The sequence below is a fragment of the Cupressus sempervirens genome, chromosome 7 (assembly GCF_028749045.1).
Source record: "Cupressus sempervirens isolate cs-2001-9-10 chromosome 7, ASM2874904v1, whole genome shotgun sequence".
In the NCBI taxonomy this organism is placed as follows: domain Eukaryota; kingdom Viridiplantae; phylum Streptophyta; class Pinopsida; order Cupressales; family Cupressaceae; genus Cupressus; species Cupressus sempervirens.
Window position 1 is genome coordinate 48381672 of NC_143124.1, and position 72089 is coordinate 48453760.

Genomic DNA, 72089 nt, shown 5'->3' on the forward strand with positions numbered 1-72089 from the left:
ATTGAAAAAAGAATTATCTTTTTTTAAATATTAAATATATTTTGTCCACTTAAAATTTTTATATATGAACCAAATAAGTTAAAGTAAAATAATTTTAATGATTTTAGAAATTAAAAATTTCACATATAAATTTAGAACATTCAATTAATGAACTTGAGGCTCCCCTTTTTAGTACTTGTCACTAGACTAAGTACCATTGTGATAGTTTTTAGATTTTATACTTTAACTCGTGATTAATTTTTTTGGTTTCTACAACTTTAAACATTTTTTTGGTTTCTACAACTTTAAACTTAATTGATTTAAAATTTTTTTATCCAATTAACATTAACATTTCAATTTTATGAAATTATTTTCTTAAGATTTGATTGGTTCAATTCATTTAGCTCTTATACTGGCTGGGTGGATTGTAAAATTAATAATTTTTAGGAGTTAGCTTTTAATAAGGTGAATATGATTCATTAATGTTTAATATTTTTTAATTTAAATTATTTGATTTTAAATTTATTATATTTTAGTATTGTATTGGATGTGTGCATGGTCTTCTACTTTTGAGTTTTTGGGTCATTTTACCATCCAATGTGATTACATCTCACAAGCATATCTGTCCTACATATCCTTTGAGCATGTTGATCTCTAATGGAATTTAATTCACACATGCATTGTGGTTAACATTCCTTATTTATTTCCATCAAACCATTAGTTTCTACACTCTTTTCATTATCAGTGGTTTGGTTTGTTCTTCAACGTGGAGGCCTGCATCAAGTGTGATTCTTTTTCTTGGTTTCATCAATCAATTTTGCCAAAAAATAATCAGAGTTGGATTCAACAAAAAATGGATGAATGTTCTCTTCCTTTGATGGTGGTAGTTTTAGACATGGATGCAATGTTCATTGTTAATTCACCTTCTATATGATAGATAATTCAATAAGTGATTGGGGAAGATATCCTCTCACTTTCGTCCTGGCACTTCCTATTTCTATACAACGTGGTGTCAAATTTTCTATCAAACACAATGGATTTTTTGTAGTTTATTCCTCTTCTGGAGATCCTCACAGCCAAGATAGTTCATCATAATTTTTGGGGTGAGCACAAATTGCAGGCTGTAATGCAACATTATGACTTGTGGGTGGTTAATGCTTTGCTCAGAGGTCTCTTCACCTAGACCCATCTTATGTGGAAGCATGATTTCTTGGCTACTTATGAGGTTCTCTAGAAATAATTTCAAAAATAGAGCTCTTGTATTATGAAGAACACACTGCAAGTTACAGCGCAGGCACTTGGCTTTTAACTGGTTGAGCAGGTCAAGTGTGTAGGGCATGCCATCCTAGACTGGTTAGAGTTTCCAAATTATATTGCCTTGTCATCTCCTTCTCCATGGACTTTATCTCATTTGTATCCCACCTCTCAAGAGATTCACTCTTCTGATTTGCAAGATTCTTTGGGTGCACTGAGGGAACATTTTCCTTCCTGCTCAAACCAACCTTCCTCCTGTCATTATGTTCCCATCACTTTGGCCCATTGGGCTGCATCTCATGGGTCTGGTTGGGATATAGCTCCTTGGCCCTTATTCAATGTTGATTGGGGCTAGGACACTCAAAAGATCACCGATTTGGATCCATCTAACATGCATACATATACTACTATGGAGGAGTGACTAATGGTTTTGTCTCAACTGTCAATTTTTTGAAACTTTGACAATATCTTGATTAAATGATTATTTTCAATTTGGGAGGATGTATAGGACTTTCATTGTAATAAAAAATCTTATCTCATTGATATGGTATTTTGTAAATATCGATGTTTCTTTTCATTTGTATTTCACAAGGATTTTGGGTTTTCTTTTTTATTCTTTCCCGGATGAGCTTTGAATCGATTTCTTTTCAAATATAAAATTTACTATATATAATGGCTCGTCCACTTTTCCTTTTTTTTTTTTAAATATAATATAATATTTGTCATTCAATTAAAAATACTAAAAATATCTTTCATATATCATATATTAGTTTAGGAAATACTATTATATATTGTTATTTTTATATTTTTATATATTTCTAATACAAGATTATCAGATGACATATATACAATAGATTATATATATTAATAATTATATTTATAAAAAAAATTTAAATTATAATTAATACTATTATAGAAAATTATAGTTATCTAATATTTTTATTAATTAAAATATTTTATAAACTATAATAAATTTATTAAATTAAAACTATATTTATATAAAAGCTAAAGGCAAGTACGAAGCCACTATGTGGTGCTTGTTAGTTATTATTCACTCAAAACTTCTAACTTCCTCTTATGAGGAGCAATCATTTTTTAATTTATAATAACTAGTATAGATATCTTAAATAAATCTATCTAAGGAAATGTTGATAATATCCAGTACAAAATAATTATAATTTAATTTACTACATCTAAGATAATTTATATTTCCTTTATCTTCATTTATTTATTTTTTACTAACTTAAGCTTTTTATTTTAATTTCTTAAAAAAATGGATGATTTAGATCTCCAAATATTATAATCTAAACAAATATTTTATGGGATATTTTATGGGGTATTTATTCAATTATTTTCAAAAGTATATTCTATTTATAATAAGATTTAAACTTTTCACATGTAGATGGTTGTCAAATTTAACCTAAAAGAATAAAAGTTAACATTAACATGCTCAGAGCATCACACTCCACCCATTCTACCATTGTAGAATGCCTATCAGCATTAATTAAATAAGAAATCATCAACATGTCTCATACAACACTAAATCTTAAATAGTCATAGAATTATCCCACCAATCTTTCAATAATTCATGAACTATTATGATATGTGCTTATATATATATATATAAAGAACCCAACTATGTTTTAATGCATCAACATTATTTTATAATTTATAGTAAATATCTAAAGAAATAAACCAACATGTCCAATACAACACTAAATAGAAGTAACCATAAGATGGTAGCATTAATCATCGAGAATACAAACATTTTTCCTCCTTGAAGTTTACACAAAGGAACTCTTGTAGAAGATAGGTAACTATCAATCTTTTAGTGTTCTAATTCATTTGACTTCTCTTCAACAAAACACTATAAGTTTAATTTTTGATGCAGGAGCATCCAGAGGTATAAGGGCAATCCTATGTCACCCAAAAAAATGTACGTAGACTTAGTTTTTGTTTCATGTCTTTACATTTTTGGATACCCATTTGGCTCAAATAAAGGTTCCAACTCTCATAGTTCAACTATCAGTGCGTTTGAAAATCTTGAAAAAATAGGAGCATGTATTTGGGCCATCATTTCGGTAAACTAGAAGGTGTGAATTGGCCAGATAAATGTAACCATGATTTAGAGCATTCCAGAAAAAGAATCAGGTCAATAGGCCCCATGGTTTGAAAGTTATTGCAGTTTTTAGGGTTTTGGAGACCTCCTAAGAATGCTTCAAAGTTAGGTTTGGGGCATTAAATGATCTTGAAAAGGGTCAAAAAATGGGGGATGATCAAATATTGTACATAGGGCTATAGAGCACTTTGAGAGCTTTGCAAAAATGTAAATGGTTCGTCAATCGGAGCTACGGTTCAAAAGTTATGCCTCCCGGAAGTTCGACTACCGTTTCTGGATTCTTCTAGATTTGCACCGACTTCTAACGCAGCTTCTGGAACCTTCTATTTTGTCAGTGGATGCCTACTAGCACTTTCTAGAATGTACTCCTAGTCCTTAACCCTCCGAGGTCTATTTAAGGAGATTTTTGGCATTGTAAAAGGCAGTTCAGATTGGAGCTTTAGAGGGGGTGCTAAAAGGAGAAATATTCTCCAGATTTATGCTATTGTAAGCCCGTAGGGCATGCTTTGAAGTTTATTTCCTCTGCACTATTTGTACTAGCCTATTTTCTTAGTTAATATAATTTCCCTTTTCTATTGTGTCCATTCTGTAGTTGGGTTGTGTCCCCATCAAGTGGTATCAGAGCCAGTTTTCCTGAGTGTGTAGACAGAGGGCCGACTGTGAGGCAGTTTGCACTAGGACTGTGTGGTTGTGGGTTTGAGTTAGAAGATGCCTCCATGAAGAGAGCGTGGCGGAAGGGCCATAGCTATTGATCCTGAGGAGGTTAGAGCCCTCCAGAGACAGGTACAAGCATTGCAAGAGGAGCAAATGTTGCCGCAAATGACAATAGTGAGGATGAAAATGAAGAGGAAGTAATGGAAGTTGACGGGGAAGTTCTAAATCCTCTAGAGGAAAGGCTTTTTAGGGCCATTACTAAGTTTGGGAAAAGACCTACAATTGAAGTGGGTATATTTTCGGGAAATTTGAAACCAGATGAGTTGATCGATTGGATCAATGAACTGGAAGAATACTTTGAGTATGAGGATATAAGGGACCCAGATAGGGTTAAGTTTGCAAAGGCCAAATTGAAAGGCCATGCCAAAATCTGGTGGCAAGAGATTCAACTGGAAAGACTTAGAAGAGGAACGGAGAAGATCACAAGATGGGATCGCATGGTGGACAAATTGAAGAAGCAGTTCATTCCTATGGACTATGAGCTTGATCTGTTTAAGAAGATGCATGGGTTAAAGAAAGCAAGAAGATCAGTCCAAGAATATACAGAGGAGTTTTATCGACTCCTGATTAGAGCGGGGCATGTAGAAGCAAATAAGGAGAAGGTTGCTCGTTATATCAGTGGGTTGCAACCTAGCATCCAGGAGGAATTAAGTCTGGTAAGAATGACCAGCGTTGAAGAAGCATACCAGTTTGCCCTACGAGTTGAAGAGAAGCTGAGTAAAAGGTTTGAAGGAAGACAAAGAAGGCGCGGTCAAGGAGGAAGGGGAAGTAGTAGATCATCTAGAGGCCACAATGAAACTCAAAAGAGAAATGAAGATGAGGGTACTAGTAGGAACTAGAGGAATAAGGGTTTCAACCGCTCCCATGATCAAGACTTTGGAAATCAAAGAGGAAGAGGTAGAGGACGTGGACAAGGAAGAGGAGGCTTCCATGGTACCTGTTTCCATTGCAATGAAGAAGGTCATCGTGCCTTTGAATTCCCTCAACGACAAGGAAGGACAGATAGGAGAGCTGAGGGCCAAGCTAGGGTTGCTCATGTGGATGAGGATGCACAATCATCACATTTAGAGGATGCAGAAAGAGGAGAGACCTTGGTAAATGAAAGAGTCCTACTAAGTGGTGAGAATGAACTAGGACAACGGAGGAGTTTGTTCCATACCAGATGCAAGTGTGAGGATAAATGTTGTGATGTGATCATTGATGGTGGTAGCACTGATAACTTGGTATCAGAAGAGATGGTCTCTAAGATGAAGCTCAAGAGGGAGAAACATCCCCAGCCCTATCAGATTTCTTGGGTAAAAGATGATCATAAGGTCCTGGTAAGTGAACAATGTTTAGTAAAATTCAAAATTGGGAGTTACCATGATGAAGTTCTCTGTGATGTTATTTCGATGGATGTTTGCCATCTATTGTTGGGTAGACCATGGCAGTTTGATAGACATGCAATACATGATGGACATGCAAACACATACTCTCTGACAAAGGATGGAGTTCGCCACAAATTGAAGCCCATGAAAAAGGAAGGTGAAAAGGTATGTAGCAGTGCTAGGATATGTCATGTTGATGGAAGGAAGTTTTTAGATGGCATGAAACATCAGCGTATGTGCTATGCTTTGATTCCTAGGAAAGATAAAGAAGGTAGTTGTGAAATACCATTTGAAGTTTCAGATTTACTAGGGGAATTTGGAGATATTATCTCTGATAATGTTCTAGATGGATTGCCACCAGTAAGGAAAATCATTCATCAGATAGATCTGATTCCAGGAGCTAGTTTGCCTAACAAGGCTGCTCACAGGATGACTCCTACTGAAATAGAGGAGCTAAATAGACAGGTTCAGGAGCTGTTGAGGAAGGACTTGATTCGAGAGAGCCTGAGTCCATGTGCAGTACCTGCAGTACTTGCACCAAAGAAGGATGGAGAGTGGAGGATGTGTACAGATTCTCGAGCTATAAATAGGATAACCATCAAGTATCGGTTTCCTTTACCAAGGATGGATGATCTTAAGGACTGCTTGAGTGGAGCTCAGTACTTCACAAAGATAGATCTGAAGAGTGGCTATCATCATATACGGATTCAAGAAGGAGATGAGTGGAAAACAGCCTTCAAGACCAAGGAGGGTCTTTATGAGTGGTTAGTCATGCCCTTTGGATTGACGAACGCCCCAAGCACCTTCATGCGGCTCATGAATGAGGTACTTTAGAAGTTCTTGGGAAAATTTATTATTGTCTATTTGGATGATATTTTAATTTTCAGCAAGAATTTAGAAGAACATTTATTGCATATTTGTAGTGTCCTTGAAAGGCTAAGGGAAGAGAAATAGTTAATTAATCTAAAGAAGTGTGTCTTTGCAAAAAGGGAGTTAGTCTATTTGGGATTTGTTATATCACTTGAAGGTCTCAAAATGGATCCAGAGAAGGTAAAAGCCATCTTGGAATGGCCTACTCCAAGGTCTGCTACTGAGGTAAGATCATTTCATGGTCTGGTTAGTTTTTACAGGAAGTTTATTAAGAATTTCAGTGGCATATGTGCACCTCTAACTGATATAATAAGAGGGGATAGAAAAGAGTTCAAATGGACTCCAGTAGCTGTGAGAAGTTTTGAATTGCTGAAGAAGAAAGTGACTGAATAGCCTGTGTTGGCACTTCCAAATTTTAGAAAAGTATTCCAGGTGGATTGTGATGCTAGTTGTAGCACTATTGGGGTTGTATTAAGCCAAGAAGGTAAGCCTATTGCATATTTTAGTGAAAAATTGAATAATGCAAAGAAGAAGTATTCTGTTTATGATCAAGAGTTCTATGCAATAGTTCAGGCCTTAAAGAAATGGAGGCATTATTTATTGCCAAAGGAATTTGTTTTTTATACTAATCATCAGGCATTACAGTACCTAAATAGCCAAGGTAAATTGAATCAGAGGCATATGAAGTGGGTAGAATTCTTGTAGAGTTATACATTTGTGTTGAAGCATAGAAGTGGAAAATCTAATAGGGTTGTAGATGCATTAAGTAGGAGACAGTTGTTGCTTACAACAATGCAGGTTGAAGTAGTTGGGTTTGATGAACTCAAGAATTTGTACCCCGAGGATCCTGATTTTGCTGAAGCATGGAAAGCTTGTAAAGAACCTGTTGCTGTAGATAGAACCAAGTGGTTAGACTATTTGATTCAGGATGGCATGTTGTTCAAAGGTAGTCAATTGTGCATTCCAAGGAGTTCCATGAGGGAAAATTTGATTAAGGAGAAACACAGTGGAGGGATGGCAGGACATTTTGGTCGGGATAAGACCATTGCCATTCTTAGAGAACATTATTTTTGGCCTCAAATTACACAGGATGTGAAGAAGTTTGTACAGAGTTGCCAGGTTTGTCAAGTTGCCAAGGGGTTTAGTCAAAATACTGGCCTATATCAGCCATTGCCTATTCCATCAAGGCCATGGGAGGACATAAGTATGGATTTTGTTCTTGGATTGCCAAGGACACAAAGGGGTAATGACTCAGTATTCATAGTGGTTGATAGGTTCTCCAAAATGGAACATTTCATTCCATGCCACAAAACTCATGATGTTGTCCATATTGTAGACTTGTTTTTCAAAGAGGTGGTAAGACTACATGGTCTTCCAAGGAGTATAGTTTCTGACCGAGATACTAAATTTGTGGGGTATTTCTGGAGGACATTGTGGAAGAAGTTGATAACAGACTTGAAATTCAGTTCCACGCATCACCCGCAGACTGATGGCCAAACAGAAGTGGTAAATAGAAGTCTGGGCAATTTGCTGAGATGTTTAGTTGGAGATAAGCCCAAGGGATGGGATTTGATTCTACCACAGGTAGAGTTTTCTTATAATAACTCTGTAAATAGGAGTACTGAAAAATCACCATTTCAAATTGTATATGGGAATAGCCCAAGGACTGCACCAGAATTGAGGAAGATAGAACAAGGGGAGAGGACAAGTGTTGAAGCTGAGGAATTTGCTGAACACATCAAGCGTCTACATGAGGAGGTTCAAGCACACATTATCAAGATGAATCAAGAGTATAAAGCTAGGGTTGATCAAAGGAGAAGACATAAGGAATTCCAAGTAGGGGATCTAGTCATGGTGCACTTATGAAAAGAAAGATTTCCAGTTGGTACTTACAACAAGCTGAAAATGAAGAAATTTGGCCCCTGCAAAGTTTTGAAGAAACATAACTCAGGAAATGCATATGAGGTGGAGCTGCCAGATGGTATTCACATTTCTCCCATTTTTAACATTGCAGATTTAATAGAGTATCATGATGATGGTGGAGAGGAGGAGCTGGTTTTAGAGCCATGTCCAATTCCTACTTCTAAAAAGGAGGAGATAGAACACATTCTAGATCATCGTGTGGGTAGGAGTATCAGAAACAGGCAGTATGAAGAGTATTTGGTCAAATGGAAAGGACGGTCGATCGAGGACTCAACTTGGATTTTAGCAGCTGAGGTTTCCAATTTGGGATTTCCTCTACCATCCATAAAGTGACAGGGTCACTTTTCAATCTACCCTGGGTGTCTGATGCAAGAGCATCCAGAGGTATAAGGGAAATCCTGTGTCACCCAAAAAAATGTACTTATACTTAGTTTTTGTTTCATGTCTTTACATTTTTGGATACCCATTTGGCCCAAATAAAGGTTCCAACTCTCATAGTTCAACTATCAGTGTGTTTGAAAATCTTGAAAAAATAGGAGCATGTATTTGGGCCATCATTTCGGTAAACTAGAATGTGTGAATTGGCCAGATAAATGTAATCATGATTTAGAGCATTCCAAAAAAAGAATCAGGTCAATAGGCCCCACGGTTTGAAAGTTATTATAGTTTTTAGGGTTTTGGAGACCTCCTAAGAATGCCTCAAAGTCAAGTTTGGGGCATTAAATGACCTCGAAAAGGGTCAAATAATGGGGGACAAGCTAAGCTTGTCCATAAGGCTATAGAGCACTTCGAGAGCTTTCCAAAAATGTAAACGGTTCATCAATCGGAGCTATGGTTCAAAAGTTATGCCTCCCGAAAGTTCGGCTACCATTTCTGGATTCTTCTAGATTTGCACCGACTTCTAACGCAGCTTCTGGAACCTTCTATTTTGTCGGTGGATGCCTACTAGCACTTTCTAGAATGTACTCCTAGTCCTTAACCCTTCGGGGTCTATTTAAGGAGATTTCTGGCATTGTAAAAGGTAGTTCGGATTGGAGCTTGAGAGGAGGTGCTAAAAGGAGAAATATTCTCCAGATTTATGCTATTGTAAGCCCGTAGGGCATGTTTTGAAGTTTATTTCCTCTGCACTATTTGTACTAGCCTATTTTCTCAGTTAATATAATTTCCCTTTTCTATTGTGTCCATTCTGTAGTTGGGTTGTGTCCCCATGAATTTTGTATTTAGATTCACTTGTCTTCATTCATATATAGTTCAATACCAAAATATATTTATCAAAGATTAAATTTTAAAGTTCAAGTTTAGAAGAAGTAAATCAATTTTAACTATTTAATAAGATAACCTCATTTGATTGTACATCACTATCCAAAAATATACTTATTTAAAATAAAATAATTAATCTTTAGATTATTAACAATTTCTTCATACCATTTCTCTTCCTTTGTGGAAAATTTCCACTAGTTTATGAAATGTAGATTAATATTTTTTAATTCAAAATGGAGATCACATGTTGGTGGAACATTAATTATAATTTATAACTTCAGTCAAAAGAATAAAGCTAATAAGCTAATTTTAATGTACTCCCATGTGCTTGTAAATCTATGTTGTTTGTGTAAGATCTTGAAATTGCATTATTTTTATTATCACATATGTTGAAAATGATTGATGCTTTTTATAAATGTTAAAAGTAACAATAATCAATTTATATGTAAATTTTGATTTTAGATTCATGATTAAACTACTTATTGCTATGTTTCAAAAAAAATTTAAAAAATTATCATCCTAAATTTTATTTTTAAGTGCGAATACAGATTTTATAAAAACAAATAATGCATCAAAAATATAAAATAGAATATAATTACTTATAACATTTTTAAAAAAATATAGTAATTTTACATTAAGTCTAGATTTTTATTATTTTAGATTTAAAATTTAGTTGATTCATTTTAGAAAATTGAAAATAGAATTTTGTGTGATTTGAAAATTTGAAATGACTTATAATCATGAAGAAAGATTAAATATATTTTTCGCTCATATTTATTTCAATTTTTAATATTTAGTCACTATTTTTTTTTTCCTATAAGTAAACCACCGAAGCCTTATATTATATTAGATTAATTTTTTTTTACAAGATTCTTCATTCTAATGGGCATTGATAAGAAAGAACAGATAAAGAAAACCTTCAGTCTAGCCCGGGATATGTGTCCTTCATCATACATAAGTGAAAGGTGCATATCCTAGTGAGATAAATATCAAGAGAACCTTTTAATGATTAATTACATAGCTATACATCGTTACAAAAAAGATGGGACCAAAATATCTCAATGCGCATTTCCTTCAGGATATTGAAGGGTACCTAAAAAAGTGAGGGACAACACAAACTAACCACCAACCAAAGTTAGGCATTAGGAAAATAAATAAAAATACTACTAATTTTGAGGATTAGACCAAAGATCAGCAAGAGAAACCAAAAGAAATTTTTGTGTCTATCATCCTTCTATTGATATGATATTCTTAATGATAGTTAAAGAGGGAGTTTATAGAAGACAAATTTTTATATTAGTTTGTAGCATATTCTTGTTTTTCATCCTTAGTTACTTGTTGTTGAAAAAAAAAAGCTATTAAAATTCATACATCCTTTGAGTTCATTGACATTTGCAAATAACTTGTATACTGTAATCTGTACTTAAAGTACATTTTTTTGGGTTATATTATAATGTAAGATGGAATTACTGATGAAGTGTTGAATGAAACAAGAAAACTTATGAGTTAAAGGTTCAAATCCATCATCGATACTAGAGCCATCAACACCATACTAGATTAGTTTGAATTTGAAACATTATAAACTAAAAAAGTATAATATATTGATCTAAGTTGAATTTACATAGGAAGCTAATTGACCTCTATCGAATACCAAGTGGGTTTTGTATAATGTATACTAAATTGGCTACTTTAAAAATGTAGCAAGACACCATATATCTTAAGTTTACTTTATATATCCTACTTAAGGAACACAATAGAGCTATACTCGTAACTTAGAAAAGACTAGAGCAAATCATCATAAATAACCTGAGATCTAGGCTATGTTCCTTGATTTTTCTTTTTGAAAACCATGATGATCTTTGAAGCTTCTTGGAGGTTTCTGGAATTTGAGCCTAGTGGAAATTTGTAGGCATTCCTTGCTTTGGTAGACTTGTCATATTTTGGGAGGCAAAACTCCACCACTTCTAGGTTCGAGAGATCTACCTCCGAGTGGATATATGCATGAAACACCCAAAGATAATTCATTAGCCATTCTCTGCCTAGGTCCTCTATGATTCTTCTCCATCTCAGGAAGAATTGAATGCTTGCTTCCATCCTCGGCCATTCTCTATAGAAGAGAATGTTGTCTCTAATAACGAAGCATGGGCATCTAGGACTTCTAGCAAGTTCAGGGCTACCTATTGTGTGTTCCACGTAAGCTTTAGGAAATAGTATTTTAAGCATTGCATCGATGTTGGCAATGACTACCTCTAGACCTATTAGCCAGCATGGATTGAAAAGGTTGTTGCTTAGTCTAATAATATCCCACTTTTCTACTCTAGCCCTAGCTAGACATCCTACCCATAGCCCCAAGATATTGCTATTAGTTCACCATGAGTAATCATAATTAAAAATCCTTTCCCCCAAAACACTTCTGAATACAACTCTACTCATATCATCTATCAGCCTACATATCCTATTCCATATTTCTAGTTTAACTGGACCACAAAATGCCATAGTGCAATTTTTGTTGGCATGATACAAGATAATATTAGTATCCATAGGGAGAAACTAAACTGAAACAAAAACAAATTACATGGTAGAATAGGAGAGCCAAAGCCCAAAATGAGTTAATATAGATCTTAGGGGGAAGAGTCTAGAATAGTGTTAGATGATGCCTCTCCCTATATTCGCTTGATTACCCCACTCAATTTCATAAAAAAAGTGATACTTGTGAACTAAGGAATAGATTATCATCATGCACAGATACATGAGCTTGATTTTGCATTAGTTAGGAAAATCATGTCACCATAAGTCTAGTAGGATGTGGATAATATTATGTAATCTAGGAATAATAATCTTTGAACTAGCTTTGATTAAATGATAACATATTTTCTCCATCTATACCATTGTTTTGTAGACTATCTACTTCCGAATTGCCTTCTTTGAATAGATGCAAAAATCTTACTTCTTCAAATTCTTCTAATAGTTTTAAAGTTTCTTCTAATGTAGAGTTTAATATCTAATTTGGCATTTTTCCTCTCCTGAGTTTGTTTAATACTATTTGTGAGTCTCCTTCGATTATAATTTTCTTGATACTTAGATTAATACAAATTTTTAGTCCTTCTTCTATTGCTTCTAGTTCAGCCATGTTATTTGTTTTTATTTTCAGAGGATTTTATCTTTTTACTAACAAGTTCCCTATTTCTTCCTTGACTATGCACCCTATTCTTTCCTTTCCTAGCTTACCTCTAGAATCCCCGTCAAAATTCAATTGCTTCCATCCCATCAGTGGTGGTTCCTATTTGCATTCCTTTTTGGCTACACTATTTTTCCTTGTATATGAGGTGGGTTGCATAAGGTGTGTCCATTGCTTTTTATTCTTTGCATCCCATTTTGTGAATGAAACTTCTTCTTTTGCTCTTTTCATATCTCCCAAGTTGAGATTGTTGGAGTGATATGCCAAAAGTTTTTGTAAACTTTCTTGTTTGTATTTTTGGCCATCCTATCAAGTGTTCATGCCACCTTTTTGGTAGAAGATGCTATGTTGTTTTGAGTCTTCATTATAGAGCATGCATCTTGGTGGGTCTTCAAATCCCATTTTTTGAATTCCATCTACTATTAGGATTCTCTTTTGGATGGCCGCTCATAGATAGATGCTTGCTTTAGGATACCCTGCTAGGTCCTGGCAGAGGTTTATTGGGATGTTTATTGCTTCCCACCTTTGAGAGTTGACAATTTGTTTATAGCCTTCTTAAACTTTATAAGCTTCATCCTTAGAAGCTGCCCAAATAAGTCTATCCTCCTTATTTTTAACTATGATTGGATGATCTTTAAGATTATTTTCTAAAATATCCTGATCTACCTAGTTGAGAACACAATTGAAAAAGGATTTCCATACCCAAGAGGTTTCTTCATTGGATAGAATTACTTGTATATAGTCTTCCACTTTAGAGCCCTAGATTGTCTTTAAATGTGTTTTGATAGTAAGGGTTACCTTAGTGAGATCAAGGGGGGGAACCCATTCCATGAGTCTTCACAAAACAATGCTTTGTCACCCTATATCCTATGTTGAGAATTTGGTTATAAGGGGTAGACACTTCATTAGGAAATTCCAAGATGTTGATCCCTTAGGAGGCATCCTAGTTCTAAATAGTGAGGTATAGTCAGATGCATTAAGATATTTGTTATATAGGATTCTAGCCCATTTTTTGTCTCATTCTTGATAAATTCTCCATACTTTTTTAGCTCCTAAAGCTTCACTTTTCCAATCTAGGTTTTTGATTCCTAGACCTCCTGCTTCTTTAGGCCTACATATTTTTCCCCAACTAATTAAAGCTACCTTCTTTTTAACTTCAATGCCATTCCAAAAGAAATCTCATAATTTCTTTTCAATTTTTTGGTTTATATTCTTTGGTAGTTGTAAACACAAGATTTGAAAGGTATGTATAGCTGATAATATGACTTTAATTTTTGTTTCTCTCCCAGCCTTGGTCAACCATTTTCCTTTCCAAGCCTTAGTCTGATTGTCAATTTTCCTAAAGTTTAATCCCATCCTAGAATATTCTTATTACCTTTATCCAGGAATATTCCTAGATATTTAAATGGAAAGGTGCCCTTTTTAAATCCTAGTTTGTTGCACATATAGTCTTCTCTTTCAGCTGATGTGTTTAAGAAGAAGATTTCTGATTTTTCTACATTTATTCTTTGGCCTAAAGCTATTGTATAAGTTTCCAAGATTTTTTGTATGTCTTTACCTAGGGTTTTGAAACCCTAAGTGTTACCTCTTCCACAAATTAAAATACTTTCAAGGTAAAAGAATTAGTAATTATTTTCTATTATATTTAATTATTTAAATAATTAAATATTATTACATGCAAAATAATTAATATCAAACTATTTTAAGGTAATATGAATTCTCACATAATTAATTCTAGAAACAATTAGTTATTTATTACTATTTTAATGTGACCGTGAAAGTAAAATTGATAAGTGGGGTAAGGTAAAGTAAAAAAGAGAGAGAAGATAAAATAATTAATTCTTTAAAAGGATTAACTATTCAGCATTTTGTGGAAATTTTTTATGGGAAGGGATTCTTGGGAAATATCACAAATGTGAGAAATAATGTAAAATAATTAATTCTTTGATAGAATTAATTATTGACATTTGTGAAAGGGAGTTATGGTAGTTGGGGAAACTACTCAGGTAGAGTTTCTTTAAAAGTATGAAATTCTATTGTAACTGGGTGCTTCTCCTATTTTCATAGGTCTACACTTTTGAAGGAAATGGAAAATAATTTTAGGTATTCAAATTTTTAATGACAAAGGGTTTATCCCTCCATAGATACAAAAATGAAAAATATTTTTCTCTAAGTATTTATGCTTTAAACTTTGAACATGTTTTTCAGAAGCCGTGAAAAAGTAATATAAAATTATGCAATTTTATATTTGAACATTCTGGAGTAGATACTATTGTTTACTATGTAGTGGTTCATGTTCATGAGGATATCAATCACTTGTGAAAGTTTTGTCTTTTCTTTTTGTTGCATATTGGAAACTTTTTTTTTTGGAGTTTAAAGTTTCAAGGGAGGAAATTAAACTATTCATTTGTTCCTCATCTTAATATTCAGTCATGTTGATAAATAGATGTTAGTGTTCCTTCATTTCCTTCTAGGTTAAAAGCATATTAGAAAATTATTTATCTTGAATCAAAAGGAGGGAGCTATACCTCTATTTCAAAATTCAGAAAGCACTTGACAAGATAATTGCAATTGACTCTATTGTTGGTTTGAGAGCTTTTGTTTCTTGTTTGGGTATTCAAGAGTCATTTATGAAGGTGTTATTGAGAGGATAAACCTATTCACTAATAGTTTTTGGCAACTCTTATGGGGAAATCAGAGTGCCTTCTGCAGTTGATTTCTCAAATTTTGAGGTACCTCCCAAAGGATGGAGGTTGGTGGATCTATTGAAGATGAATACCAGAAGGTATTTCAAAGATATCTAGAGATCTTGAAGGCTCGGATACCTGTAGGAAATGAAGATGATGTTGATATGTTTATTTGTATTCCTCCATTTAGAGAAAATCCAATCCAAGAAATCACAAAGGATTTGGCAAAGACAGTAGCATTTTTAAAAATCTTTTTATGGTCCTATCCTCATCCATAGAAGATCTCTTATGTAAGAGCTAGAAAAAGTATAAGAGATGTGTGAAGAAAAAGAAATTGGTGAAGTGATGCATGAACTGTAAAACACTCTTGAAGAGGACTCAAGGGAAAATCAAGAGGAAGAAAAAGATTCACATATTTTTGAGCCTCATACAAATCTTTTCCACTATCTTCCTTTGGAGGAATCAACGCAGCAATTTGCAGTGGAAAAATTACACGAGCAATCAAAAGTTCAAGAAATTCAATGTATGGAAACATTTATTGACATTTCATCTGCCTTTGTGAATGATGCTGATTTGAAAAATGTAGAAGGAGATTGTAATTCTCTTTTTTCCCCCCCATGCATGTATCTCTCAATGATGAGATGAGCTTTACTTTGGCCATGTTACTTTCCCTTCAACCAAATACGCATTCATCTTTCCAAAAATTAATTTGGAAAGGCTCATACTTTCTCTAGCATGTTAATGGTCACAATTATTTTTTTATGGTTTTTCCCACTCCATTGTAAATAACTGCCCCTTTTTGCAATTTTGGCTTGGTTGTTTTTGTCTTGTTTTCTTTGTTGTTTCAATAAAGACTTTGTTAGATTTAAGTGTTCCCCATTTCCTTGAGGTGATCCATACTCTGGAGTTTCATATCCTGTGCCCATCCAATTTCACTATCCAAAAAGATTCAATTTCTTTGATTAAAGTTCTTTTATGTTTTTGAGAGCCATATGTAAAAATATAATGACTAGTTAGTGAAAAGCATCTAGTGACATGTTAAGCCTCAATTGAGAGTGAAATTTGATTTTTTTTTAAAGGCTTTGACATGTGAGTTAAAGAAATTGTGGAAATATTTCAGTGAGATAAGATGGTCCCTTTTGCTAAAGACACAGACATATTTTTCAAAGCATCTTTTCAAATATTGATGCACATAAGCTCTAGAATTTTCTGCATTTTCATTAACAAGAAGTTAGAGTGTAACAAAAAATGATTCATGATGGGTGGAATATTGTGTTGACATTGCTCATGAATTTTCTACGAGTGGAGGAAAGATATAGGATTCAACTTGAAAGCTTATATGAGTAATTGCAAGAAATTTGCTGCTAAAATGGTTCAAATTTGACTCTTGGAGTTTAAGTTAAAAAATATTCAAATATAGAGGGTGAAGCATGGGATCATATTTGATACTTAGTGTGACTTCATGTGTTGAATAATTCCAAAGATATGGTTGATTCTTTGCATTGGTGAAACTAGCAAAATCACAGACGAATATATTGGCAAACATGCCCGTAAAATGTGAATGATGAATTGAGAAGCTGCCTACAATTTACTAGCTTCTACCTTTGATGGTGATATAAACTCTCCAATCCACAAGGAATATTAAACATGTTATCACAGTGTTGGTATAAAGGGGAAATTTTCAATCTTTATGACCTTTGTTAGCATCAGTCCAGCCTTTCATGCAACAATGTCTATGGGAACCCTAGAAGTCTGAGAAAAGAGCACCATATGGTGTCTAGAAGGTAATAAAACATTGTGGCAAAGTTATTTTCCTAATATTTCATAATTTTTTTTTCAGGTAGAGTTGAAAAAGACATTAAAAAAAATTGATGATGGTGCCCATTTGGTAGCTAATGGTTAAAAAGATTTACCATGTTGGTAAATTGGTTTGTTGCAAAATAAGCTTTTTAAAAGCTAATTTGTGGATAGTTAAAGGTAATGAACTACTCAATTTTGAGTAAAATTGAATTCAAATGTATGTGTATATGCTATTTTAGTATGTTAGAAACACTAAATTAAAACAAACAAAAACATTTACATACTAATTTAACATAACTTCATGAGAGACAAAGTGAAGTCCTCAAATGAGAATATGAGCCATGGATAGGCTCTCTCAATGAGGATGATCACTTGATGTAGAGGTGTGTCTAATAGCTAAGATGGCTTAATTATGTATGTATGCTCAAATGCTCAAATGGGCTTCAATGGAGGATTTTTGATAGATTTTGGTGAATGGATTTGATGTAAAAATGGCTTCTCAAAATGGCATTATGGATTTACTTTCTAGACTGTGTTGTTTTTGCAAAGGGGAAGGATCCAATTTATAGGCAAGAGGCTTGAGGGATGGAGGGCTAAGATGGAAGGAAAGGAAAAAGCTTATGGAGGGCTCAAATTGAATGAGAGGAGAGCACATGGATTGTGCTTCCTTACAGCCAATCAAGGAGTGACACATGTCATAGGGTGAGAGGATGGAGGAAAGGGCAAGGATGAGTCAACAAAGAAGGCTCAAGGGATAATATCTTCATAAGTACTTTGTAAGAGAATTGAAGGAGAGTGTAAGAGATATTTGAGGGTCATTTATGTTGGAGGGTGAGGAATTTTGACTTGGGTTGGATTAGGAAGGTTTTAAGCTTGCTTAGGATTGTGAAAATGATTAGAGGATGGATTAGGATGGTTTAGGATTAGCTTAGGGATCGGAAAGTGGATGGCAATAAATGAGGGTGGGTGAAGGAGGAGATATTTATTAACTTTGGCTTAGGTTAGCAAGTCTTAACCCATGTTTAGGGAATGTAACAAGGTTAGGAGGGGATTAGGATTAGGATTAAAGATAAGGATTAACATCTTCTAGAAGAGTCTAGGCCTTAGATGAGGATGAAGACTTTCTAGAAGAGTCTAGAACTTCCTAGGATGAGGATAAAAAAGGTTTTTTAGAAAATAAATAAAGTTTTATTTATTTCAAGGGTTTGGGTTGAGGAGATATTTATTAAAATATTTTTAATAAACATAAGGATTAATATTTAATCTTAATTAAATATTTTGAGTTGGGATTAGGGATAGGAAATGATGGGATTAGCTTTTAATTGAAATTAAAGAAGGATTAGAAGATTTTGGAAGAGGTTAGTGGTCTTATGTAAATTGGCCAAGTTTTGGGCAAAAAATAAATTATTTATTTATTTTGGGATTTTTGGTCAATTTATTAATTAAATAATTAATAAATAACGAAATAATGTTTAAATAAGATTTAAACATTTTTGGGAGGGATTCCTTAATTAAATATTTTTAATTAAGATAAAGGAATTTAATGGCATAAAAATATATAAATTAATTAATAAATGATGGTGTCATCAGGGACTTTTTCAAAAAATAAAAATACTTTATTTTGTAAAGGATTTTTAGGTGTCTACAATATGGAATGCTCACCTACTAATATTCTTACATTACTATGCCATTATGCATGAGGAGGTGTATCATTAAAAATAGGGCAGATGGGATCAATTGTTTATGCACCACAATTTTCTAAATCAAATGGGCCTGAAGAATCAAAGCCTTATCAGTTGATACCTTTGATTATTGATGGAGCTACATTAGTTAAATGAAATCAAGTTTCTACTATCAATTTTTCTTGTACCCTTTCTAGAAAAATGAAATAGAAAAACAATCTATCTTATTCTTCTTCAGAGGGAGTTGTGGGCCTTGCAAAGGAGTGTAATAAGCTTGTTCGTACTTTGCGCAATCTACCAGTTGCATTTCTTGGTAGTTCATCATCTTTGGTCAATGTAAGAGAATCTAACATTCAAGTTATTTAGTCTATCACCTTTAATCTATCACAATGTATGGTGAAGACATATCTATATGAAGGAAATATATATATCAACATCAAAATCAAAGAATGGGGGTTGGGTCTTTACGATGTTCTATCAAAATTTGCATAAGATCATCATAGTCATAGTCCAAGCTTGTCTCATAATAAGAGAAGACCAGTGCATGAGGGAATTAAATTTTGATTGTTGTGATTAAATGGAAAATTTGGAGGATGTTGAAGGATGTATAAAATATTTGAATCAGTCTATTCTTGAAGGCCTAAAAATCCGAAATGTAATTAGTGGAAGTTGAAGCATGCTATTAAGGTTGGGTTTCATAAATTTATGTGCAGAAGCTATACTCATATCACATATGGCACATACTAGTAATGATGTTTATTTAAAATTTTGGTTATGATCGCTCAGCAATAATGCACAATGTGAAAGATGCTCAAGTTGTAATGCCTCTCTCTATTGATTTGCATGACACTGAACTAGAGAATATGTGACCATGCACAAGTTGCATGTAACTTAGCAAGCACTCTTACTATGTGCATAGAATGGAAATTTCTAGACCAATGCAATAGTGATATTCTCATCTTAAATCTCTACATGGCTCTTCGTCATGCAACTCTGTTAGTGATATTGACTTTTTCTTTTTCATCATGCCATTGAACTGTAGACCTACAATGCTAAGAAGATGAGTTCTTTAGAATATTGAGGATGCCACAAAATTGGAAAATGTGTGAATGTGTGTAGATTATAAAGGACTCAGTTTATGTTGAGGAGGGTGATCACCTTATCCTTTTGGTGATGATGATGAATTGGAAAAGGAGAAGCCAGAAAAGCAGGAAAATACTAATATCAACTTTGACACTTATGAGGATATCTCCATGGACACCAGTGGGGAAAATGTTCTCCCCCAATAAATACATTTGTAAAAATTGATTTGGGGGATGCTCTCGAGTGAAAGTATGTTAGGCCGACTCTTGTACAGTGGTATGCAATACCTATTTCTTGTCTTGGACGTGATCTTATGCCCTATGCTTAAATAGGTTCTGGGAATACTACTGCATTTTAGATCTTCTTGAAAGGGCAAGAGTGTCACTGTATATGGTCAGTTACTTGGCTTTAGATGAGGCTGATCATATGCTTGATATGGGTTTTGAGCGTTGGATCTGTCAAATAATTCAATAGATGGATATACCTCCAGCAAGCAAAAGATCAAAGAGAGAATGCAACCAATGGGTGTAAACAAAGTTTCTATACTCTATGAAACATCACCCCTGGTTGTGTGAATATGAAGCAGACCTTCCACATTGAACAAATGGAACAATGACAATTACAAGACTTCTAGTTGATGCAATAGGAGGTTTTGTGAAGGGGTTCACTTTTACATTAGTAGGGTTCATTTTGGCAATACTTGGTGATGTGGATATGAGTGACTTTATTTATATTACAGTTTTTAGATTCACAATGATTAATGACTCTATGGCCCAAGGTAGACACTAGATAGCAATAGCCAAAGATTTTGGAGTTCTCTGCATCTTAGCATAGAATGTAGCCCCCAATTCGAGCCATTGTTACCTAGGGTTTTAAAACCCTAAGTATTACCCCTTCCAAAATTTAAAATAAAAATACTTTCAATGTAAAAGCATTATTAATTATTTTTCATTAAATTTAATTATTTAAATAATTAAATATTACTACATGCAAAATAATTAATATCAAACTATTTCAAGGTAATATTGTAGGAATTTTCCTTAGAGAAAGATTCACCCAAGATCGTAGAACTCAAAAAAAAGCACAATTGTAAACCAAAGAAAATGATCAATATATTATAGCATGTCCTGATACATCACTATGTATCAAACACACTAGGAGTGCATGTATATAAAGGCCTCTTAGGAAGTGCCTAGAATGGGTCTAGAAAGAACCAGGAGATAAGATAAGCATGACAACTAAGTACACATCTTATCCATCATTCTAGATGAGAGGATAAGAATGACAAGGTGAATCTCAAGTGGAGATGCTATAGACACCATGTGCTTAATTAATGTGCTAACTCCTATATTGTAGATAACATGTGTATAAAAGAGGTGTAAACTCTTATCTTGTCAATATGACAACTCACAAGAGTACGCATACTCCTAGGTGACTAATAAAAAGATGCATTAAACTAAGTAAACTTAAGTAAGTGTAAATAGTAAATACTTATTTACACCAACACCCCCCCCTTAAGTGAAACTTAGGGGAATGAACTTAAGTTCACAAAAATTAGGATGAAATGCAGGATGGGTCTCGGCTACTAGGCAATGTTAGCTACCCATGTACATAATGATATGCAATCTCTCATTAAGTGGAGAAAGAGGGAAAATCCCATGGGAAAAATGCTCCCCCAAAAAGAGACATGAAAAAGAAAGATGTATGGATGGATGGAGTAATCAAGACCCCCCATTATGACATACATCTAGTATATACAAGTGAGAAGAACGATAAGGAAAAAACCTCATAAGAGGAAAAAGTCCCCTCCACAAGAAAGAAGAGTAAGAGAGACAAGGTAGTCCCTCCCCCAAGGAAGAATGCTGATTAGTGAAGGCTTCTCAAAGGTAGAAGATGGTCCAAGAGTGTTGAATGACATTCCTCCCCTTTGGAAGAAACAAAGGCAAAGGTACGAAACTAAAGATGTATGGTGGTCCTAAAACATACTCAAATGTTTGTAGGACCTATTCCAAAACTATCTCCTCAACTGATAAAGAAACCTCCTCCAACTGATGTACATAAGTATCCATAATCACACCAACTTGTAAAGATTGATCATGTAGAGAATGGACATGAGGGTTAGAGTGAGCCCTCACAACAACTTTAGAAGGATCATCTTCATCAAAGACAAGATGGAAATCATCAAGAATGTCTCCCAAATCTGCGGTGTGTGACCCCACAAAAAAACCTGCAAATGCCTACCAAGAAGTCATCAACTAAAGCTAGAGCTAGAAGACAACATGTATCCTTATGTGTTGGACCTATCATTGTGGAAATATATGAATGTGGACTAGAGTGATGCCATGACCTCTCACTGCAACTATCGATAGAACCCCACGTGTCTGAATTTGTTGAAGCATTATCACTGGTGTCACTATTAGTTTCCACAGTGTATGAAGTGTAGAGAAGATTAGAGGATAAGCTGGTTGAACTTTCCTCAAAGTGTACATCCTTCTCCACAATGATCTCATGTATCTCTAGATCCATAAATTTGTATGCCTTAACATTGTCTTCATATTCAATGGGCTTGTAAAAATGTAAAAAGTACACTTCTAATTTTTCCTATTACAACTACCTTTTGAGGCCTAAATCTAGAACTAAGCATTGTAGCTGAGATGTACAACAATTTTGAAAAGAAATGAAAGCAATACAATGTAGAAAAGGCCCTAGTTCTAAAAGTGATTTTTTTTCCATACAACCTGAGAATCTCACTATAGATCTAGAAAGTAGACAAGGAATTAGACACTTTCAAAAAAAAATAGAACCTATTTTCGAGTCTAGATGAGCTTGTACAGAGCATTTCAAGTTGTAAAATGTAGGATTGGACAGGTATAATCACCAAAAGATGCAATTTCTGAAAAATCCTTGCACCAAAACTAGAATAGATCACTACCACTAAATTTTTTAGAAAATTCTACCCAAAATATTAAAAAATCACACTTGATTTGGAGTCTAGATGATTGAGTTATGGCCTCACAAATTTAGGCTGCCAATTCAAAACTACATCTAGAGAGGGGTCTAGATAGGAAACTGTGTGTTTAAATTTGACAGTCAAATAGTTCTTGTAATAGTTATAAAATGCCTAGGAATGATGGTTAGATGGCTATCAAATTTAACTCCATGTCTGGCTAACGTCAGCGAAAAGAGTCCACCTAGGTGAGGTGGCAAGCTGACAGAACATGCAAATAGTATAGAGCCATATGGACATTACACATGGCACATGTATAGTTTAACTTGGTGATATGGTCAGCTAAGTCATGGTCTATGTTGTAGTATGGAAATGTGATGATTGTGTGCCTATTGTCAGTTGATTAGGCAAGTATGCTAATGAGATAAGAGCTAATGTCATAGCTATGTCAAAAGCCACCATGGAGGGGCATGTCCATCATGGAGGTAGCTGCATGGCACAAGTACTTGCCACATGGTTATAGACATGTTAGTGGGGAGAATGTGGGTGTCAGAAAATTCTATTTTCCAATGATAGAATCCTTAATTGCAATCACTATATGGGTTTGAGCGGCCCTAGAATTTAATGCCACTACCAAAAAGGGCCAAAGATGATAGAATAGAGAAGCCCAGTGTCAAAAAAAGGAAGTGCAAGCCAATGATGGGATTATTCATAGTGATTAAAATAGTGATCGCCAAAAGTGTGGAAATTAGGTGCCACTGGGATGTTTGTAATATCCTACATGCACTACGTATGCATAGGCAGTGGTGTGTAAAAGAAAAGCCTACCAAGGGTAGTGTAAAGAAAGCTCGCTACTGTGTGAGACTTGGCCAGAATTGTAGAAGTCACCAGAGAAGTGGGGCCGAATTTCAATTGATATGCACCTGATTCAAATAAACTAAACTACCTGAAAATTTAAAAAAAATATTCTATAGAATATTTTGTGCAGGGCTAGGGTGTGACTTCCAAGTACCTATAAAAAAAATTTCTCTACTGGCCCAACTAGGCTGAAAAAAATTCAAAAAATCCAAAAATGCGTAACAAAAATTTAGAGAAATTAAATTATAGATCTGAATAAAATAAAATTGTAGATCTAAAGGATCGTACCCAAACTTGGAAATCAAGCCTCGGTGTCGATTTACTAAAAAAATTGCCTCACAATCAGCTTTGGCCTAGGGTAGTTGAATTTATAGCCAATTTTCACATAATCGAAATTCCAGACACAATGAAAAGGTCAAATCTGGCTCTAGATGCTCCCAATGACAACCATACTCTAGATTCAGGCTAAGGTGTTGAAGCCAAAAAATGGTCTCGAACAGTTATGTGAAGAGAAATTCTCCAACAGCTTTGATACCATGTAAGAATTTTTCTTAGAGCAAGATTCACCCAAGATTGTAGAACTCGAACACAAGCACAACTATAGACCAAGGAGTATGATCAATATACATCACTATGTGTCAAACACACTAGAAGTGCTTGTATATAAAGGCCTCTCAAGAAGCTCCTAGAATAGGTATAGAAAGAACCAAGAGATAAATAAGCATGAAAACTAAGCACACCTCTTATCCATCATTCTAGATTAGAGGATAAGAATGACAAGGTGAATCTCAAGTGGAGATGTTGTAGACACCATGTGCTTAATTAGTGTGCTAACTCTTGTGTTGTAGACAGCATGTGCATAAAAGAGGTGGCAACTCCTATGTTGTCAACATGAAAACTCACAAGAGTACACATACTCCTAGGTGACTAATAAAAAGATGCATTAACCAAAGTAAACTTAAGTAAGTGTAAATAGTAAATACTTGTTTACACCAGCAAATATGAATTCTCACATAATTAATTCTAGAAAGAAATAATTATTTATTACTATTTTACTGTGATCGTGAAAGTAAAATTGATAAGTGGTGTAAGGTAAAGTTTAGAGAGAGAGAGAGAGAGAGAGAGAGAGAGAGAGAGAGAGAGAGAGAGAGAGGTTAAAATAATTAATTCTTTAAAAGGATTAATTATTAGGCATTTTATGAAAAGTTTGTATAGGAAAGGATTCTTGGGAAATATGACATGTGAAAAATAATGTAAAATAATTAATTCTTTGAAGAATTAATTATTGAGATTTGTGAAAGGCAGTTATGGTAGCTGGGGAAACTAGTTGGGTAGGGTTTCTTTAAAAGTATGAAATTTTATTGTAACCAGGTGCTTCTCCCATTTTCATAGGTCTACACTTTTGAAGGAAAGGGAAGATAGTTTTAGGTTTTCAAATTTGTAATGAGAAAGGGTTCATCCCTCCATAGATAAAAAAATCAAAAAAACTTTTCTTTAAGTATTTATGCTTTAAACTTTGAACATGATTTTTAGAAGCTATGGAAAACTAATATAAAATTATGCAATTTTATATGTTGAACTTTTTGGTATAGATGCTATTATTTACTTTGTAGTGGTTCATGTTCTTGAGGATATCGATCACTTGTGAAAGTTTTGACTTTTCTTTTGTTGCATGTTGGAAACTTATTTTTTTTGGAGTCTAAAGGTTCCAAGGGAGGAAGTTAAACTATTCATTTACTCCTTATCTTAATAATCAGTCATGTTGATAAAAGGATGTTAGTGTTCCTTCATTGCCTTTTGGGTTAAAGGCATATCAAAGAATTATTTATTTTGAATCAAAAGGAGGGAGCTGTACCTCTATTTCGAAAGTCAAAGAGCACTCGATAAGATAATTGCAAGTGACTTTATTGTTGGTTTGAGAGTTTTCCTTTCTTATTTGGGTATTCGAGAGTCATTTATGAAGGTGTTATTGAGAGGAAAAATATGTTTACTAACATATGTAATCTGCTTCTTTTTTTGTACTTGCTTCGACTAATATTGTATCATCATCAAATTTCTAATGCATAGTGTTTTCCACATTCTTGGTGACCGTTACTCCTTTGATTTTGTTTTGAAGTTACACTATTTTGATTTCTCTACCAAAGGATTCTACCATGATGATAAATAAATAAAAAGGAGATAGGGTCACTTGTCAGATCGCCCTAGATATGCTAAAGAAAACTTTTGGAGTTTCATTGATGAGGAGAGAAAACTTTGGGTTAGATATGCATTGAGAAATGATGTTTATCCATTGTTTCAAAAACCCAAAAGCTTCAAGTGTTCTACATAGGAATCTCCAATCTACTTTAAACTAGTTTTTTTGTATGCCTAATTTTAATAACATGCATGCTTAATTTCTTTTATTTTCTGAATGGATTGTTTCTTGGATAATAGATATATCCTCTAGAATAGATCTCTCTCATACAAACCGAATTTGTTCTTTTGATATTAATTTAGGGAGATGTTTTTTGAGGCAGTTAGCTAGAGGTTTTGAAATCAATTTATAGATTGTATTGCATAATGCAATAGGTTTAAAGTGACCTAGTTCTTCACTTTTGTTTTTCTTGGGTATAAGTGTTGGGAAGGTGTGGTTTATTTCTAATAAAAGGGATCCTCCATTCCTTTCCATAAATATTCTCCTAAAATATCCCAACATTTTTGGAAGAAGAATACTTGGAATCCATCAGGTCCGAGTGATTTGTCTAGGTTAATGTTGAAGAGAGTCATTTTGATTTTTTATAGTGTAAATGGCTCATTAAGGGCTTTATTTTCCTCTATAGTAATCATCTTAGGTATAGCTTTCAACTTTTATTTGTGTTCTATTTTGTTACAAGTATCATAATTATTGAGTATATCTTTGAAATATTCAACAAAAATTCTACTATTTTGTGTAGATCTTTTGTTAGATCACCTTGCAAATTTTTAATTTTAGATATATTATTGCGTGCTCTATTATATAGTGTACTATTTTGAAAAAAAATCATATTACTGTCTCCTTCTATTTGCCATTTCTCTCTGGATTTTTGCTTCTAGTATATCTCTTCTTTCGCTAGAATTTCTTCTTGTTTTAGAAGGTATTCTTTTTCTAGATGATATGTTTCATTATTCATTCCTTTTTTGATAATTTCTTTGTTTTATTTTTTCCAATTTATCTTCTATATCTAACTTTACTTTAAATATGTTTTTAAATTGTGTTTTGTTCCATTTTAATATCTTTTCTTTTATGATTTTTAAATTGGATAGAAAACAAAACATTTTAGATCCCTGAAGATATTCTTCTTGCCACCATTTTTTTATCTATTCCATAAAATTTTATCCAAAAACCACATCATTTCACATTTGAATGGGTTCCTACTAGGTTTATCCTATTCTTTAATTTCCATTTTTATGGGGAAGTGATTTGAACCTGCCATAGGTAGAATTTTTGCATTGATCTCTCTGCTTAGGTTACTTAACTCTCTTTTAAAGAAAAATCTATCCAGTCTTTTTACAATGTAGTAAAAGCCTTTCCTTTTGTTTTTCCAAGTGTATGTTCCATTTTTGGTGGGGATATCTATCAGAGAATTCTTTCCTATCCATTCTCTAAAATCTTTGATAGATCTAGATATTTTCTTTATCCCACCATATTTTCCTCTTTCTTTAGTATTACGTTGAAGTCTCCCCCTATGATGATATTCATCTGGTACTATATTAAAAATTGAATCAATCTCATTCCAAACTGCTGATTTATCTGTTGTTTGAATAGGCCCATAGACAATTATTACTATCATCTGGAAATTTGGCATTGTGCTAGTAACTCTAGTTCCCATCCAATTAGTATGGGTAGATATGCCTTCTATGTTGACTTTTTGGGTATTCCATATAATTCATAGTCCTCCTGAGGCTCCTTGTGATGGTTTAAATTCAAATTTCCATGGTCCTAGTTTTTGGCCTAATTTTATTCCTTCTTCTCTGCTTAACTTAGTTTCTCGAATTAATAGAATTTTTGAATTAAATAGTGTAATTTTACACTTTAATAAGCATTTAGGAGAATTTAGGCCCCTAGCATTCCATGTAGTGATTTTCATTGCTCCTTGGGAAGGCTCTTCCCCTTCCCACCTTGTAGGATTTCAAAGATCTTAGTTTGTTCCTTTACGTATCCTACAGCCTCCCTCAATTCTTTTAGTGATTTTCTTCCTCACTTTTTTTTGGGTTTTCCATAGTTATGTGTCTTTAACCCTTCTTGATTTATTGATATACCCATATTTTCTAGATTTAGTTGCTTGTTTACTTATTCTGCTATATCTGATTCTTCTATTATTTGATTATCTTTTGCTAATATTTCTTTGAGTGGTAATTTATTCATTTGGTAATCGTCTTCCTCTAGGGTTTTCTCCTCTTCTTCAAAATTATTTTCCTTAATTCCATTCTCCCAATTGAAACTTTCCACTACACCTTCGAACTCATCCCATATTGATTGTTCTTCACTCTGATTTTCCTGTATTTTTTCTTACATACTTCTTTCCTCTCTAACTTACATTGTTTCTGAGAATGTTTTCCTTTTATCTATTTCTTTCCCTCTTTCTTCTTTTTTTGGTCAAACATGTCCTTACCATTGCTTGGAGTCTTGCAAAATCTGTAACTCTTCTTTTTTTCTTTTTTCCTGATATTAATATTGCTCCATTGTGTTGATTTCGCTAGTGGGATACTAAGCTCTTGTTCTTACTTCTCCAATACTTGGGCTTCTTCTTGATTCATTTCTTTCTTAGATTCTATTTCTCTATAGTTCTCCTATTCTTCCTAATTATTACCAAGCTTCCCCTCCTATGTTGCTAATGTCTCTTCTTCTATTGATTTGCTCTGAGTGTTTCCTCTATTTTTTTATTCCTTCTCTATGTCTACTATCAACATCTTCTTACCTTTATGTTTAGTATGAAAAAATTATGCTAAAATACATTGATCTCCTAGATCATTCTATAGTAACAAAATCTCATGTGAGAGATTCTTTATTTTTTGAACATTGAGTTCCATTTATTCTATTGTGTCCTTCTCTATTCTAAAATCTTTACATTTTCTAAATTTTTCTAAAGAATGTTGATAGCTCATATTTTTCATCCATCCACTTTCCTTCTTTTCCTCTCTTTCCAATCTTTCCTACTGAAGCTCCTTGAATGTCTCTATTTTTTCCATGGTTTGGTTGTTTTCCTTCTCTAATGTTCTTTCTTTTTCTTTCCATTTGACTTTCTTTTAGATTGTTCTTGATATGAATATTTTTAAAGTTTGTACCCTTGGTTTTGTCTATTTCTCTTGCATACTTAGTAAATATTAAGTTGTATATCGATTTGTTTGTTATGATTTTCCATTTTATTATATTGCTTAGTTTTGTTTTAGCTAAGACTCTTATTTTGGTAGTTTTAATTTTACTATGTTCAATTCCTATGAGGGTTTCTAATGATTTTCCTATTTTATTAATAATGTTGATCTCATTTAGTTCTGATGGTATGTCTACACTTTCCATCTATTTGATTGCCTATTTGTATTTATTATGATTTTCATTGAAGTTAGGTTGCCATGTTGTGAATTTAATATGGTTCCCCTTATAGAAATAGTTTGATAAATCTCATTTCTAGATTCTACATCTTGGAATTGTTATAACCAATATTTACTAGCATAGAGGGTTATGTTACTTACCTTTTTACCACACCTCTTGGCTAAATTCCATTCCAACTTACTTCTGAATTTCATTGGCCCATTCGAATATGCATAAACACCTTTCTCAACACATTTCCTCCATTTCGCTTCACTATGAATGTTACTGATGATTATAGTGTCAATATTCTTGATTTTGGCCGAATGCCTTAAATTGGGGTTCCTTCCTTCACTTGGATTACTTTCTTCATGATGCTTCTTTTGGTGGGGGCATATATGCCCCAGTTCCTAATGATTTGGCTTGCTTCTCTACATGATTTTTAAGAATGGAGACCTGAGATTCATATTTTTATTCTTGTACCCATGTTTTAACTGTTGATGGACCTAAAGGTATATTGTTAGGCTCATAAATTGATTTGGGATAATATAATTGTTTATTTTGGTCAAAGTTCCCCGATCTAGGGTTTTCATCTTTGATGTTAGAATATTTCATTTTATTGAAGAAACCCTTTTGATTCTTCATTTGCTGGTCCATTTCGTCTCCCCTATTATATGATAGTGTGTGTTGTCTATACTTCATCCTATTTTGAACAATTTGCCATCCATTTTTTTTTTTGCTATTCTAGATTTGGTGGATGACTATGATTTGTTGAGCATGAAGTCGTATTAGAGTTTCAAAGCCTTTTGATTTTTTTGTTGATTTGAATATTCGTTGTTCATGCTAATCTGAGGAGAGTACTACAAATTTAGTTTTAGTTTTTAGAATGCCTTACTTTCTTCTCCTAGCGCTGATTCACATAATGAAATAGGGAATATTTGTTTCTAGGTCTGCATTTTATTACTATTTTCTTTGGGTTATTCGTAAACTTTGTCATTTTGTAGAGTAGAGGGCTTATTAACTTTTTTTTTTCCATAATATTTAGTCACTATTAAGATAAAATTAAAATGCATGAAAAAAGGTAGTTTACATATCTTCAATAGATAGAGAAAGATTTTCTTTTTATCTACATTTTATTTTTAAATTTATAGTTTAATTTTATTGTTTAAATTTTTTACATAAAAATGATTTAAATTTAGGGTAGTTTTTTATTTCCACCATCTACCATGTTGTTTATAGTAAAAATAAAAAATTATTATAGATAATTTACATTTAATTATAGATTTTAGTTTTTAATTTATTTGATTCATTTTGACAAATTAGAAATAGAATTTTTCATAATTTAAAAATTTAAAATAATTTACAAGAAAGATGAAAATTTAAAATCTATGTTATACATATTTGTTTCTATATTTTTACTTTATTTCTACTTTTTAATTATTAATTATAAAGATAAAAATGAACTGATACAAGAAAAATTGTTTACATACACACACACACATATGTATATGTATGTATGTATATGCATGTATGTACACACACACACACACACACACACACACACACACACACACACACACACACACTAGTTTTAATTTATAGTTTAATTTTATAATTTAATTTTTTTTACATAAAAAGATTTAGAATTTAGAAATCCTAAATTAATTTCTACTTCTTTTTATTTTCATAATGATAACAATTGTTTATGTATTTAAAATAAATTAAATTATTATAATGTCAACATAATACATAATATAGGCATCTATTCACCTATATTATAATAATGTATTGTAGGGCCAATATATTCTCACAACTCTTAGAGCTACCCTTCCTAACTCTAACCATAATCTCAATCCTTACTATATCTAGAATCCTCTTTTTAACCTTAATCATTTTCCTAGACCCTTAACTCTAGGCTAAACCTTAATCCAATCTTTAATCATAATGTAACTACAATGTGACCTTAACTATGGCCTAAACCTTAAAGATAATGTGAATCCTAACTTAATTTGATATATTGTATAGCTTAAAAATTGTATCTTTCTATTAAAATATAAATCTATCTATCTTAATAAATACACCATTAACCTAACATTACGCTTTGTTAAATCATAAGTAGAAATTGAACCCTTGTCCTTAAAAAAATGTTTTCAATACCTTCTAAAATCTTTTCCAATAAATTAGACTTTGAGCCTAACTCTAATAATGACATAAAACCAAATTCATATCTAATCTATTTAAAATCTAAATAAGTTAACCCCAATCCTACACCATATAGTTAATTTTAGTATTTGTTTTTGTATACTTTTATAATATGCAATTAAGATTGAATACTCTCAAAGTGCGTTATTCTAGCAATTCCAATAAAACAATTATTTATTTATCTGTTATTAAATTGTATATATAATCAGGATTTAATGGCTCTCAAAATATTTCTGCATCTTCCTAATTTATTGATGGCTGGAGTTATGTGACTGCCATCAGGGCCTGATATTTTACATGCTAAAATTACGTTCAATTGGGGCACGATTTAAAGCAAAGTGATTTTTATAAGGAGATAACTCATTCTTAGGCGTGAAAGTATTCTTCAGCAATTTCGACCATAAAAACACAAGTCAACTTGGAATAGCTCGACATTTACCGGTACATCATTTATTTCTTGGATAGCTCTGTTTTGCTAACCCTTGATATCATATATTTGAATTTAATTTGTTGAAATTAATATGGGTGTGACAGGAGCACATGGGACCTTATCAGGAGTTAGTTTTTTAGGCTACAGATTTGAGCAGAAAATGTCTATTTCGTGCAATGTCTATTATCAATGGGTCTTACATCATTAAATTATACAAAATATGCATCTAAACGCTAGAACTTCAACGTTCAAACATATTTTACTGTAACATTACTCAGCTACAACATAATAACTTATTTAACGTTGTTGGAGACTAATAAAAGTTAGGGATACTGTAGAAGTAATCTAATTGATTGTCGTGGGTAACGGAGGGTAACGGAGATTACAGTAGTGAAACATCAATTGTTAAAGTAGGACAGCAAATGGGAAGGATAAAACATTTATATTTCAGCATGAAAATGATGCCCAGCATGTACTAAGCCACAAAATGCAAGATGTCTGATGGGTAGAAAATGTATTTTGTAATGACTTTAAATGGTGTCATGAATAATCAATAAGTATGTATATCGTTTTTAACTTTTGGTCGGATAACTGTGTATGCTTATAGGAAATACATTAGTTTTCACATCTACAATGTGAACTTACATTTTTTTTAAAAAATTGATTGTTATAATGATCAAAACAATCACTATGTCAATGGGTCTTTGGTCTATTGGTGAAGTTAATTGGTTCACAAAGAGTCCACTAAAGATCAAGTGTTATAGAGTGCAAGGCTCTGAAGCTAGAAGACCAACTTTTTTGACAGCATGCATGATGCCCCACAGTCCTTGGCTCTAAGCCAAGAGATTTGGTGCCTCACTTCCCAGGTCTAAACCCTCCATCAAAAAATAAAATAAAATGAATATGTATAATTATGTGAGAGAGAGATGTTCCTTTGTCTTTCATGAAGAGAATATACAATAAGTTATATTTATTTTCATCGACACAAAATTAATAGTTTATAACATATTATTATTTTCTTTTATTTTAAATTAATATGCAAAGAATTTAATCTACCAATACTAGTTAACCAAAATTTTATGTAAAAATAATCTAATTATATTCAATGTACTTTATTAGTCAAATTCTATGTTGCCTTATCTTTATTCAATTTAATTTTTAAATATTTAATATTTCTATCAAGATTCAACTATGTGTTGTCTATGTCAAACTCATGGACGCATGTTTCATGGGTAGCAATTTAGAACAATGATTCTTTCTTGGGAATCAATGGAACAATTAACAATCATTGCATCTTGGTGATGCTAGTTGAATTGTCATAACTTCCCATAAGGGATGGATTCCTGCGAATCTATACAAATGAAATATGGGTTAGAGAATTTGACACATAAACTACACAAACAAATCTTGATCTAACAATATCACAATTTAACTTGTTGTAGAAACTAAATTTAAATAATTATATCATAAAGAAAGATTATTTGAATAGGAAACATAATTCTTTAAGATATTCATAATAGAAATGTTAAGATTAACTTTAACTATACTCAAAAGATTTTTATTGAAAATATTTTTCAAATGTAAAAAAGAATGTCAAGCTTTAAATATATGTCTGTGCGAAATTTGAGTATTTTTATTATGATAAAATTGCAATTATATTTTAAAAAGAAAATGTTTAAACACAAGTATAACATCGGTTTGCAGATGACAATGAAAATATCCAACCATAGCTATAACATCAAAGTTAGAAATCTGAGAAGTAAGGTCAGGGTACTCGTGAGACATGTGATTATAAGTTATTTGAAGTTGAGCAGCTATCTTCTTCTTTTGAATGGACATGATCTCTCATCTACATTTGTGGGCATTAAAGAGATAGGGGACACGGAAAAAGTTGATTTTTGAAAATATCTATAGAAGCTTTGATTAGGATGTTGGCGGTGTGACTTTCTTCTATAGACAGCAACCAAGATTAACCACAATTTAATTCGGTATGCTCCTTTCCAACTAAAATTGTAGTCTTCTCATAAATGGTTCAACCTACTCAGACCACCATTTCAAAATTTATAATAGACATCCTCCTAGAGCTTTCGTTCATGCGATACTGATCTCATTCATTTTCAACACGAGTGAATAACTTCTAGTTTACAATACTTGTTCTAACTGTCTTTGTATGGTTCAGCTGTGTAGCATCTCCGGTAAAACTTAGAACTCTCATATAATCCTATCAGAGGAAGAACAATGCCTACAACTGGAGTAGAGGGAAGGTTGTTAGCTAATTTCCTTCTCCTTTCAATTTTGGTTTCCTTGTATTACAGATTTCATTCATTGGTGGTTATAATTTTGTTTTTCGTTTACTTTTAAGGTTTTACATCATTGTATCCACTATGGGATTAGAGTTTTTAATTTATTGTTCCAGAAGGATATCTATGATAACATTTTTAATTGTGACTAGTGATCTTTTATAATAGGTTTTTAATGTAAAAGTGATTTTAAATAAAATTAGATTTCTAGGCAGTGAAATGGTCTTTCACAAATGATTTCCAGTGTTCAGCCATAAAGAAGTCCTCAAAAGAAAGTTGCACTGAATTCATGTTGATGTTCCAATGAAAAGGATCGTTTTAGTCAGAGTATTCATTCTATTAATATTAACTGGATCGTGTTCCCACTTGGTGATTTCTACCATATATTTAGAATTTAAACTTCACTAGTTAAATAAAATAATAAATGCGCATACCACAACCTTTATCAATTACATGACATTATAGATTTTAAATATGCCAGTTGCCACTCAATTAATGGACGTTTCCAGATGATTACTGGGTCTGGTTTTGAAATGCAGATTGGAAGGGAAGGTTGCAATAATCACAGGCGGAGCACATGGAATTGGAGAAGCCACTGTTCGCCTCTTCACTAAGCATGGAGCCAAAGTCATAATTGCAGATATTGCAGATGATGCTGGTAATAAGCTTGCAGAATCTCTGTCACCATGGGCAACTTATATTCACTGTGATGTGAGCAAAGAAGAAGACGTTAGGGCAGCATTAGATTCGGCCATGAAAAAGCACGGCCATCTTGACATTATGTTTAACAATGCAGGAAGGGCGGATGACAATAAAAGTAGCGTTGCAGAGTATGATATGGAGCAATTTGAACGCACCATGAATGTTAACGCAAGAGGAGTAATGCACGGCATTAAGCACGCTGCCCGTGTAATGATACCCAACAAAAAAGGGTGCATAATTTCAACAGCCAGTGTTTCAGGGATTATGGGAGGCGTTACACCTTATGCATACACGGCCTCAAAACATGCCGTAATAGGACTCACCAGAAATGGTGCAGCTGAGCTTGGGAAATATGGTATCAAGGTCAATTGTGTTTCTCCTTCTCTTGTTGCAACAGACATTTTAATGGACTTTCTGGGAACCAGCGATAAGGGTGTAGTTGAGGCTTGGGGAAGCAGCGTAGGGAACTTGAATGGAGTGATACTTAAGCCAGAGGACATTGCAGAGGCTGTTCTTTATTTGGCTAGTGATGAATCTAAATATGTTAGCGGCCATAATCTTGTGGTGGATGGAGGCTCTACGGTTGTAAGCCACGACTGGGGACTGTACAAGAAATAAGTATGTGTATGCTCCTATAATGGCATTCTATGTATATAGCCTACACCCTTATTTAATTTTTACCAATTATTTACGTTTTAAATAAATGTAAGACAATCTTATGCTTGTATGTACCACTTTGTTGGATTTTCATAGAAGAAGACCTTCTAATTAATTAATGGTTTAATTTATCATTTTTTGAATTTGATGGAGTCTATTTAATTTTCTAATTTAACAATTGATAGTGTGGGTTTTATTTGTTTGAGTTTTATTTATATAAAACTTATATATTTTAGTTCATTAATCTTTATCAAAGATTATAGTATGTTATTCTTGTTATAATATGTAAGTATTTCAAAGACAAAATTATATATAAATAGTAAATACATTTAATTTTTTTTATAATTTAAGTTTTCATTAGAATCAATTGTTACTATTAAGGATTCTTTTAATTCTTGGAATTGATAGTTGAAATTCTTTTTGTTTTGCTTGAAGACAATCTTATGCTTGAATGTACACTTTGTTGAATTTCCAACTAATGGTTTAATTTATCATTTCTTGAATTTGATGGGGTGCTACGACCCTATTTAGTTTTCTAATTTAGGAATTGATAGTGTGGATTTTATTTGTTTGAGTTTATTTATATAAAACTTATATGTTTTAGTTCATTAATCTTTATCAAAGATTATAATATGTTATTCTATATTAGATGTTCTAATATGTAAGTATTTTAAAGATAAAATTATATATAAATAGTAAATACATATAATTGTTTTTATAGATTAATTTTTTATTAGAACCAATTGTTAGGGTTAGGGATTCTTTTAATTCTTGGAATTGATATTTGAATTTCTATTTGTTTTGTTTTTTAAATAGGTAATCAGACCAAGCCTAGATCTCTTTGATGAGAGGCTAGCAATTTATGAATGCATTGTAGGCTCTTGTTGTAGTTCTATAATAAAATTTGTTTGTTTTACCTTTTTAGTTTCTATAATAAATATGATGATATATACATTCAATATATACAATTTAAATATTGATTGATTTATGAATACAAATAAAAATTTAAAAACTACAAAATTTACTTATTATTGATTTAATTTTTTATTTAATATTCAAATTATAGAGTGGTATTGCTAAATATTTGATTTTATTAACACATTATTTATATTAGTTTAAATTATTTTATCAAGATTTTAATTGTTCTAGCATATATATTATTAAAATATAGTCTCAAAAAGTCTCTTCTACCCTCTATATATATATATATATATATAAAAGAAAGATAGTAGCAATCGTATATCAACATGAAAGAGGTAAATAATTATTTATAATAAATTTTTTATTTTTTATAAATAAAAAAGAAACAAAAAAAAGAGAATTGACCCAAACATTCATGTTGTAAAATATCTAACAGGAACAGTAAATAGTTAACCTACCCCTTTCTTAATTTCAAAAAGTCCTAAATCAGAATATCCCATAATATAACAGCACTAATTGAAATAATAATCATAATATATATAAAAATAGTAATTACAAATAGTCCTAAATAAAGCCTAGATGGGTCGAATGCTGAAACATAAAACATAGCAAAACTCTAATATGAACAGAAAGGTAGCTCTTTTTGCTTCTCTACTTCCTCTCTAGCTTTTCTAGCAGTAGTTGTAACCAATCATCAACCAAAAACCTATAAAGAGAACATTGAGCAAAGAAAAGACGTTAGGACAATAGTAGGAAGTGCAGATGACAATAAAAGTAGAGTTGCAGAGTATGATATAGAGCAATTTGAACATGAATGTTAACGCAAGAGGAGTAATGCACGACAGTAAACACGTTGCCTGTGTAATGATACCCAACAAAAAGGGTGCATAATTTCATCAGCCAGTGTTTCAAATCTCACCAAAACTGGTGCAGCTGAGCTTGGGAAATTTGGTATCAGGGTCAATTGTGTTTTTCCTTCTCTTGTTGCAACAGACATTTTAGTGGACTTTTTGGGAAACAAAGATAAGGGTGTAGTTGAGGCTTGGGGAAGCAGCGTAGGGAACTTGACTGGATTGATACTTAAGCCAGAGGACATTGTAGAGGTTGTTCTTTATTTGGCCAATGATGAATCTAAATATGTTAGCAGCCATAATCTTGTGGTGGATGGAGGCTCTACGGTTGTAAGCCTCGACTGGGGACAGTAAGAGAAATAAGTATTTGTATGTTCCTATAATGGCATTCTATATATAGCCTGTCAAATCAGTGCCCTTATATGATATTTAATTTTTCTCAACTGTATATGTACGGTTTAAATGAATGCTAGATGACAATCCTATGTTTGACTGTACATATCACTTTGTTGGATCTTTAGTAGCTCATCGTTTAATTTATTATTTGTAGGAATTGGGTAAGAATAGGAAAATCTAATTATCTCTGTTCATCAATTTGACTCTTGTTTGCAAAATAAAAAATTGGAGTTAGAATTGCCTATCCTGATTTGGCCCAAAATGAACATAGTAGAGTTCTTAAATATAGATGGAATAAGAATAGTTTTTAATAAATCCAATTTGATGGGTTGTTGGGTCCATGACTTTGACATCTGATTGTATTTTGCCACTCAAACGCATTTTTGGACTATTTTCTCCATTGATGAATTCCCCATCAAATTCCGATTGAACCAAATGAGAATAGGAATACATATTCCTATTTTCTATTCTAGAATAATAATTCCAAAACATGTATTCCTCTTCTCATATTCTTATTCCGGCAACCAAATGCACCCTAAAAGTGTTAAATAGTCAAAGTTGACTTATTTTTTCCAAGCTTAATTTTCTCATTAGTGTATGATGTTTACCATAGTGCTATGTAGTTTTCTAATTTTAGAAATTGATAATGTGGATTTTATTCTTTTCACCTTATTTATTACAAATGTATGTTTTAGTTCATTAATGTTTATTGAAGATTACAAAGATTATATTATGCCAGTCTATTTAGGATGTTATATTATGTAACATTTTTAAGCTAAAATTATAAATAAATAGTAAATAAATTGTGTTTTATTTATATTTGAATGCATTCTTTTATTGAATATCTCATTAGAACCTATTCTTAGTGTTAGGGATTCTTTTAGTTCTTAAAATTGGTCATTTTAATTCCATTTATTGTTGTAGTCCTATAATAATTTATTTTTGTTTAAACATTTTAATTTCTACAATAAATATGATGATATATACATTCAACATATGCAATTTATATTGATTGATTCATGAATGCAACATATCAAAATAATATAATAGTAAGAAATAATGGGCTCTATTTTTTATTTAATACTAAATAATATATTAGTACAATATTTAAATTATAGATTGCTATTATTATATTGTTTATTTATTGGCACAATATTGTGGGAAATACATTAGGGAAAGTAAATTCTTAGGGATGTGAGGAGGGGGTGTGGTTTGATAAGTATTTAAAACTTCAACCTTAACATCATTCACCACACATTGATCTCACAATCTATGCATGTAAACTGAAATACCAAAGTAAGCATATACATATGTAACTTAAAAGTAAATAAGATTCAACACATGTATAACATAAGATATATGGTTACCTAGAAACCCTCCAAGGAGAAAGTAAAATTAGGGTGGGGATGACACCCACAAATCTTCACTACTATAGTAATAAAGTGTACCCAATGAAAGTTATAATATTTGATCATGAAACATGATCTACCCTATGAAAGGTATACCCTATTAAAAACTTAGAAGATTGTTAGATCTTATCCTATTAACACCCTATTCAAAATGTGCCTAGTTAAAGGACTTTAACTTGTACAATAAAGTAAGCACCCTGTTAAAGAATTTATAAAAGCCTGCTAAAACTACTCTGTTAAGAGATTTAACTAATTCACTAGTTATAATGTCTTAGCAATGATCCTATGGTTAGCACTCTATGGCTAGATAACATATCACCTCTTTCCTAATGTGTACTTGATCCTCGGTGATCACATGTATCTCTTATGTCCTCTAATTCATTTCCTTTGTTCTCCTCTAACTAATTCTACAATGTATCTCAATTCACAACTCCTTAGCCACCATGAATGCTATGTTTGCACATGGAAACTTGTCTTTTTTTCTTCTTCTACATTCCTAAATAGTTTAAGGTTTGTCCTATTGGAAAGAATAGTCCACCAAGATAACTAAGAGTGGGGGAAAGGGGAGATGAATTAGTTATCCAATAATTAAAACATTTATCTTGTTTAAACAAACTTAACCATTCAACCAAAGTAAAAAAAAAAAAAAAAAAAAAAAAAAGAAAAGAAAAAAAGAAACCTTAGTAAAATGCATATAGACAATTATACCAAATATGTTGACTAGGGAAAACCTTCATTAGAGGGAATACCCCGATAGGAATGATGCCCACAAGATGATGTACTAAAATGAATATTCCTTATTAGAGGATAGACCCTATTAGGAGTCTATTATAGTATTTAGTACATAGAGTCCCTGTTAGGAGACTTTGAATCCTTGTTAAGAGATTCCAACCTTGTTAGGAGTTGTGCCAACCCTATTAGGAGTTATAGTACAATGTATACAAGATGAGCCCACTGCCCAAACATGCAATTTCAACTACAAGAAGAGCTTACTTCTCAAACATATAATTTACTAGTATGTTCTTCTTTCCTTTGTTTTGTGAATTGAACCAATCACTCTTAGACCTTGTAGACCAATTCATGAATTCTAGATCCAAATATCAAACCTTGGATCACTCAGCAAAAACCTCGGCAATGAAGTTTCCTTCACTTTCCACATTGTTATGCTCAACTTCACATTTTTCTCTTACTACTTCTTATCATTAATCATTCAACCATGTAAATCATACCATGATAATGTAAAATGTCCTTCCTCTATATTGAATCTTCAAAAAAATTCCTTGATTTGGTCATTAGACCTTCTAAATTAATTATCATGGGACCACATTAAGAATGTGTTATATTTAGTGATAACATTAATCTTCTTCCATGCAACTTGAATATCTTTCCGTATAGGAAATATTATGATGATAAAACTTAGCCATGTCATCATCAACATGTCTTCTTCATGTCCTCAACCTCGATCCTCAGAATATCAACTCTTCTAAGAGATATAACAAGTTTACTAGAACATGCCTCTGTAAACTCTATCTCAGAATAGACATCACCAAAACTTACATAACTTCTTCTAGACTTGTCATTTCCTCATCTTACATTAACTCAATATACCAAATACTCAAAAGTATCTCCCATAACCTTGAGTAGTCAGAATATTCAACTAGTCATTCATACCAACTTGACCTTTTGCTGATTTTCTGTCAAATACCACATAAATGAAAAACTTAGTCATGAATGTAACATATCATCATAGTAACATATATAAAATATTCCCCCATAGGAATTTCATTAGTATTCATGCTTTTCAACATGTGTTCCTTAAGAAGACCTAGGTGACTTATGGTTAGGTATGAATCAACAATGTGATTCACCCATTATGTTGCTTAATCCTTCCCATTTTTTCTGATTAGTTGCATGTACTGCATATGGATTCTCAATTAAGTTTCTTCCTTATCATCTAAGATCAAAAAACAATCCTTAAGTTGTCTCCAAAAAAATTTACATAGTAGTTTGTTCCATTAAAAATAGTTATCTCAAAACTATATTACTTGATACTTGAAGTGCCTAATGCTTGACATCAAATACAATTTCAATGTTGTAACTTGACCGATAAATGACTTGACATCCATTGATCACTCAACATCTACATGACTTGATACTTACTACTCACTCGACACTTACTATATATCTATTGCTTGGCATATACTATTTGGCACCTTAAGCTTGACATGTATTACTTATTCGACATGAAGTAAGTAAATAACTTAAGTATATTGTCAGTCATATGTCAAAACCAATTTGAGATTAAATATATCCCCCTTTGACATGAGTGGAAAAATACTTGGTCCTACATGAATAAACTTATCCTTTCAAGCATAACTCAAATAATATCCATTTACATACAAAATTTCAAAACTTCAAAATTTTGCAAAACTTATGACTCGTCAATCATACCTCAAAATTCATTAACTCCCCCAGAGTTGATTATTCCATTTTGAATAGGAAACTGAATACTCTTTCTTAGTAGATTCTACATATGCTAACTCACTAAGTTTGTCTTTTTTTGATCTCCAAACTTATCTCTCCTTATGATGCATTCTTGTATTCTCTCCCTTTATTTATTCTCCACCTTTATTTAATCTCCACCTTTTGGCACTTATGTCATGGGTTGTATACGAATGGTGTGTTTGTCAAAGAAGGTTTTATGGACCTCAAGTATTATCTTCAGAGTTGCATCCCAATTATCACAAGCTATCTCCAATGATTTTATTTGGATGGCTAACACAGCAGCAAGATGAACCTTGAGCATTTAGAGTTGCCAATTGACCTTGGAAATTCATCAAATTCTTGAAGTGCTTCTAACTCTGAGTTGGCAAATTGGGTAGTGTAGTACCTGTTAGCTTCATATTTCCCTCTATATTTTCAATATGGCATTGCACTTCTTGTGTGAACAAAGTTGTATCACACAACTTGGTGTAAAGTAAGAAAATATTCTCTAAGATTTTTTTTACACTATTAATCTTGGTTGCTAACTCAACATGACTAAGTGCAATTGCACTTGATATCTTTTCATTGAATTTTCATTGAAACTTTCTTTCAAACCATTCAAGTAATTTTACATTTGAATCTAGGTCTACATCATTGATCTATTCTACAATGTTGATCAATTGCTACATGATAGGCTTGTCTTCTTCAGATGTTGGCAAGCTAAACACATCAAGAAATATATCCTTGATAGATTGCAATGCTTACTTCTTCCTATGCTCCCTTCTGAGAAGTTCTTGATACTTTTTCCTTGCAAGTGCATCCTATTTTATAATCATTTTTTCAATAGTGATTGTTACAAGGTAAAACTTTTCAAACAAAATCACTTCATCCATGTTGTAATCACCAAATCACGTAACCTCATCTACCATAGATGTACTAGGACTAGGCCTTGATGACTGCAATGGTGTAGATTCTACAATCGTCTTGTGAAGTGCTTGACTTGGAGGAGTAGCAGTTTCTAGAGAAGTAACTAGTATTTTTATTGCTAATTTCTCCTTAGGATTTGTAGTCAAGTATAACACTTTAGTCCTCTCCTCTTTTGCTTTTTAATTTCAATTACACCTTGAATTTGTTTTCCTATCTGTACATCTATAGAAACTTCTCGTACTAACACAATGTGCACCAATTTTCTTATGTTTCATCGATGGCTCTTTTCTTTTATACACTACAATGGATAATGTAGGTTGTACCATAGTAGCTTGAGGGGTTTTTGATATGTCTTGTGCTTCCACCTCTATTTATGTCTTCTTTTCCTTCTTAAGTTCATCTACACTCACCAATATAGGATTACTACATAGTTTTACCTTTGTGATGACCTCTAGCAATATTTTTTCCATGTCCCTCTGTTAGGGGATTGATGTTCTATTGCCAAAAACATCATTGATATGTATAATTTTAGTGTCTACTTTTTTCACATGTTGTGTATTGGCACTTGACATGTGTATATCTGGTATACTCTATTTTTTTTTATGCTCATCTTTAGTTGTTTCCTGTGTATCTATATTTGTCTTAGTGCCTTCTATATGTGCATCTTTCTCAATATCAATTGTAGTAACCTCACTTGATTCTTGTTCACGTTTTTCATCACCTACTTCAACAAGTGTGTGTTCAATTGCCTTAGGTGTTGTCAACCCATAAATTACCTTGCATATTTGTGTACTCTACTGAATAACATCTTCAATTTTATTTTGTGAGATATGGAATGCTTAATACTTCGAAGAAAATCTTCTTGTGCACTTCTCAATGGCCTTTTTCATCTCATATTTATCTAAATCTGGCATCACTCTTGCAACTGTAGTTTCTTCTATATTTCTCTCTACTATGAGACTATATTTCCATCTTTTCTCAACTCTATCATATAAGTTCTTTGGTAGAGCGTTGGGAATCTCAATTGGAGTCATCTTAAATGTTACCATCATGGCATATACTAACTCTTCTACCTTATCTATTTCTAGCTTTCCAAGCTTATCAAATTCAATACGTGAAAATTCACTTAAATCTGCACTAGTTTTTATATTTTCACATAGACTATCCAAATCAAAAGAAGAACTGTGATTTATCACTTTGAATTGGCTATTATTATCACATAGATTTCTCTCTACTATGAGACTATATTTCCATCTTTTCTCAACTCTATCATATAAGTTCTTTGGTAGAGAGTTGGGAATCTCAATTGGAGTCATCTTAAATGTTACCATTATGGCATATACTAACTCTTCTACCTTATCTATTTCTAGCTTTCCAAGCTTATCAAATTCAATATGTGAAAATTCACTTAAATCTGCACTAGTTTTTATATTTTCACATAGATTATCCAAATCAAAAGAACTATGATTTATCACTTTGAATTGTCTATTATTATTAGATTATGTCCTCCCCTCATCTAATTCAACTGGAAAAATGTACTTTCTCCTTGGTCTCTTCTCATACTCGTCATCATCTACAACTTTCCTAGCCTTATTTTCTTTTGGCTTTTCCACTTCTTGAGCTTTCTTAGGAGTAGCTCTTGTGCTGGTTTTGGTAGCTAAAACTATAGGCTTGGGTTTTGCAACCTTTTCTAGTTTGTTGACTACTAGAATTTTAGCTTTTCTCTTCTTCTTCTCTCTAGTTATAGGTGATTCACTGGCTTCTTCTACCTTATCACCTTCTTCAAGCTCAGCCTCTTCTTCACCTTGATCTTCTCCTTGACCTTAGTTAGGGCTAGTGGTGCTTGAGCAGGGACAACTTCTTCTTCTTCATCTTCCTCTGCTCCACCAAGTTTTTGTTTAAGCTTCTTTACTATTTTTTTCTTCTTTCTTAATATAGATATTTTCTTCAAGTCCATAGTAATATTTGATTTTGCAACATCATAATTTCCAAATGCATTAGCGTTATTATCTACTTCTTCTACAAGAAAAGATATAATTGTTGTAGATGCCTCATCCACATTAATCTCATAACCTAGAGGTCTTAACCATCTTACCCTTGGAACTGTAGCCTGTACATATGTGAAATTAGTATCAACTAGAAATCAAATATCATTAAAATGTTTCTCAACTAGTGAAATTGGAATCATGTGTTTTTGTTTCATTGACTTCTTAAATTCCTCAAAGTAAATAGTCATAATACTCAAAATTCTCTGTCATTTGCTCAATGAATTCACCTATTTGTACTACAATAGACCTGTTTGTCTTCCAAGCAATTTTACCAAAGGAAGGAAATGTGTTATGCACATAGAAAACTATACATACAATTATTGATCCAAACTTGCATTGTGTACTCTTGGTTTTCCTTATGGCTCCCAGGTTTTCTGATAACTCTTGCAACTAAAGCTCGACAAGGTCATAAGAATGATCCTTCTTCACTATCTTGTAGCCTATGTCAACAACATACACGGTACATTGTTCAACCTACCTGATGAAATAATTTGTGTGAAATAATCCTTACTAAAAAATAAATTATGGGATGTGTGATGGTATTAACTCTCATACCTCTCTTGTTCCACATTGTCCCTATATTTTTCTCAATGACCTCTTTTTCTTCACTTCTCATGGTTTTGGGCCTATCTAGGGTTGGATACCCTATTACCCTCTACATAATCTTCTTAGTAATCTTGATAGGTCCATCTTCTAACCATACAATATCATCATGAATTCTACTCAAAACAATCTTTAATCCATTCTATCTTAAAATTATTTGGAAATTCTAGGGCACGGTTGAACCTTTTTGTCTCTACAATCTCATAATCCTCTTTTAGTACACCATTCTCACATAGTTTTCCATATAGGTCTTTAATTTCGATGTCACCTATGCTACCCACCTTATATGTGTAACAACATCTGACATCTTAAATCATTAAGACTTGTGGTGGTATCAAGGATAACACACTAGACAGATCTTGTTTATAAGAAATTTTGGGAATTTTCTTGAAATTTTGTTGTATAATCTCATTACTAATTAATTAAACATTTAAAAAATCCTTTCCCTCTTTGAACTTAGCAAAAAAAGAACTAGATGTCACATTTAATACCTAGGGTTTGCACAAATTCAAATAGTGTAGCTCAAAACATGATAAATACCTTCACAAATCTTATGAATGGTGTAGAATAGTGGTTGAATTCACTCTGCAAATTCTTGGAATAATCTCTTCAATTTTCCTTTATCTCCTCATGCTCCCTCTAGATTCAAATGATGTCAAGTGAGTTAAAAATTGATCATATAGACCTTAAAACTTTACAATTAATGCTCAATGCTTATAGAATAATAAGCTTGACTTGAATAGAAATTTCAACTCACTTGGCTTCCGTGTATTTTCCAAGCTTGGATGCTACTACAAGTTTGGTCAACACTATCACTTACAATATCTTGACATTAACTAGATTTCACTTGGCAACCATAGTGAAACTTTTCATGCTTGGTAGTAACATGAAAATTTCACAAAACTTAAAGATCTCTTCCAGATTCTAAACAACACTTTTCATCTTTCTTGATGAAAATATAATATTTTTAGAACTAAATCCTTGGAACTGATATATAATTGAACTTTGAAATATTAGTGCCATGCATACCTCTTGATTTCATAATCAGAGGTGGTGTGATCACCTGACCCATTGGGTAAAAAGATCCCATCTAAACTTGATATGTTGCAATCTTCCTTTCTCTTCCATGTCTTGTTCATATCATCTCTAAAATTCTCAACATTTGCCTTTCCTTTTCCTTTGTTGAACTCAATTCTTGGTGCTCTTGACCTTGTTGGACAATTCTTGCTTATGTGACCAGTCTTTAAGGAGCTAAAACATGTAGTTTGACTCAACCATCTTTTGTAGTCACTTCAAAAATGTGTTCTAATGCAATCTTCAAGAACTTTTCCATAATCTTGACAATAGTGACAACTATACATTGTATTATAATCCCAATTATCAGAATTGCCAATGTGCTTTACCTTTGTCTTCTTGTTTGATGACCATTTGAGCTTGGATCTGCATTCATATGCTCTATGTCCATACTTCTAACCATTATAGAAGTATCTTTCAAATATTTTTGTGCTTATGGTGTTGGTTTTGCATTCATGTGCATTATGTCCTTGCTTTTTGCATTTGTGGCAATGGCTCATAAACTTCTTCTAAAGATTCTAATTTGTAGTCCTGCTTCTACAAACATTGGTAGTATGAGGTCTATCTTACCACAATTATGATAAGTATATTTTTAGTTCTTACCCTTGGCATTCCATTATTCACCACTTTTAGATTTTTATCCTTCTTTATTATTAAGATAACCTAATCCATTAGTATTACTGTTGGATCTAGGAGATCTCATCAATTTCTCAAAATACTTAATGACTTCATTAGGTTTGTCGAAACTTTTAGCAAATTTCTTTTCTCTTTTCAGATAATTTCTCAATTGTTCATTTGCAACTTCATTGTTGTGATCTCAATATCCTTTCCATCCAATTCATGATTTCCAATAATCATTTGATTCAATGTTTCCAATTACATGTGTGTCGTCCTATTCACCTCTGATATTTTCTCTTCCAATATGTTGGTTAGTATTCTTTTGTCATCTTTAATCATGACTTTTCCTTCTTCAACATTCTTTTTATTTTAGGTCACCTCATATAGAAATCTTGATTGGAATTCTTGTTCTATCTTGAGATATTTTACCTCTTTAGCTAGGGCTCCATTCTTTTCCATCAGATCTGCAATTGTTGCATCAAATTCACTTGTGTTTCTGTCTGTAAATAATTTAATGGTGTCAATCTCTTGGTAATGTGTGTCATTCTCTTCAATATCTATCTCTTTCCTTCTTTTCAATGATCACTTTACCTTATATCTTGCTTCATTTAGCTGATGTAGGGCAAGCTATATTTCAATATTTTGGTTCTCAATAGTCTTTCCCAACTTATAGACTTCCATCTCCAATATCTTTCCTCAAAGCTGCAAAGCTTTACTCTTTAGAGAGATGAGCTCTAATACCAATTTTTTGAAATACAATAGGGGAAGTAAATTTTGAGTGGGGGTTGGGGGTGGTGGTGAGTCAGTACTTGAAACTTTAACCTAAAAATCATTCACCACACATCCATCTCACAAATTGTGCATGTAAACCGAAATACCAAATTAAGTATATACATCCACAGCTTGAAGTAAATAACATTCAAAACATGTATGACATAGAATATTTTGTTACCCAAAAAAATTCCAAGAAGAAGATAAAATAGGGGTGGGATGACACCCACAAATCTTCACTACTACAAAAATAAAGTGTATCCAACGAAGGTTACAATGTTGGATCATGAAACATGATCTACCCTATGAAAGGTTTTCCTTGTTAAGAGCTTACAAGATTGTTAGATCTTACCCTTTTTAAATATTTTCAACACCCTATTAGAAGTGTGCCTAGTAAAAGGACTTTAAATTAAAATGAAGTAAGCACCATGTTAAAGGATTTACAAAATCCTATTAAGACTATTGTATTAGGAGATTTAAATGATTAACCTATTAGAATGTCACAAAAATGACCCTATAGTTAGCATTCTACTGCTAGATAACATATTACCTCTTTCATGATGTGTACTTGATCCTCACTGATTAGATGTATCTCTTATGTGCTCTAATTCCTTTCCTCTATTCTCCTCTAACTAATTTTGCAATGTATCTCAATTCACAACTCCTTAGCCACCATGAATGCTCTGTTTGCAAATGCAAACTTCTCTCTCTTTACTTCTACATTCCTAAAATGTTTAGGGTTTGTCCTCCTTAAGAGGACCTAGGTAACTTAGGGTTAGGTATAAATCAACAATTGTGATTCACCAATTATGTGACTTAATCCCTCCCTTTTTTTGATTGGTTTCATGTACTACATAGGGATTCTCAATAAATACTCATCCTTATCATCTAAGATCACAAAATAATCCTTAACTCAAGTCCAAAATGGTTTACATAGTAGTTTGTCACGTTATTAAAAATTATGTCAAAAAATTATTACTCAGCTCTCGAAGTCCTTGATGCTCGGCATCAACTACAACTTTAATGTTGTAACTTGGCCTTTGAATGACTCAGCATCCATTGATCACTCAACATTTGAATGACTCCACACCTACTACTTACTCAACACTTATTGTATATCTCTCACTCAACATATACTATTTGGCAATTTATGCTCGGCATGTATTACTTGTTCAGTATGAACTAAGTAAATGACTTAAGTATATTGTCACCCATATTTCAAAACCAATATGAGATTAACAAATATCTATTCATATATTGGTATATAGTTTGTATAAAAGTAATAATAATAATAATAATAAATTTCCTACTACATTGGGTGCAATGGGGCTTCACTCAAAGCCCCTTGGTTGCTTTGGGTACCAAGGGGCTTCGAACGTAGCCCCTTGGATGAAGTTTTTGGTCTTGGGGGGCTTTTCTAGAAGCCCCTTGTCAGCCAAAAAGTTATTATTATTATTTTGTTTGATATAAAAGTAATTTTACCTTCATATTTAAATCAATACAGAATAATCTTACAAGGAAATCATTGTTTTTGACAAAAGAGGAAGAAGATTGCAGATAATTGAAAATATTTTGATTTTTTTTGGAGACTGAAGACAATTCAAAATATTTTGAAAATCAAATATGGGACGACAACAAGGAAGACAAATTAAATATGCAAGAAATAGATTAATTGATGCAAAATACATAAATTGTGAGAAAAGTTTAGAAAATTATCACAAGAAAAGAGAAGGTATGTACATGTGTAAATTCACATGGACTTGTATATTTGCAATTTTTTAATTAATTTTCTAAATTTATTTAGTTATATGTATGTAGGTCTTAACAAAAAATCACAAGATGAGAAAATACATGTTGAAGAAGATTTGATTCATGGCAATATAGGACATGATAATCCAGGACATAACAATCTGGGACATGATAACTAAGTGCATGATTCAATGGATGTTGGAGAAGGGATAGGATCAGCTACCCAAATTGGTATGGATGAAAGCATAATACTGGCCATAAGTGTAAAGAAAAATATCACTCAAATAAATTTAGATCATTTACTTACAATGGATGTGGATACACTAGAATTACTTGTTGATATTAAATCCTTAAGTCTTTCCAAAAGAGCTTTGAATAAGATAATAAAAGAAATAGAAATTATATTTGATATTTTTGAAACACTTGATAAAACTCAATTACTTTCATGTGTTCTTTATATAAAAACTTGGAAGAGTCATTAAAATTTCTAGGTGTAGACACAACACCAAAAAAGAGGAAATTTTCTAACATGCATAATGATATTAATGAAAATGTTGAGAAAGATTTGAGTTCTATAGGGAAGAAAAATTGAAGTGAAGATAAGAGCACTACAAGAAGAGTTATTTTTCAAGCTATTCTTGGTAGTAGTATACCCCAAAATAGAAAAATATCTTTAATTTAATCACATATTGGTTTTAGTAGAAAAACCATATCAAAATATATTAAGTTTTGGATAATAGCACTTTGAGAGGAAATTGTGCAACTATGTGTAGAGATCCTCATTATAATAGGATTGATGATAGAATAAAAAAATTGGTAATATCATTTTGAAATGCTAATACTCGTCTTTCATCAAATACTAGTGATGTTCTCATACATAGGGTTAGAGATAACCTATATGAACATCATACAAAATATTGGTTAGACATAACACAACATGGAATGTATTTTTTAGTTCAAATCCTAATATAAAGATTGGGTAGACATTATTTGAAAGATTGATTCCATATTATGTTAGGAGAAACAAAGCATTTGAAACTTATTGTCATTATCATATTGAATTTGGCCTCCACTATCAAGTTTATTGAAAATTTATAGATGAAACTTTTGGTTATAAAAATGGCCCTCCTAGTAGATGAAGTAAATTCATCTCATTCAATTTATGTGAAAAAATAGATGATCCTATTGGTCAAATCAATTGTGTTAGAGGAGCATTTAATAGGTGTTCTAATTTGGATCTTTTTCCTTTGAATAATGAAGATATTTATGTCACAAAAACGTAGCCTGTAAGGGTTACAAGTATGTAACAAATGAAACTAAATCTGGGAAAGGATCGAAAAGATAATAATATGTTGAAGAGGAGATGATTGTTGGAGCATTTATGGATAAATTTAAAAATTTGATACAACCATATATTCTCCATGTCGGGTATGTGGAGGATCATGGTCAACGAAACTATGGCCTTAAGTGAGAGTAAAAAATTTAGCAATTCAGAATTATGTATACTTGATACGTAATTTTAAAGTAGTTATGGACTTTATATCAAAATTTGTAAGAAAATAATATGTAGTAAATTGAATGTAGTTTCTAAACTACAAAGCCTTATCTAAAGAAAAAAAATGGTCAAAATTTTGGATTTTAATGCAGTGGTACAAAACTTTCAGAACATAAATAAGTAAGTGTATGTCTAACCACCTTAATCAAAATCAAAACATAATATTTTTTAATAAGATCCTAGATATAAGAAGTACACTCATGCCCAGATGTGACACATATTTTTGGGTATTTTTATTCCAAACAAATAATTAATTATGATTTTTCTACTATATCATTTTTAAAATAATAAAAACTCTAATGTCTGATCACCTTAACTAATTCAAACAAAATCGAAATTAATTCTTTCTTTTATTTTTCCTTATAGTAGTCAAAGCATAAAATGTGACACATCTTTTGAATTTAAAAAATATTATACAGATTGAAAGTTATAGCTATTTTTCAATCGGCATGTCAATCAGAACTTCATAGCTAACTCCATTAGAAAATAAGTAATAATTACTTACTAAACTAATAATTTAACAAAAATTATATCGATGGAAATATGAGAATGTTCTCAAGAAACTCTTTTCATTTCATCAAATTTTGATGAAAATAAAGTCATCAGCTACATGGTCGAAGTTAGAAATAGATAATAATATGCCAAAAATACATTTTTGAGACATTTTTAGTATTGACCATGGATGTTTGGCATCTAAATCAAAACCATGCCTAATAAGATACCCAATTTTCCCATAAAAATAAATAAATTATTATTTTAAAAAAAAATTAAAAATAAATTTTTTCATTTTTTTTTATAGTAATAGTATGACCCCTTTTTAGGATCCTTAGTATGTTTTTTTTAAGGCTTTAGGACCCTTAATGATACAAATAATGTTTCCAAAGGATAAAAGGGGTCATAGGGTACTCTTTGACACTCTTTGAACTATTCAATCACAATATGTATGCTTATGGGTCCTACGACCCCTAATCACATAAATGATGTGATCTAATGTTTCAAAAGGGGTCCTAGAATACCCTATGACCCCTTTTAACTCATTCAATGAAATTAAATGTGCTTAGGGGTCATAGGGTACTCTATTATCCCTTTCAACTCACTTGAACACATGATATATGTTCCTAGGACCCCTAGGAATGTATTTTCTTATCTAATGGGTGAGAAGGAGTTAGAGGGAACTTTATGACCCCATTCAACCATTTCAAATACATAATTTATTTCCCTAGGGGTCGTAGGATGGCTAGGGACATATGTTGTCATATAATGTCTCAAAAGGCATCATAGAATAGTCTATGACCCCTTTCAACTCATTCAAACACATGATATATGTTCAAAGGTGTCCTAAGAGCCCTAGGAATATATGTTCTCATTTAATTGTTCAAAAGGGGTCATAGGGAACCCTATGACCCCATTAGACCAATTTAGACACATGACATATGTCACTAGGGTCCCTAGTATCTGTAGGAATATATGTTGATATATAATGAATTGAAAGAGGTCATAGGGTATTCTACGACCCCTTTTGACTCATTTAAACACATGATAAAAATTTTTAGGGGTCATATGATATCATTTAATAGGTAAAATGGGTCATAGGGCACCCTATGACCTCATTCAACCTATTCAAACACATGATGCATCTCCCTAGGTAGGAACCATAGGAGAATACATTGTCATATAATGGGTCGAGAGGGGTCACAATGTATCCTCTGACCCATTTTGATCCATTTAAACACATGGTTTATGTCCCTAGTGGTCCTAGTACACATAGGCACATACATTATCATATAATGGGTCGAAAGGGACCATAGAGTCCTTATAAGCTCTTTGAATCCATTTAAACACATGATGTATGTCCCTAGGGGTCCTACTACACTTATGAACATATTTTGTCATATAAGGAGTTGAACGAGATCACAGGGTACTCTCTAATTCCTTTCAACTCATTTGAGCACATGATATATGTTCCCCAACATCTTATGACCCATTGCAACATATTTTATCATTTAATGGGTTGGAAGGGGTCATAAGGTACCATATGATCCTTTTTGACCCATTAAAATACATAATGTATGTACCTAGGGGTCATAGGAGCCCTAGGAACATATGTTATAATGTAATGTCATGAGATGAGGTATACAACACTTTATTACCCCTTTTGACAAATTTAAACACACAAAATATCTTCCTAGGAATATATGTTCTCATTTAATGTGTCAAAAGGGGTCATAGGGCACCTTATGACCCCATTCAACCCATTCAAACATATGAATTATGTCCCTAAGTGTCTTAGGATCCCTACGAAGATATGTTGTCATATAATGGGTCAAGAGGGGTTAAAGCTGTTGGAAATTTGTTTAGCTCTCCCCTTGAAATTTGTGACAAGGGATTAATGATGTATCGTGTGCTAAAATTTGAGTGATTGTATCAAGCATTGATAGATAGGACTTTTGGTGCAACGAAAACCCCACTCTAACAAGTGGTATCAGAGCTCGGTCACAGGTTCAAATCTTTAGACCCTCGGGTAATGCTGAGGAGGAGATTTTTGGAAATTTTTTCAGTGCTCCCCTTGGGATTTGTGACAAGGGCTTAACCACCTCCTACATACTATAATTTGATTGGTTGTATCGGGCATTGATAGATCGATCTTTTGGTGCAATGATAACCCCACTCTAAAAAAACCATACCATATGACCCCTTTAGATACATTCAAACACATGATGTATGTCCTTAGGGGTTCGAGTACCCCTAAGAACATGCGTTGCCATATAATGGGTCAAAAGCAGTCCTAAGGTACTCTACAAACCTTTTAAGCTCATTTGAACACATGATATATGTTCCTAGCGATCCTAGGACCCCTAGAAACATATGTTCTAATTTATGACTCAAAAGGGGTCATAGGAAACCATATAACCCAATTGAACTCATTTAAACACATGATGTATGTCCCTAGGGGTTCTTAGAGCCCTAGGAAAATGTGTTTTCATATAATTAGTCAAATTGGGTTATAGGGTACTTGTTTACCCCTTTTGACTCACTCAAATAAATGATATATGTTCCAAGGGGTACTAGGACCCTTAGGAACATATCTTATCATTTAATATGCCAAAATGGGTCATAGGGAACCCTATGACCCCATTCAACCTATGACCTTATTCACCCCATTCAAACACATGATGTATATCCCTAGAGGTCCTAAGACCCCTACCGACATGTATTGTTATATAATAGGTCGAGAGGGGTCACAGTGTACACTATGACCCATTTTGATTCATTTAAACATATAATGTATGTCCCAAGGGGTTCTAGTACCCCGGGGAACATATGTTGTCATATAATGGGTCAAAAGGTGTCCTAGAGTACTCTATGACCCCTTTCAGCTCAGATGAATAATTATAATATGCATCTAGGGGTCCTAGGACCCCTAGGGTTATATATTATCATGAAATGTGTTGAAAGAGATCATAGGTTATCCTATGATCTTTTTCAACTCAATGGAAAAATGAAAATAGGTCCCTCAGGATCTTAGGGTCCCTAGGAACATATGTTGTCATGAAATGTTTCTAAAGGAATCATAGGTTATCCTATGACCCATTTCAATAGGTTTTATGATCTTTAGAGGCATATGTTGTCATTAAACATGTCGAAAGGGGTCATAAGTTATCCTATGATTCCTTTCGACCAATGTGAACAAATAAAATATGTCACAAGGGATCCTAAGAACCCTAGAGACATGTGCTATGATGATATGTATTGAAAGGGGTTATATGTTATTTTATGACCCCTTTCAACCCATTCAAACAAATGAATTAGGTCTATAGATGTCCTAGGAACCCTAGGAACATATGTTGTCATGAAATGTGTTGAAAGATGACACATTTCAATCCATTGGAATAAACTAAATAGGCTTCTAGGGGACTTAGGACCCCTAGGGACATATGTTGTAATCAAATGTATCAAAAAGGGTCATAGGTTATCCTATAACACCTTTCAACACATTCATACAAATGAAATAGGTCCCTAGGGGTCCTACGATCCCTAAGTACATAATATTGTCATAAAATGCATCAAAAGGGGTTAGAAGTTATCCTATGACCCCTTCCAACCTATTTGAGCAAATGAAATAGGTCCCTAGAGGTCCTAGTACCTCTAAAGTCATATTATCATGAAATGTGTGAAAGTACTCTATGACCCCTTTCAACACATTTGAATACATGATATATGTCCCTAGGGATCCTATGACCCTTAGGGACATATGCTCTCATTTAATAGATCAAAAGGTAACCTATTTAAATGTATAATTTATGTACCTAGGGGTCCTAGGTCCCCTAGGAACATATGTTGTCATATAATATGTTGAATGGGGTAATGGGGGACTCTATGACCCCTTCTAAATTATTTTAAGACATGTTATGTTTTCATCGGGGTCTTAGCAGACCTATAATTATATGTTATCATTTAATGGGTCAAAGAGGTCATAGGGAACCCTATGACCCCTTTTGGACCATTCAAACCATGTATGCCCCAAGGGGTCCTATGACCCCTAGGGACATACATGATGTTTTGTAATGGGTTAAAAGGGGTCATAGGATACTCTATGACCCCTTTTCAACCCATTACATGACATCATATGTTCTTAGGGGTCTTAGGACCCCTAGGGACATAAATGTTTTTTTCAAATTGGTAGAAATGGTTCATAAGACATGCCATGACACATTTCAACCAATTACATGACAAAATATGTTCATAGGGTTCCTAGGACCCCTAGGAACATACGGGTATGTGCAGGATCATGGTGTACCAAAAAGTGGCGATCTGAAAAATATGTAGTTCTGAAATGCCTCAAAGAATTTTAAAATCTATTCCAACTTTTTTCCCACCCATCCTAATATTAAATGAAAAAAATTAATACCTTTATAATTCTTACTATATCTTTCAATACTGACCTTATATGGTCATGTTTAAAACATCCCGAAAATGTGTTTTTGGCATGTTCTTATGTGTTTTTTACTTCAAGCATGTAGCTGATGACTTTTTTAAAACCAAAATTTGATGTAATGAAAAGGGTTTCTTAAGAATTTTCTTATCTTTTCATAAATGTAAGGTTTGTCAAATTATGAGTTTAGTAAGTAATTATTACTTATTTTCTAATGGAGTTAGCTACAAAGTGTTGATTGACATACTGGTTGAAAAATAGCTATCACTTTCAAACCGTATAAGATTTGTGAAATCCAAAAGATGCATCACATTCTATACTTCGACTAGTATCAGAAAAAAAATAGAAAAAATTAATTTTGATTTTTTTTGAACTAGTTAAGGTGGTCAGACATAGGAGTTTTTTAATTCTAAAAATAGTATAGTAGAAAATTCATAATTAATTATTTATTTGGAATTAAAATTCCTAAAAATATGTGTCACATCCAGGCATGAGTCTAATTTTTATATCTAAAATTATATTTAAAAATATTATAATTTGATTATGATTAAGATGGTCAGACATACAACTACTTTTATTTTTTCCCTGAAATTGTTGTAGTATTGCATTAAAATCCAAACTTTTGACCAATCAAATAATTGTTTCTCTAGATAAGGCCTTAAAGTTTAGAAACTAGATTCAATTTCCTATAGATTATTTTGTTACAAACTTTTGATATAAAGTCCAGAACCACTTTAAAATTATGTGTCAAGTTGACATAACCCTGATTTGTTGGTTTTTCACTGCCACTTAAGGCCATAGTTTGGTACACCATGATAGTGCACATACCCATACATGTTGTGTTCCAATGGGTCAAGTGGGGTTAAAGCATATTCTATGACCCCTTTCGACATATTACATGAAAAAATATTTTCTTGTCAGTCCTAGGACTCCTAGGGACAAACATATTGTGTTCAAATGGGTTGAAAGGGGTCAAATACATGACAACTTATGTTCCTATAGGTCCTAGGGCCCCTAGGGACATACATGTTGTGTCCCTATGGGTATAAAGGTGTCATAGGGTATCCTATGACCCCTTTGGACCCATTACATGAAAATATATGTTCCTAGGTTTCCTAGGACCCATAGGTACATACCTCTTATATCCCAATTGGTAGAAAGGGGTCATAGGTTATCCTATGATTTCTTTTGACCCATTACATGAGAAAATTTGTTCCTAGGGGTCCTAGGAGCCTTACCATAATCTATTTTATGTTCTAATGGGTCAAAATTGTATGACCCCTTTCAACAATTTACATGATAATATATGTTCTTAAGGGTCCTAATACCCTTAAGGCCATACATGTTATGTTCTAATAGGCAAAAAGGGGTCATCAGATACCCTATGATGTCTTTTGGTCCATTACATGATAACATATGCTCCTAGGGGCCCTATGATCCCAAGGAATGTATGTTGCCATGTAATGGGTCAAAAGGATCATAAGATACTCTATGACCAATTTTCACCCATTTGAACACAAAATGTATGTCTATAGGGGTCATAGGACCCCTAGGAATATATGTTATCATGTAATAGGTTAAAAGGGGTCATAAAATACTCTATAACTCATTTCTTTCCTTTGAAACACAAGATGCATGTCCCTAGTATCCTATGACCACTAGGAACATATGTTTTCATATAATGCATCGAAAGGTGTCTTAGTGTATCCCATGATCCCTTTAGAATCATTGGAACACATGCATGTCCCTATGGGGACCCCTAAAAATGTACATCCTCGTATGCTTTATTAACTTAGGTTACTAATATAGAGTATATATAATTATAATTATATAATAATATATAATGAGTGCTAATTATATATATAATAATTATATAGTAAATAATTTTTATTATTTATTACTATATAATAAATTTTATGAACTATAAAATATCAATTCCTCCCTCCCCCACCCCCCCAATTATGTTATAATTGGGTAAGTGCACCAAGTTGTGGTGCCAAAAGGGGGGGGTATAAATGGACACCTTTTTTCTAAAATCAGCAATTTCTGAACTTCAACAAGAATTTGAAAATAGTTACGTTCAAAATTTTAAGATATGACAAATACAAAAGTAGTAGTCATTTGAATCTAGTTTCTAAACTACTATTTTTTTTCAATATGGTTTAGTTTTAGGTCCTCAAAAAAGGGGGCCACAGAAAGTGGTACTGTTTATTCCAAAAAGACATAACATAGTACAAAGTGTCACCCCCCAAAAATTTTAACCTTTTTTTGAAATTATTTAATTGCTTTGGTCAAAAGCTACCTAACACTATGTAGTTTATCCTAGATTTTTTGGGTAATTTTATAAAGTGTATTTTTTTAATGATTTTTTTAAATTAGACACATCCCAAAAATGTGAAATATCTATGTGCTCCCCCTAGAAATGATTGAAAACTAATCTAAAATCAATACTTCTTTTTTTCAAAGTGTGTAGAATGGAGTTTGGTTTCTAAAAAACTAAGTTGTTGCAAAATTCAACGAATGAGCTAAAATCTACAACCCAATTAGTACATGTTGGTTTTTGACAAAAAATGGACATACAATCAAAAGAAATTATAGTTGAAAGGCTTGAAATAGTTCAAATAAAAAATTAATTATATGGTTATATAGCTAACACAGAGATCTACAATGTCATGTAACCTAATTTTATCAATGCTCAACTATGAGGAAACTTGAAGGAGAGAACACAATAAAAATCAATCATTTTTTGTATGTTTGCAACAAAACAAATCTCAAACCAGTTTACAAACTCGAAACCTTTGGGTTGGATCCCCAAGGAAAAACCAAGCCTTAGATTTGGTAGAATGAAAAGTTTTAAATAGCATGTGCACCCTATAGGGAATGTGTGCTATAGTGCACATGCACTATTTAAAGTTTTTTTAAATTTGTGTATTAATAGCATGTGCATGATTTAGTGCATATGCACTTTAGTGTGCATGCACTATTAAGACCTAAATAGTGCATAGAGAGGGAAGGAGAGAGGTAGAGCAAGAGCATGCATGAGAGAGAGAGAGAGATAGAGTAGGGGATGAGAGAGGGGAGAGAGCGGATGTGTGAGAGAGAGTATGGGTAGCAGAGAGAGAATAGGATGGGAGATATTTGGGGTGGTAGAGAGAGAGTACGAGATGGGAGAGAGAGATTTAGAGTATGGGATGGGAGAGAGGAAGTGTGAGAGAGAGTAGGGGTGGTAGAGAGAGAGTACAGGATGGGGGGGAGATATATATATATATATATAGAGAGAGAGAGAGAGTAGGCAGTGGGAGAGGGAGTAGGAGAGAGAAAGTAGGGCATGGGAGAGAGTGTGAGAGAGAGTAGGGGTGGTAGAGAGAAAGTAGGGGATGGGAGAGGGGAGAGAGAGGAAGTGAGAGAGAGAGAGAGAGATTAGGGGTGGCAGAGATAGTACACTATGGGAGAGAGAGAGAGGGTGGTGGGAGAGGGAGTGGTAGAAGGAGAGCGAGAGAGAGAGAGAGAGAGAGAGAGAGAGAGAGAGAGATAGGAGGATAGGAGTGTGTGAGAGAGAGTATGGGATGGGAGAGGAGAGATAGAGGCATAAGTGAGTGTGTGTGTGTGTGTGTGAAAGAGAGAGAGTAAGGGATGGGAGATGGGAGAGAGTAGCATGACAGTGAGTATGTTGTAGGAGAGGGAGTGGGCTAGGGAGAGAGATGGGGGATGGGAGTGTGTGTAAGAGAGAGTAGGGCATGAGAGAGAGTTTGTGTGAGAGAGTATGGGTGGAAAAGAGAGAGTAGGGGATGGGAGATAGAGTGAGAGTAAGGGATGGGAGAGAGAGAGTAGAGAGAGAGAGAGAGAGTAGGTGGTTTAAGAGGGAGTGGGAAATGGAGAGAGGGGGGATGGGAGTGTGTGTGATAGATCTAGAGAGTAGAAAATGGGAGAGGAGAGAGAGGGGGATGGGAGTGTGTGTGTGTGTGAAAGAGAGAGAGTAGGGGATGAGAGAGGGGAGAGAGAGAGTAGGGGATGGGAGAGAGAGTGTGAGAGAGGGAGTGGGAGAGGAAGAGAGAGGAGGGATGGGAGTGTGTGTAAGAGAGAGAGTAGGGGATGGGAGAGAGAGAGTAGGGGGTTGCAGAGAGAGTATGGGATGGGAGAGAGAGAGGGTAAGAGTAGGGGATGGGAGAGAGTGTGAGAGTGAGAGAGAATAGGGGGTGGCAAAGAGAGTAGGGGATGGGAGAGAGAGTAGGTGGTTGGAGAGGGAGTGGGAGAGGAGAGTGAGAGAGAGAGAGGAGGATGAGAGTGTGCAAGTGAGTGAGAGAGTAGGGGATGGGAGAGGAGAGAAAGACTAGGGGATTGGAGAGGGGATCTAGAGAGAGGGGATGGGAGTGTGTGTGTGTGTGTGTTTTTTTTTGAAAGAGAGAGGGTAGGGGATGGGAGAGAGGGAGAGAGAGTAGGTAGTGGGAGAGTGAGTGGGAGAGGGAGAGGGAGAGGGAGAGCGGGTGGTAATGTGTGTAAGAGAGAGAGAGAGAGAGAGAGTAGGGGATGGGAGTGAGTGTGAGAGTGTGAGAGAGAGTAGGAGGTGGCAGAGAGAGAGTAGATGGAGAGAGTGAGAGTAAGAGAGAGAGAGAGTAGGTAGTGGGAGAGGTAGTGGGAGAGGGGTAGAGAGTGAGAGAGGGAGAGAGAGTAGGGGATGAGATGAAAGAGGAGAGAGATAGAGAGGAGGGATGGGGGTGTGTGTGTGTGAAAGAGAGAGAGTAGGGGATGGGAGAGAGAGAGTGAGAGTAAGGGATGGGAGAGAGATAGATAGTAGAGAGGGAGAGAGTGAGAGAGAGAGATAGTAGGTAGTGGGAGAGGGAGTGGGAGAGGGAGAGAGAGGGGGGATGGGAGAGAGAGAGTAAGGGATGGGAGAGAATGCGAGAGTGTGAGAGAGAGTAGGGGGTGGTAGAGAGAGAGTATGGGATGGGAGAGAGAGTGAGAGTAGGGGATGGGATAGAGTGTAAGAGAGAGTAGGAGTGGTAAAGAGAGTAGGGGATGGGAGAGAGAGAGAGAGAGAGAGAGAGAGAGAGAGATAGTATGTAGTGGGAGAGGGAGTGGGAGAGGGAGAGAGAAGGGAAGGAATGGGATTGTGTGTGAGAGATCTAGAGAGTAGGGGATGGGAGAGGAGAGAGAGAGGGGATGGGAGTGTGTGTGTGTGTGTGTGTTTGTGTGTGAATGAGAGAGAGTAGCCCGAGAGAGAGAGAGAGAGAGAGAGAGTAGTGGATGGGAGAGAGAGCATCAGAGAGAGAGTAGGTGGTGGGAGAGGGAGTGGGAGAGGGAGAGAGAGGGGGATAGGAGTGTGTGTAAGAGAGAGTAGGGGATGGGAGAGACTATGAGATAGTGAGAGAGAGAGAGTAGGGGGTGGTAGAGAGAGAACAAGATGGGAGAGAGAGAGTGAGAGTAGGGGATGGGAGGGAGGGAGAGAGAGAGAGAGAGAGAGAGAGAGAGAGAGAGAGAGAGAGAGAGAGTAGTGGGAGAGGGAGAAGGAGTGGGAGAGGGAGTGAGAGAGAGAGAGAGAGAGAAGAGGAGGATGAGAGTGTGTGAGTGAGAGAGAGTAAGGGATAGGAGAGTGTAGAGAGAGAGAGAGAGAGTATCCCAAGAGAGAGAGAGTAGGGGATGGGAGAGAGAAGGGGGTTGGGAGTGTGTAAGAGAGAGAGTAGGGGATGGGAGAGGAGAGAGGGTGAAAGAGAATAGGGGATGTGAGAGAGAGAGTGAGAGAGTAGGTGGTGGGAGAGGGGGAGAGAGGGGGGATGGGAGTGTGTGTGTGTGTGTGTGAGAGAGAGAGAGAGAGAGAGTAGGGAATGTGAGAGGAGAGAGGGTGAGAGAGAGTAGGGGATGTGAGAGATAGAGTAGGTGGTGGGAGAGGGATTAGGAGAGGGAGAGTGAGAGAGAGAGATAGTAGGGGATGGGAGAGGAGAGAGAGTGAGAGGGAGTAGGGGATGGGAGAGGAGAGAGAGCAAGAGAGTAGGGGATGGGAGAGGAGAGAGAGTGAGAGAGAGTAAGGGATGGAAGAGAGAGTGAGAGAGAGTAGGCAATGGGAGAGGGAGTAGGAGAGGGAGAGTGAGAGAGAGAGAGAGAGTAGGGGATGGGAGAGGTGAGAGAGAGAGAGTAGGGGATGGGAGAGAGAGTAGGCAGTGGGAGAGGGAGAGAAAGGGGGGATGGGAGTGTGTGAGAGAGAGTAGAGGATGGGAGAGGAGAGAGGGTGAGAAAGAGTAGGGGATGAGAGAGAGAGAGAGAGAGAGAGAGAGAGAGAGAGAGAGTAGGTGGTGGCAGAGGGAGAGCAAGAGAGAGTAGGGGATGGGTGAGGAGAGAGAATAGGGAATGGGAGAGGGGAGAGAGAGGAGGGAATGAGAGAGGGGAAAGAGAGAGTAGGGGATGGAAGAGAGAGTAGGGGGGAGAGAGAGAGAGAAAGAGAGTAGGGGATGGGAGAGGTAAGAGAGAGAGTATGAAGTGGGAGAGGGAGAGAGAGGGGGAATGGGAGTGTGTGAGAGAGAGTACGGGATGGGGGAGGAGAGAGGGTGAGAAAGAGTAGGGGATGGGAGAGAGAGAGAGAGAGAGAGAGAGAGAGTAGGTGGTGGCAGAGAGAGAGCAAGAGAGTGTAGGGGATGGGTGAGGAGAGAGATTAGGGAGAGAGAGAGAGTAGGGGATGGGAGAGGGGAGAGAGAGAAGGGGATGAGAGAGGGGAAAGAGAAAGTAGGGGATGGAAGAGAGAGAGAATAGGTGGTGGGAGAGGGAGAGAGAGAGGGTGGATGGGAGTGTGTGAGATAGAGAGAGTAGGGGATGGGAGAGGAGAGAGGGTGAGAGAGAGTAGGGGATGGGAGAGAGAGTAGGTAGTGGGAGAGGGAGTAGGAGAGGGAGAGCAAGAGAGTAGGGGATGGGAGAGGAGAGAGAAATTGAGAGAGTAGGGGATGGGAGAGGAGAGAGAGTGAGAGAGAGTAGGGGATGGGAGAGAGAGAGTGAGAGAGAGTAGGTAGTGGGAGAGGGAGTAGGAGAGGGAGAGTAAGAGAGAGAATAGGGGATGGGAGAGGAGAGAGAGAGAGATAGGGGATGGGAGAGGAGAAAGAGAAAGAGATAGAGTAGGGGATGGGAGAGGAGAGAGAGAGAAAGATAGAATAGGGGATGGGAGTGGGGAGAGAGTGAGAGAGAGTAGGGGATGGGAGAGAAAGAGAGAGTGAGAGAGAGTAGGTGGTGGGAGAGGGAGTAGGAGAGGGAGAGCAAGAGAGAGAGAGTAGGGGATGGGAAAGGAGAGAAAGTAGGGGATGGGAGAGGAGAGAGAGTAGGGGATGGGGGATGGTGGGATTGGGAGAGATTTTTTTCACATAGTGCATATGCGCTTTATAGGGGTACACACTATAGTGCATACGCACTCTATGGAAACACCAAAAAAATTTCATAAAGAAAGTTTGGGTCCCTACTGATCCCTATTCAACTTTTTTGTCTATTGTTTTGATAGAAGACACAGGTTTCAAGCTGTCAGAAGTTAGCAAACACTGTTTGAAGACTTTTTGAAGATTCTTTCATTCTATTTGAAGCTGGGAAACATCAAATTCAATCATTGGATATGCTATTTGAAGGCTTTTTTAATATTATTTCTATAGAAAAGGTTAGTGCAGTCCTTTTTAAATATTTTTTTTGTTATATGGAGACAAATTTGATTATAATTTGACATGTTGTTTAATATATAGTGAATTCATTGAAATTTGTATGTTTCAATGAATTGTTATTTGGACATGGTTAGAAATTTGGCAAGTTGTTTAATATATATTGTGTATTCATTGAAATAATCATAATTTTTGTATGTATTTGAATGATTTGTAATTTACAAATTGTAAGTAGTTCAGATGTATGAATAATTTGACATATAGAAATCATCATCATGCCAAGGAAGAAACCAAAAACTCAAACAAATGAAGAGAGGGAGAGAGATTTGGCAATTAAAAGAGATAAAATGAAACTACTACATGAACAAAGAAAGTTGCAAAGCAATAATGAAGAATTGACTTTTGAAGAGGAACAAGAACCACTAATATGAAGAAATAAAGAGGAAGAATTGGAAAGACAGAGAATGAATGAGATTGTTACACTCAAGAAGATAATTAAATTGTGAAGCTACACCATCTTCCAATGTTGGAGTCATATCATCCTCTCATGTTGAAGAGATGCTAATTTGTAGATCCAATGATTTACACACTCCATCATGTCATGTTGAAGGCACAAAATCAACATATCAAGTAGGTGATATTCCATCTTTTGCATCTTATTGCCAAGGCACATCATCTTCGATTCAAGGTACACAAAACACTCAACCTGATGTTGATGTTCAAAATGTTGAGGGAATGGAAGAGATTATAACACCTTCTAGAATTCATTTTAGAAGACCAAAATATTTTATTGATATTGATACTAACACTTTGAAATCAATGCCTGGAAAGAGTAGCAAGCGTACTTGTCAAAGAGAAGTTGATTGTATGTGGAGATTATTCTTTGAAGAATTAAATATTACAGGCTAGTGCCAATTATTTGTTGAAATGATGAGGAATTTGTAATTTAGGCCTATCATGAAGATTTTTGGGCTAAGAACGATGGATGATTCAAATGAAAAAAGCATTGTAAAAAATCTAATGAGTGCTTATGACAAAGTAGGTTCTAAATCATGTACCAAAGATAGTAATATCACAACATAAGTACTTACATTGATGATAGTAAGTACCAAAATGAAGAAATATTGACTCGTGAACAAGAAAAGCAAAACATTGAAAATCGATAGAGGTACTCTAAGGAGAGCCATTGTAAGGCATGATAGATTGAAAGATCCAATAAAAAATGAGTTATGGACATTGAGTGGTAGATTATTGTGAAAAGATTAAAAAAATTAGTGAAGCTTTGAAATCATTTATCAAAGATTTTTCAAAAAATAACATGTGTTTTCCCTAATCAAAGAAATGTTGTAAGGAGGATTCATAGCCAAAATCGTGACACACATGTGAAACATTTTTTGAACTCAACTCAGAAACAATTTTTTGCAAAATTTATTGGTATGTATCCTCAAATTTGAATAAATCAAAGATTTTTTGAGATGGGTAAACCTTTTTATGTGAAGATAAATCACACATGCACAACTTGTTGTTGTAGGATACATATTAAATTTTCTAACCATTTTGATGTTTTTAGGCATATATGTGTGTTTTTGCATTCTAAGTTTGTTTTGCAAGATTGTGGCATGAATGAGCCACCAAGATCTTCAAGGGAATTCATATCCAACATTTTATGTGAAATAGGGGACAGCCAAATTTTTTACAACACATCATGCTTGGATGGTACATGCTTATTTTGCGGTTCTTTGCAATTTTTATCAACTTGTGAACATATGGATAGTACACATGCAATTGGAAATGAAATAGTAGATTATCGAAGATATAAGATAGTGGCATATGCTCTTAAAGATAGGAAACAGGGTAAAAGATGTGATTTAGTCATTGAAAAGATTCTAGTGTATGAGTTCATAAAGATTTTTCATAAAAAGATTATTTACAAGTATGCAAAACACACACATAGAGCTTGATGGTTGGATTTGCAATTCAAGTTGTGCAATGATACATTTCCACTAGATACCATTGTTTTGGTTGTAGACTTCACATAGAACTACACACTACAACCACAAAATAAGGTGCAAGAAAAGTATTAAACTTCTCAATAGGTTTCCATATTTGTTCACATAACATTCATGCATTCACCTACAAGTACAAAAGATGACAGGAAGATTTTGAGGGAGTACCATTTTTACATTAGCAATGATCAATCACAATCTATAGAGTTTGTACATGGTTGTTTTCAACTATTTTATGGAGATTTGGCTAACAAGGGCATATCATATCATCAACACATTATTTGTTCAGACAATTGTGCATCTCAATTCAAAAATGCACAGATGTTTTATTAGTTGAGCAGGATGCACAGGTTCTTTAGAATTCAATATATGTGGAATTTCACAAAAGTTGGTCATGGAAAGGGAGAGCACAATGGTGTAGGTGCATGCATCAAAAGAGCCTTAGCTTGTGAAGAACTAAAGTACAAAGATGGAGTAATATTGATAGATGCAAAATCCATCATCCAGTGGTGTAATGCTACAATAGGTCTAGGTAAAGAAGGTGAGTCTACAGTTCATAAATTATTTTGGTTGATAGATAATATGAACATTGCACCATATGAGGATTATTGCACACTAATAGGATCAAGTGAGTTGCACTCATTTAGAATCTCTAATGCAGGTTCATGGAGTATCCACACATGAAAAATGGCATGTTATTGTCCATCATGTGCAGAGAAAAATTGGGATGACTATGAGTCGACTAAATGGGTGGACAAATGGAATATATGGGTTTTGGACCCAATTGACACCTATCATCCCCCATAACTACTGGAAATGGTAGAGATGGATTCATCTATTAACTTTGGCTGCTTGTTTGATCTAGTGCAACCTGGTAATATATATATTTATATATCTTTGTAATTTCAATATGTAATATTTTAACTTTTACCTAAGTATTTTCTAAATTAACAATCGTATTTTGTATATTTATCACTGCAAGCCATGTTTCTGCTATTATTGCACCTAATGACAATGAACAAGGGATAGATTATTATTTGTGTCATTTTGTCCAAGCCAAAAAAAATTGGATCACTCAATTATAGATGGTAAAGGTTTAGAGTACACTATTAGTGCAGTGGTTGTAACCGGCACATGGCTTGGATGATATTCTATGAAGAACCCTAACTTGTGGTTATTCAAGAATTGGAAAATAGAGAGGAAGATTCTTCATTATTTGAAACTTTTTTCCACATAAAATGTCCACTTGATAGAATATGGTGGAAAATCACATAATAAGACTCTTTGGAAAGTTTGTGATTCAAACCACAAGGCAATACTTGAGACATTAAAATGTAGGGAAGATCTAGTTGATTCATTAGATTGAATGGGGAGAGAGGGAGAGAAAGAAAGAGTGGTGTAAGGTCACCTTGAATCATTGATGCAAGTAGTAGGGTACTAACAATGAAGGTTGTGAGAGTACAACCCACAAGGACAGCTAAACAAAGCTTGAAAGCCCAAAAAAGGCCTAAACCGCACACTTGCACCTCGACAACAATAAAGGCTTAACATATGAAACATAATCCAAATATGGAACCATGAAAATAGACTTAAGGAATGTTTTTTTTACATCATCAAGGGCATATGTGCTGAATTTGAAGGCCTCAAACAGAGAAAAAAACATAGTTCCTTCATTAACCTCTTGGATTCTTAGTAGCCCAAGAAGCAAGGTTATGGCCTGCAACTTAGTAAATGTTAAATGGAAGCAAAAACTAACCACCAAGATACCTCCTACTCTTGATATACTATCAGATTCCAAAGTGCTTACATTGCATACACAAAAAAGTTGCATTAACCCATGGGGATAGTAATTAAGGCTAAAGGGCTAATTTGGCCACTATTGCAAAGTAAGTACTATTTAGACACATGCTAGAACCACCAAACCAATTGTAAATGTTGAGGAATGTTTTGAATAGCCTAAGTCCCAATTTTGAGGCTTTGGAAATGAGTTTTAAGGTCTCAAGTGTTGACTGTAGCAAAATAGTGACTTGGTGGATATATGCTACATGCACCTAGGGCATCATCTTTCTCCCTTGTATCTATATTTCTACAAATAAAACAAAAAATATCTCAAAGATCATTAATAATATTAGGACTCCACCAAAGGCCATAAAATTCCTATGTGGAATCTCAAGTTATAATGTGATTTCCACCAAAACCCTTGAGACCCTTAAATTTCAAGCTGCCAGCACTAAAATAGGAATAACTTGTGTTTTATAGCATTTCAAGAGCTCAAACTAGTTGCATTAGAAAGATAACTCAAATATACATCCAATCATACCAATATTTGACACCTATTCATCTATACAGGTCCATACCATATAGAAAAACAACCTAGAATACAACAAAATAGGTTATATTTTATTGATTTCAAAGAAAAATCTTACATTATACCTTCCACTTGACTAAAAGGGCTATATGAAGGTATTCCCAAACTGATCCAACCAAATTTGAAAGGTTTTTACCATTGGGGGAATTATTACAAACAAATTTTCTTAGTTATGCAAAAAGTTGCAAAGTTGCATAGCAACTTTATCAACTTTTATTGCATTTTTGCATTTTTGTGCCTAAAAGGCATTTTAACTATGTAAATGAGTCTTAATTGACTCAATAAAACTATTATACCCTAGATGAAAAGCATATGCATTCAAAATACAAAAATTTTTCCCTTCTGTCCTCATCAAGCAATGGGATTATAGAACACCCAATATTGCTAATGGACCACACAAAAGGGTTAATGTGAAATGTACAATTCTAAAATCATGACCTTATTGAAAACATGGAAAAAAAATTGCAAAGAGTCATCAATGAACCAAACAAATTTATTAGATGATTTCATAAGAGGGGTGATCCTACACCAATCATAGGGCTCTCACCTTTTATTTTTGTTGTGTTATGCTCCAAGTGAGCCTTGTACGTAGAATAAGCATCATTAGACCTAGTTGTGCTAGTTAGGGCATTGGATGCCATTTAATGTGCTTAGAAGAGTCACTATTTTGGCCTAAAAATCAAGGCATACATTTCCATAGGAAAATGAGTAAACTAAGGGATGAGTCATTAGCTTAGGGAAGGGTCCCTAGCATGGAATTGCTAAGGGATAGCCTAAATAACAAGTTAGAAGTGTTAAGACTTGAGTAAGCAAGAAAAATCCAAAAGTTGCTATATTGCAATTTTGCAAGTTTTGCAAAATGCTGATTTTGCAAGAAATTGTAGATTTTCCTTTTAAAACTTGAAGGATCTTGATGCAATTTTCCATGGTATATTGGGTTGTTTAGAACAATTTTTTTCTAGGAAGTTTGGTCTAAGGTCTAAGGTGTTTTTGTATTCCATTTCATGGTCATTGTTCTCTTTTCATTCATGTGTGGGGGTATGTTCCTAGTGTAGGTCACCAAGGAACTTGGTTTATATTTTGGTTTTCATTTTATTTTCTATTGACTTAGGCTAGAATAAACAACCATTGGATGAGAAGTCCATGGTTGTCAAAGAAAGACATCATTTTGTATGCTTAAGACGCTTTATGCAATTTATAAGAAAAAGTTGCTCAGAGGGAAAATTTAAGATTTTTAATGTTTTTGGTGAAGAAATCTTAGGATTATTATTATTTAGTTTGTTTTAGGTATTTTTTAACCTTTTCCAAGTCCTATAAGTGGAATCAAGTCAAAATGTAAGAATTGCACATTTTGTGCAAAGTTGCATTGTTGAAAGTTGTAAAAGTTGCTCAAATTTGCAACTTAGTGGGAAAAGGGTTATGACTACTAAAATCTTGGTTTTAACCATTAAAATAGATATATGAGATATATATACCTTATTTGTGAGGTCTGAAGGGCATTAATATATAGATTGGAAGAAGTTGCAAAGAAAGAAACTCAATTTTGGAGTCATTTTTACTATTTTTTGCATGTTGTACAAACTATACAAACTTTAAAACTAGATGTGATGAATTTTTGAGATAGATATTTGAATCATCTTTCTTTTTCTTTTGGTCTCATCATTCTACATGTTCTCTAACTCAAGTTATTGCATTTTCAGTAAAACTAGGTTTTTAGGACAACATTTTGGTGCACGCAACAAAAATGGGCCTCTAACTATAATTTCCTTGGTTGAAATTTCATGGCCACTTTAGAAATGGTAGATATTAGGGTCCTTTTTAAGATTCTATGGTTTTGATATTGGAGGATGTGTTTTGTGATTTTTCCAATAAAGTCCTATGTCAAGTACAATGAAGGATTTGACCTCTTGTAGCATGTTGATTTGTGAATGGTAGGGGTTTGGGAATTGGTGAAGGGCTCAGCATTTGGAAATAATTTATTTTAGTATTTATAAATGATTTAAGAGGTAGGGTACTAACAAGTTAGGTTGGGAGAGTACAACCCACAAGAACACCTTAACAAGGTTTGAAAGCCCAAACAAGGTTCAAGACCCCACACTTGCACCTTAATCAGTAGAATGACTTAATAAATTAAACCTAAATTAGACATGGAATCATGAAAATAGACACTAGGGATGTTTTTCTTATATCATCATCGGTATACTGACTAGATTTGGAGACCCCAAAATAAAGAGAAGGCATAGTTCCTTCATTAACCCCTAGGATTCCTAGTAGCCAAAGAAATGAGGTTTTGGTCTACTACTTGTATATTTTCAATAGAGGAAAGATTCTAAATAAAAAGGTTAGTTTCTATTTCTTATGTATTATTATATCTCAAAGTCTAGGGATCCTATAATCAAGAAGACTATCATAACTCGTGGGATAACGACTAGACAAAAAGAGCTAATTGGACCACATTTACAAATGAGGTACGGCTTATAAATGTGCCAAAAACATCAGACCAATTAGGTTAGTTGGGGAATATCTCAAATATTTTTTTTGCCAATTTATAGATCAAAGCATGAAGTTTTTTGGTCTTAAAATTTTGATACAACAGTAATGTGTATTGATGCATACAAGGTATATGCATCTAGGGCATCATATTTTTCCTTTGTCCCTATATATAAAAACTTGAAACCAAAAGAATCTTAAAGTGCATTAGAAGTACAAGGATTCCACCAAAGGCCATAACTTTTGTATCATGGAATCTGGAGTTATAACCCAATTTTCTTCAAAACCATACAAACCCTCAAAATCTGGGTTGTTTGCACAAAAATAGGAATAACTTGAGTTTTACAAAGTCTCAGAACCTCAAACTAGTTGCATTAGAAAGGTTATTCAAGTATCTATCTATCCTTACTAGGCATATATCCCTAGGCATTGGTACACATTTTTACCATCAAGAGAACTCACTAAAAATGCAGAAAATAGGATTTTTTTAATTGATTTCAATGGAAAAACATTACATTGTACCTTCTACCCACCTAAAAGGGCTACATGAAGGTCTTCCCCAATTGATCCAACTAAATTTTGAAAGGTTGGGACCATTGGGGGAATGATTACAAATAATTTTTCTTAGTTATGCAAAAAGTTGCAAAGTTGCATAGCAACTTTTGCACTTTTATTGCCTTTTTTGCATGTTAAAGCCTTAAAGGCATTGTAATTGTCTAAATGAGTCCTAATAGACTTAAAACAAGTGATAGACCATAAATCATAGAAAATTCTTCCAAATTACATAGATTGTGCCCTTATGACCTCATTAAGAAATGAGCTTATAAAAAACCCAAATTGCTAGTGGGCCACACAAAAAGGGTTAAAAATGAACCTATAATAAAAAAACATTGTCTTATTGAAAACCAAGAAAAATAAACTTGAACAAGGTCATAAATGACCCAAACACCCTTATTTCATTGTTTCATGGAAGAGTTCTCTTGCACCATGTTTCCCTAGGGAAAAGAAACTCAAGTTCCTACTTGAGGTGAGTTGATCAATAGTGTATCCATGTTGCTTAATTTGATCTTTAGTCATCCATGTGGCATCAATGGCAAGTAATGCCTTCCATTTAACCAAGTATTGATAATAGGTGTGTTTCCTTGTATTTTTGGAAACTTTGGTCTCTAAGATTTCTTCCAACCCTAAGGGTTGAGAAGGTGGTAGATCTTTCAACTAATCTTCATGTGAACCTATTGTAGATGTACCTGCAATATTAGAAGTATCCTTGAAAATAGTGAGATCAGCCATATTGAAAATTGGTGAGATGGCAATGGTAGGTGGTAATGAAATTCCATAGGCAAGGTTCTCCAAAAATGTCCTTGGAATCTGTTGTCTCTATCTGAAACAATAGAGTTAGGCAAACCATGAATTCTAAAAATGAACCTATGAACCTAAAAACATTGTCTTATTGAAAACCAAGAGAAATAAACTTGAACAAGGTCATAAATTACCCAAACACCCTTATTTCATTGTTTCATGGAAGAGTGCTCCTGCACAACCAAACCTTCCTAAGAATTGAGTTCATTTTCACAACACCGTTTCCTACTAGTTGCTTTGTTAACCAGTCATCTACTTGACAAGAACATATTTGGGAGCTGAAAATCTCCATTTAAACTAAAGTCTCCATTTAAAGGTAGAAATGAGATTTTTATTGTTCTATTAAAC

General features: G+C 33.9%; 2 protein-coding genes across 2 annotated transcripts; both read left to right on the forward strand.

Annotated features, from left to right (window-relative positions):
• Positions 1-33988: 33988 nt before the first annotated feature.
• LOC149545414 (short-chain dehydrogenase reductase 2a-like) lies at positions 33989-35697 on the forward strand. The gene is made up of 2 exons (XM_089794009.1): positions 33989-34162; positions 34738-35697. Exons 1-2 carry the CDS (start codon positions 34137-34139, stop codon positions 35516-35518), a joined length of 807 nt encoding a protein of 268 aa, XP_089650135.1. The 5' UTR covers positions 33989-34136; the 3' UTR covers positions 35519-35697.
• A 1591-nt stretch (positions 35698-37288) lies between these two features.
• LOC149545415 ((21S)-21-acetoxyl-apo-melianone synthase SDR-like) lies at positions 37289-37683 on the forward strand. The gene is made up of 2 exons (XM_089793762.1): positions 37289-37361; positions 37472-37683. Exons 1-2 carry the CDS (start codon positions 37289-37291, stop codon positions 37681-37683), a joined length of 285 nt encoding a protein of 94 aa, XP_089649888.1.
• Positions 37684-72089: the final 34406 nt, after the last annotated feature.

Bases quoted from the DNA above. Each gene is read 5' to 3' on its own strand.
- LOC149545415 (XM_089793762.1), top strand. From the start codon at position 37,289: ATGAATGTTAACGCAAGAGGAGTAATGCACGACAGTAAACACGTTGCC. The intron at 37,362-37,471 runs GTGCATAATTTC...TTGTTGCAACAG, and splicing joins AATGATACCCAACAAAAAGG to ACATTTTAGTGGACTTTTTG.
- LOC149545414 (XM_089794009.1), top strand. From the start codon at position 34,137: ATGCCTACAACTGGAGTAGAGGGAAG. The intron at 34,163-34,737 runs GTTGTTAGCTAA...TTTGAAATGCAG, and splicing joins ACAACTGGAGTAGAGGGAAG to ATTGGAAGGGAAGGTTGCAA.